The sequence below is a fragment of the Salmo salar genome, chromosome 02 (genome assembly GCF_965601325.2).
Source record: "Salmo salar chromosome 02, fSalSal1, whole genome shotgun sequence".
In the NCBI taxonomy this organism is placed as follows: domain Eukaryota; kingdom Metazoa; phylum Chordata; class Actinopteri; order Salmoniformes; family Salmonidae; genus Salmo; species Salmo salar.
Genome location: NC_138292.1, coordinates 73,658,315 through 73,730,403, shown reverse-complemented (window position 1 = coordinate 73,730,403; position 72,089 = coordinate 73,658,315). Strand labels below are relative to the sequence as shown.

Genomic DNA, 72,089 nt, shown 5'->3' with positions numbered 1-72,089 from the left:
TCAGATGACAGTGTGAGAAGTGTTCTTGTCAATTTCTGTGGGTGACTGACATCATTGAACTCTCTTTGCAGAAAAAGTTTGTGCATGTGACATCATCGCTGTGTCTGACCTTTATCTTTCTTTCTTTTCTTTCTGTTTCTGTTTTAGTCCAACCAGTCACATCTCCTTCTCTGCAGTGTGACGTCACAAACGGCACACGATGACTTCACAATTCCAGTCTGTCTCTCTCTGGCTGCTTCTTCTCTCTGGTCATCTATCCAGTGGGGGGAAGAAGTCACAGACCAGCCGGCTCAACACATCTCTGGTGCTGCTTCAAACTGAAACAGACGAGAGACAGGTGTAAACAACAGACAGAATAAATGAGAGAGAGAAAGAGAGAGATGAGGGAGAGAGAAAAAGATAGGAGGATGAGGAGGAGGAAGAGAAGGAGAGTAGGGCAAGAGTGGGGTGATGACATACCGGCAACATTCCACTGACTCATGAGGACAGAGCTGGCAGCAAAGAATCATTTTATGACACGAAGAATCATTTTATGACACGAAGAATCATTCTATTACACTAAGAACCATTATATTACACTAAGAATCATTATATTGCACTAAGAATCATTATATTACACTATTACACTAAGAATCATTCTATTACACTAAGAATCATTCTATTACACTAAGAATCATTATATTACACTATTACACTAAGAATCATTCTATTACACCAATAATTATTCTATTACACTAAGAATCAGTCTATTACACTAAGAATCATTATATTACACTATTACACTAAGAATCATTCTATTACACCAATAATTATTCTATTACACTAAGAATCATTCTATTACACTAAGAACCATTCTATTACACTAAGAACCATTCTATTACACTAAGAATCATTCTATTACACTAAGAATCATTCTATTACACTAAGAATCATTCTGTTACACTAAGAACCATTCTATAACACTAAGAATCATTCTATTACACTAATAACCATTCTATTACACTAATAACCATTCTATTACACTAAGAATCATTCTGTTACACTAAGAATCATTCTGTTACACTAAGAACCATTCTATTACACTAAGAACCATTCTATTACACTAAGAATCATTCTATTACACTAAGAATCATTCTATTACACTATTACACTAAGAATCATTCTATTACACCAATAATTATTCTATTACACTAAGAATCATTACATTACTCAAAGAATCATTACACTATTACACTAATAACCATTCTATTACACTAAGAATCATTCTATTACACTAAGAATCATTCTATTACACTAAGAATCATTCTGTTACACTAAGAATCATTCTGTTACACTAAGAACCATTCTATTACACTAAGAACCATTCTATTACACTAAGAATTATTCTATTACACTAAGAATCATTCTATTACACCAATAATTATTATATTACACTAAGAATCATTACATTACACTAAGAACCATTCTATTACACTAAGAATCATTGTATTACACTAAGAATCATTATATTACACTAAGAATCATTCTATTACACTAAGAATCATTCTATTACACTAAGAATCATTCTATTACACTAAGAACCATTCAATTACACTAAGAACCATTCAATTACACTAAGAATCATTCTATTACACTAAGAATCATTATATTACACTATTACACTAAGAATCATTCTATTACACCAATAATTATTCTATTACACTAAGAATCATTCTATTACACTAAGAATCATTCTGTTACACTAAGAACCATTCTATAACACTAAGAATCATTCTATAACACTAAGAATCATTCTATTACACTAAGATACATTCTATTACACTAAGAACCATTCAATTACACTAAGAATCATTCAATTACACCAAGAATCATTCTATTACACTAAGAATCATTCTATTACACTAAGATACATTCTATTATACTAAGAACCATTCAATTACACTAAGAACAATTCAATTACACTAAGAATCATTCTATTACACCAGTAATTATTCTATTACACTAAGAATCATTCTATTACACTAAGAATCATTATATTACACTAAGAATCATTCTGTTACACTAAGAACCATTCTATATACACTAAGAATCATTCTATAACACTAAGAATCATCCTATTACACTAATAACCATTCTATTACACTAATAACCATTCTATTACACTAAGAACCATCCTATAACACTAAGAACCATCCTATAACACTAAGAACCATCCTATAACACTAAGAATCATTATATAACACTAAGAATCATTATATAACACTAAGAATCATTCTATTACACGATGAATCACTCAATAACACTAAGAATCATTCTATAACACTAAGAACCATTCTATAACACTAATAATCATTCTATAACACTAAGAATCATTCTATTACACTAAGAATCATTCTATTACACTAAGAATCATCCTATTACACTAATAACCATTCTATTACACTAATAACCATTCTATTACACTAATAACCATTTAATTACACTAAGAACCATCCTATAACACTAAGAACCATCCTATAACACTAAGAACCATCCTATAACACTAAGAACCATCCTATAACACTAAGAATCATTCTATAACACTAAGAATCATTCTATAACACTAAGAACCATTCTATTACACTAAGAACCATCCTATAACACTAAGAATCATTCTATTACACTAAGAATCATTATATAACACTAAGAATCATTATATAACACTAAGAATCATTATATTATACGATGAATCATTCAATAACCCTAACAATCATTCTATTACACTAAGAATCATTCTATTACACTAAGAACCATTCTATTACACTAAGAACCATTATATTACACTAAGAATCATTCTATTACACTAAGAATCATTCTATTACAGTAAGAATCATTCTATTACACTAAGAATCATTCTATTACACTATTACACTAAGAATCATTCTATTACACCAATAATTATTCTATTACACTAAGAACCATTATATTACACTAAGAATCATTATATTGCACTAAGAATCATTATATTACACTATTACACTAAGAATCATTCTATTACACTAAGAATCATTATATTACACTATTACACTAAGAATCATTCTATTACACCAATAATTATTCTATTACACTAAGAATCATTATATTACACTATTACACTAAGAATCATTCTATTACACCAATAATTATTCTATTACACTAAGAATCATTATATTACACTAAGAATCATTCTATTAAACTAAGAATCATTCTGTTACACTAAGAACCATTCTATAACACTAAGAATCATTCTATAACACTAAGAATCATTATATTACACTAAGAATCATTATATTACACTATTACACTAAGAATCATTCTATTACACCAATAATTATTCTATTACACTAAGAATCATTCTATTACACTAAGAATCATTCTATTAAACTAAGAATCATTCTGTTACACTAAGAACCATTATATTACACTATTACACTAAGAATCATTCTATTACACCAATAATTATTCTATTACACTAAGAATCATTCTATTACACTAAGAATCATTCTATTACACTAAGAATCATTCTGTTACACTAAGAATCATTCTGTTACACTAAGAACCATTATATTACACTATTACACTAAGAATCATTCTATTACACCAATAATTATTCTATTACACTAAGAATCATTCTATTACACTAAGAATCATTCTATTACACTAAGAATCATTCTGTTACACTAAGAATCATTCTGTTACACTAAGAACCATTCTATTACACTAAGAACCATTCTATTACACTAAGAATTATTCTATTACACTAAGAATCATTCTATTACACCAATAATTATTATATTACACTAAGAATCATTACATTACACTAAGAACCATTATATTACACTAAGAATCATTGTATTACACTAAGAATCATTATATTACACTAAGAATCATTCTATTACACTAAGAATCATTCTATTACACTAAGAATCATTCTATTAGACTAAGAACCATTCAATTACACTAAGAACCATTCAATTACAGTAAGAATCATTCTATTACACTAAGAATCATTATATTACACTATTACACTAAGAATCATTCTATTACACCAATAATTATTCTATTACACTAAGAATCATTCTATTACACTAAGAATCATTCTGTTACACTAACAACCATTCTATAACACTAAGAATCATTCTATAACACTAAGAATCATTCTATTACACTAAGATACATTCTATTACACTAAGAACCATTCAATTACACTAAGAATCATTCAATTACACCAAGAATCATTCTATTACACTAAGAATCATTCTATTACACTAAGATACATTCTATTACACTAAGAACCATTCAATTACACTAAGAACAATTCAATTACACTAAGAATCATTCTATTACACTAAGAATCATTCTATAACACTAAGAATCATTCTATTACACTAAGAATCATTCTATTACACTAAGAATCATCCTATTACACTAATAACCATTTAATTACACTAAGAACCATCCTATAACACTAAGAACCATCCTATAACACTAAGAACCATCCTATAACACTAAGAACCATCCTATAACACTAAGAATCATTATATAACACTAAGAATCATTATATAACACTAAGAATCATTATATTATACGATGAATCATTCAATAACCCTAACAATCATTCTATTACACTAAGAATCATTCTATTACACTAAGAACCATTCTATTACACTAAGAATCATTATATTACACTATTACATGAAGAATCATTCTCTTTACACTAAGAACCATTCTATTACACTAAGAACCATTCTATTACACTAAGAACCATTATATTACACTAAGAATCATTCTATTACACTAAGAATCATTCTATTACAGTAAGAATCATTCTATTACACTAAGAATCATTCTATTACACTATTACACTAAGAATCATTCTATTACACCAATAATTATTCTATTACACTAAGAACCATTATATTACACTAAGAATCATTATATTGCACTAAGAATCATTATATTACACTATTACACTAAGAATCATTCTATTACACTAAGAATCATTATATTACACTATTACACTAAGAATCATTCTATTACACCAATAATTATTCTATTACACTAAGAATCATTATATTACACTATTACACTAAGAATCATTCTATTACACCAATAATTATTCTATTACACTAAGAATCATTATATTACACTAAGAATCATTCTATTAAACTAAGAATCATTCTGTTACACTAAGAACCATTCTATAACACTAAGAATCATTCTATAACACTAAGAATCATTATATTACACTAAGAATCATTATATTACACTATTACACTAAGAATCATTCTATTACACCAATAATTATTCTATTACACTAAGAATCATTCTATTAAACTAAGAATCATTCTGTTACACTAAGAACCATTATATTACACTATTACACTAAGAATCATTCTATTACACCAATAATTATTCTATTACACTAAGAATCATTCTATTACACTAAGAATCATTCTATTACACTAAGAATCATTCTGTTACACTAAGAATCATTCTGTTACACTAAGAACCATTCTATTACACTAAGAACCATTCTATTACACTAAGAATTATTCTATTACACTAAGAATCATTCTATTACACCAATAATTATTATATTACACTAAGAATCATTACATTACACTAAGAACCATTATATTACACTAAGAATCATTGTATTACACTAAGAATCATTATATTACACTAAGAATCATTCTATTACACTAAGAATCATTCTATTACACTAAGAATCATTCTATTACACTAAGAACCATTCAATTACACTAAGAACCATTCAATTACAGTAAGAATCATTCTATTACACTAAGAATCATTATATTACACTATTACACTAAGAATCATTCTATTACACCAATAATTATTCTATTACACTAAGAATCATTCTATTACACTAAGAATCATTCTGTTACACTAACAACCATTCTATAACACTAAGAATCATTCTATAACACTAAGAATCATTCTATTACACTAAGATACATTCTATTACACTAAGAACCATTCAATTACACTAAGAATCATTCAATTACACCAAGAATCATTCTATTACACTAAGAATCATTCTATTACACTAAGATACATTCTATTACACTAAGAACCATTCAATTACACTAAGAACAATTCAATTACACTAAGAATCATTCTATTACACTAAGAATCATTCTATAACACTAAGAATCATTCTATTACACTAAGAATCATTCTATTACACTAAGAATCATCCTATTACACTAATAACCATTCTATTACACTAATAACCATTCTATTACACTAATAACCATTTAATTACACTAAGAACCATCCTATAACACTAAGAACCATCCTATAACACTAAGAACCATCCTATAACACTAAGAACCATCCTATAACACTAAGAATCATTATATAACACTAAGAATCATTATATAACACTAAGAATCATTATATTATACGATGAATCATTCAATAACCCTAAGAATCATTCTATTACACTAAGAATCATTCTATTACACTAAGAACCATTCTATTACACTAAGAATCATTATATTACACTATTACATGAAGAATCATTCTCTTTACACTAAGAACCATTCTATTACACTAAGAACCATTCTATTACACTAAGAACCATTATATTACACTAAGAATCATTCTATTACACTAAGAATCATTCTATTACAGTAAGAATCATTCTATTACACTAAGAATCATTCTATTACACTATTACACTAAGAATCATTCTATTACACCAATAATTATTCTATTACACTAAGAATCATTATATTACACTATTACACTAAGAATCATTCTATTACACTAAGAATCATTATATTACACTATTACACTAAGAATCATTCTATTACACCAATAATTATTCTATTACACTAAGAATCATTATATTACACTATTACACTAAGAATCATTCTATTACACCAATAATTATTCTATTACACTAAGAATCATTCTATTACACTAAGAATCATTCTATTAAACTAAGAATCATTCTGTTACACTAAGAACCATTCTATAACACTAAGAATCATTCTATAACACTAAGAATCATTATATTACACTAAGAATCATTATATTACACTATTACACTAAGAATCATTCTATTACACCAATAATTATTCTATTACACTAAGAATCATTCTATTACACTAAGAATCATCCTATAACACTAAGAATCATCCTATTACACTAATAACCATTCTATTACACTAATAACCATTCTATTACACTAAGAACCATCCTATAACACTAAGAACCATCCTATAACACTAAGAATCATTATATAACACTAAGAATCATTATATAACACTAAGAATCATTCTATTACACGAAGAATCACTCAATAACACTAAGAATCATTCTATAACACTAAAAACCATTCTATTACACTAAGAATCATTCTATTACACTAAGAATCATTCTATTACACTAAGAATCATTCTATTACACTAAGAATCATCCTATTACACTAAGAACCATTCTATTACACTAATAACCATTCTATTACACTAAGAACCATTCTAATTACACTAAGAACCATCCTATAACACTAAGAATTATTCTATTACACTAAGAATCATTCTATTACACCAATAATTATTATATTACACTAAGAATCATTACATTACACTAAGAACCATTATATTACACTAAGAATCATTCTATTACACTAAGAATCATTATATTACACTAAGAATCATTCTATTACACTAAGAATCATTCTATTACACTAAGAACCATTCAATTACACTAAGAACCATTCAATTACAGTAAGAATCATTCTATTACACTAAGAATCATTATATTACACTATTACACTAAGAATCATTCTATTACACCAATAATTATTCTATTACACTAAGAATCATTCTATTACACTAAGAATCATTCTGTTACACTAAGAACCATTCTATAACACTAAGAATCATTCTATAACACTAAGAATCATTCTATTACACTAAGATACATTCTATTACACTAAGAACCATTCAATTACACTAAGAATCATTCAATTACAACAAGAATCATTCTATTACACTAAGAATCATTCTATTACACTAAGATACATTCTATTACACTAAGAACCATTCAATTACACTAAGAACAATTCAATTACACTAAGAATCATTCTATTACACTAAGAATCATTCTATAACACTAAGAATCATTCTATTACACTAAGAATCATTCTATTACACTAAGAATCATCCTATTACACTAATAACCATTCTATTACACTAATAACCATTCTATTACACTAATAACCATTTAATTACACTAAGAACCATCCTATAACACTAAGAACCATCCTATAACACTAAGAACCATCCTATAACACTAAGAACCATCCTATAACACTAAGAATCATTATATAACACTAAAAATCATTATATAACACTAAGAATCATTATATTATACGATGAATCATTCAATAACCCTAAGAATCATTCTATTACACTAAGAATCATTCTATTACACTAAGAACCATTCTATTACACTAAGAATCATTCTATTACAGTAAGAATCATTCTATTACACTAAGAATCATTCTATTACACTATTACACTAAGAATCATTCTATTACACCAATAATTATTCTATTACACTAAGAACCATTATATTACACTAAGAATCATTATATTGCACTAAGAATCATTATATTACACTATTACACTAAGAATCATTCTATTACACTAAGAATCATTATATTACACTATTACACTAAGAATCATTCTATTACACCAATAATTATTCTATTACACTAAGAATCATTATATTACACTATTACACTAAGAATCATTCTATTACACCAATAATTATTCTATTACACTAAGAATCATTCTATTACACTAAGAATCATTCTATTAAACTAAGAATCATTCTGTTACACTAAGAACCATTCTATAACACTAAGAATCATTCTATAACACTAAGAATCATTATATTACACTAAGAATCATTATATTACACTATTACACTAAGAATCATTCTATTACACCAATAATTATTCTATTACACTAAGAATCATTCTATTACACTAAGAATCATTCTATTAAACTAAGAATCATTCTGTTACACTAAGAACCATTATATTACACTATTACACTAAGAATCATTCTATTACACCAATAATTATTCTATTACACTAAGAATCATTCTATTACACTAAGAATCATTCTATTACACTAAGAATCATTCTGTTACACTAAGAATCATTCTGTTACACTAAGAACCATTCTATTACACTAAGAACCATTCTATTACACTAAGAATTATTCTATTACACTAAGAATCATTCTATTACACCAATAATTATTATATTACACTAAGAATCATTACATTACACTAAGAACCATTATATTACACTAAGAATCATTGTATTACACTAAGAATCATTATATTACACTAAGAATCATTCTATTACACTAAGAATCATTCTATTACACTAAGAACCATTCAATTACACTAAGAACCATTCAATTACAGTAAGAATCATTCTATTACACTAAGAATCATTATATTACACTATTACACTAAGAATCATTCTATTACACCAATAATTATTCTATTACACTAAGAATCATTCTATTACACTAAGAATCATTCTGTTACACTAAGAACCATTCTATAACACTAAGAATCATTCTATAACACTAAGAATCATTCTATTACACTAAGAATCATCCTATTACACTAATAACCATTCTATTACACTAATAACCATTCTATTACACTAATAACCATTTAATTACACTAAGAACCATCCTATAACACTAAGAACCATCCTATAACACTAAGAACCATCCTATAACACTAAGAATCATTATATAACACTAAGAATCATTATATAACACTAAGAATCATTATATTATACGATGAATCATTCAATAACCCTAAGAATCATTCTATTACACTAAGAATCATTCTATTACACTAAGAACCATTCTATTACACTAAGAATCATTATATTACACTATTACATGAAGAATCATTCTCTTTACACTAAGAACCATTCTATTACACTAAGAACCATTCTATTACACTAAGAATCATTCTATTACAGTAAGAATCATTCTATTACACTAAGAATCATTCTATTACACTATTACACTAAGAATCATTCTATTACACCAATAATTATTCTATTACACTAACAACCATTATATTACACTAAGAATCATTATATTGCACTAAGAATCATTATATTACACTATTACACTAAGAATCATTCTATTACACTAAGAATCATTATATTACACTATTACACTAAGAATCATTCTATTACACCAATAATTATTCTATTACACTAAGAATCATTATATTACACTATTACACTAAGAATCATTCTATTACACCAATAATTATTCTATTACACTAAGAATCGTTATATTACACTATTACACTAAGAATCATTCTATTACACCAATAATTATTCTATTACACTAAGAATCATTCTATTACACTAAGAATCATTCTATTACACTAAGAACCATTCTATTACACTATTACACTAAGAATCATTATATTACACCAATAATTATTCTATTACACTAAGAACCATTATATTACACTAAGAACCATTATATTGCACTAAGAATCATTATATACACTAAGAATCATTCTATTACACTAAGAATCATTCTATTACACTAAGAACCATTCTATTACACCAATAATTATTCTATTACACTAAGAATCATTACATTACACAAATAATTATTCTATTACATTATTACACTAAGAATCATTCTATTACACCAATAATTATTATATTACACTAAGAATCATTACATTACACTAAGAATCATTCTATTACACTAAGAATCATTCTATTACACTAAGAATCATTCTATTACACTAAGAATCATTCTATTACACTAAGAACCATTCAATTACACTAAGAACCATTCAATTACACTAACAACCATTCAATTACACTAAGAATCATTCTATTACACTAAGAATCATTATATTACACTATTACACTAAGAATCATTCTATTACACCAATAATTATTCTATTACACTAAGAACCATTATATTACACTAAGAACCATTATATTGCACTAAGAATCATTATATAACACTAAGAATCATTCTATTACACTAAGAATCATTCTATTACACTAAGAATCATTCTATTACACTAAGAATCATTATATTACACTAAGAACCATTCTATAACACTATTACACTAAGAATCATTATATTACACTAAGAACCATTCTATTACATTAAGAACTATGCAATTACACTAATAATCATTATATTACACTAAGAATCATTATATTACACTAAGAATTATTCTATTACACTAAGAATCATTCTATTACACTAAGAATCATTCTATTACACTAAGAATCATTCTATTACACTAAGAATCCTTCAATTACACCCCCAGAGAGAGATACATGTAAGTATGACTTGGAGAGACAAAAGAGAGAGAGACATGAGAGAGAGGAGAGAGAGAAGAGGGAGAGAAACTAACAATGTTCTGCTTTAAAAAAGAATTAATGATCTGATTAAAGTCAGAAATTGAGAAATAAGCAGCTCGTTAACCAAGCCTTCTAATTGGATCAATAACATTTACTTATTACATTTTTCACGATTCATAAGATTAATAACAATAACAACTACAATTTGCTCTCAACTTGGTTAGCATCCCCAATGGCACCCTATTCCCCCAATGGCACCCTATTTCCTATATAGTGCACTACTTTTCTTTACATTTCTGTAATTATATTTGATTAGTGTTACTGCATGTGTTGTCATGGACTGTTGTTACCAACCAAACTCTGATGGAAAGAGAAATAGTCCCACACGCATGCACACACGCACACACACAGTTAGTTTCTAGGACTCAATTCCAATAGTGCTGTGATTATTGAGGAGAGGAGGAGGAGTAGGGGTGAAGGAGAGGAGGAGTAGGAGGGGAGAAGGAGAGGAGAGCAGAGCAGAGAGAGAAGGAGAGGAGAGTTCCATTAGCACTGTGTTTATTGAGGAGGAGAGGATGTGGAGGAAAGGAGGAGAGGAGAGGAGGAGGAGAGTTCATAAACACTGTGTGTATTGAGGAAGATTGGAGGAGGAGAGGAGGGGGAGAGTTCCATTAGCGCTTTGTGTATTGAGGAGGCAGCAGTGTTTCAAATTTCAAGTTTTATTAGTCGTATGTACAGGATGCACATGGTATACACCGTCCAACTAAATGCTTACTGGCAGGTTACTTCTGGACAATGCAACAACAAGAAGACATAATACAAGATATCAATACCAACATAAAGACGGAGGAGGAGGAGGTCGAAGAGGAGGAGATGAAGAGAGGTAAACAGAACAGTGGCCTTAATCACATAATATTTATATTAATAAAACATACAGACCCAACGCCTATAATTCATTAGGCCCTGTGTCATTACAGAGAGAGAGATTGACTGAGGAATCGGGACAAAATGCACCCTAAATGGCACACTATTCCCTATATAGTGCACTTCTTTTGACCAGGGCTTATAGGGCTTTGGTCTAATGTAGTGCACTATATAGGGAATAGGGTGCCATGCCATTTAGGGCACAATACCAGTGTGGTTACAAAGAGAAAGGAGAGAGGAATTGGCTGAGGTTGATTAGATTAGGGGGTGGGGGTTAGATGTCAGGATTACAGGTAAAGATAGAGGTATAGACCGACCAACTGACTGACAGATAGACAGACTCACTCACTTGTTTTGGTGTCTGGAGCCCTGGAGATGTGCATAGTACTGTTGTATTGAATTCAGAGTGACATCACACACACTGCAGCTATAACTGCTCCTCAAACCTGGAGGTACACAGGAACACACAATGGAACTGAATCAAATGATTGGAACTTGATCACAATGAAACTGAATCAAATGATTGGAAATGGGTCACAATGGAACTGAATCAAATGATTGGAACTTGATCACAATGGAACTGAATCAAATGATTGGAACACCTGTCTCCTATGGACACTTCCTGGACTCCTGTGATATGATCTCTGTCTAATCATACAGGGCCAGAACTAATCAGTTGGATGGGCATTTGATTTCCATTGGGGGAAACTTGGTTCCACAGGACCTCCTATATGTGAACTCTTGAGTGTAATTTAACTGTAAAAATGTATTCCCTTTTAATGTGGCACGAACACAATCTGATTGTCAAACAAATCACTTAAAAAAGTAGGTTACATTCACACGTTCAAGTGCAATATAATCCCACCATCCGAACAGTGCACTGTGCACCTGCTACCTTTCCTTCAATTACAGTGGTGTAGTGCTATGTTTTTAGGTGAGGGAGCGCAAAATATACTTTTTAAAATTACATCCTAATTTCTCAATTAAAGTTTTTACCTACAGATGGCATTGCAACGTCTGCCGATGCCCACAACATATTGTCTCAAGGACATGTGATATTTTTATGTAACCCTCAAACACCAAGTTAGGCATACTTCATTTCAGAATAGACCATCATCACTGTCATGTGATAATTCACCCAGGAAACTACGCCTGATATCATATAAGAACGGCTAATAGTTAGTTAAAACCATCTGCTTTGAATCACTCAGGAAACAGCTTTGAATCACTCAGGAAACAGCGCCTGAAATCATATAAGAACGGCTAAAAGTAGGTTTACGCCGTCGGGAGCACCGGGAAATTTCCCGGTGGCCTGAGGGTCGTTTTGGCCTGCCGTGAATAGTCAACTTGACCAGCCATAATACAGCAAGCAGGAATGAGTTGACAGAGAATCCACTCATCGAGACTCTCTCTCTGCAGTGTCCCCGCGCGAGGATGCGCGCGCCAAAAATGACATCAGGTCTCTCCGCGACGCACATAGCAACGGTCTACCTGCTTCTCTACCAAAAACATTTTAGACAAGTCGCACGGCGAAATGGACGGTCAGAAAAGGAAAGGTGGAGCAGAGAGGGAGAGAATAAAAAAGAGAAAGGCCCATGCCACAGACGCTGCAAAATAAGCAACATGTTCGCCAGTAAGGGACCAGGTCAGTCAAAAACACTAGCTAAAACACACACACACACCCAGCATAGTTAGCTAAGTAGCCTAGCTAATAATAGTGACACAACGGCCGGTAGGCTAAACAGTTTGCACGTCTTCGTGGAGGAGTTATATCATAGCAATGAGTGCAACATAGCGATCATAATATGACATTGAAGGCAATATGTTTCAACTAGTAAAAAATGTTAAACCCGGACTATGGACTTGCCAGCATTGGATCATGACTCATGCCACAAAAGCTAGGGAAAGTGCACATACACTGTACAGCGAAACAAGCTACAGTAACGTAACCATGAACGTAACACAGTAGCCTGTGTGACACAGCACAGGCAATGACAAAGATCATTAGCGCCATTAGTACCATCATTACAAGTTACTACAATAATATACAGCTCTGTGAAAAATTAAGAGACCACTCTTAATTATTTCCAGAGCTGTATTAATGTAGCCTACTGATACACTAATGATAGTATGATAATAGAGTATTTTCTTTGTAAAGGTGGAGAAGAAAGCAGCAGCAGCACTAGAGCTTCAGGTGCTCCTGCAGAACTGGAGATGGTGGTCAGTACAGAGTCAGACTAAGAGCAGGGTCCTTCAGGTACAACTTAAGAGCACAAACCTAAACATGTATGCTATGATATGATATTTGTGTCATTTTGAGAATGACACAAATATAAATTTTTACAAAGTCTGCTGCCTCAGTTTGTATGATGGCAATTTGCATATACTCCAGAATGTTATGAAGAGTGTGATCAGATGAATTGCAATTAATTGCAAAGTCCCTCTTTGCCATGCAAATGAACTGAATCCCCAAAAAAACATTTCCACTGCATTTCAGCCCTGCCACAAAAGGACCAGCTGACATCATGTCAGTGATTCTATCGTTAACACAGGTGTGAGTGTTGATGAGGACAAGGCTGGAGACCACTCTGTCATGCTGATTGAGTTTGAATAACAGACTGGAAGCTTCAAAAGGAGGGTGGTGCTTGGAATCATTGTTCTTCTTTTATCAATCATGATTAACTGCAAGGAAACAAGTGCCGTCATCATTGCTTTGCACAAAAAGGGCTTCACAGGCAAGGATATTGCTGCCAGTAAGATTGCACCTAAATCAACCATTTATTGGATCATCAAGAACTTCAAGGAGAGCGGTTCAATTGTTGTGAAGAAGGCTTCAGGGCGCCCAAGAAAGTCCAGCAAGCGCCAGGACCGTCTCCTAAAGTTGATTCAGCTGCGGGATCGGGGCACCACCAGTACAGAGCTTGCTCAGGAAGGGCATTAGGCAGGTGTGAGTGCATCTACACGCACAGTGAGGCGAAGACTTTTGGAGGATGGCCTGGTGTCAAGAAGGGCAGCAAAGAAGCCACTTCTCTTCAGGAAAAACATCAGGGACAGACTGATATTCTGCAAAAGGTGCAGGGATTGAACTGCTGAGGACTGGAGTAAAGTCATTTTTTCAGATGAATCCCCTTTCCGATTGTTTGGGGCATCCGGAAAAAATCTTGTCCGGACAAGACAAGGTGAGCGCTACCATCAGTCCTGTGTCATGCCAACAGTAAAGCATCCTGAGACCATTCATGTGTGGGGTTGATTCTCAGCCAAGGGAGTGGGTTCACTCACAATTTTGCCTAAGAACACAGCCATGAATAAAGAATGGTACCAACACATCCTCTGAGAGCAACTTCTCCCAACCATCCAGGAACAGTTTGGTGACGAACAATGCCTTTTCCAACATGATGGAGCACCTTGCCATAAGGCAAAAGTGATAACTAAGTGGCTCGGGGGAACAAAACATTGATATTTTGGGTCCATGGCCAGGAAACTCCTCAGACCTTAATTCCATTGAGAACTTGTGGTCAATCCTCAAGAGGCGGGTGGACAAACAAAAACCCACAATTTTTTTTTGATTATCCAAGAATGGGCTGCCATAAGTCAGGATGTGGTAGGGTGGGTAGGCCACGCCCCTTAAACACACTCCTATATTGGACTCCCAATTAAAGGCAACTCAACACACCTGCCTTCAATTGGGAGTCCTAATCACCAACACAACCATTCACACACACAAAAACCCTGCCACATCCTGACCAAAACTAATCCAATTGCTCCCTCTGCTGGTCAGGATGTGACAAAATGCTTGTAATTATACTTCAGTATTCCATAGTAACATCTGACAAAAATATCTAAAGACACTGAAGCAGCAAACTTTGAAAATTAATATTTGTGTCATTCTTAAAACTTTTGTCCACGACTGTACAATCGATGACTGTACAAGTAATACAAGTTAAAGTTGAGGTTATTTACAATGTTAATCTCATTCTGCAGAGCAACCAGATGTGCAGAGAGAGAGAGAGAGGTTCAGAGCCCAGTACAGGGAAAATAGAAAGGGACAGCGAAAGCACTGAAAATCCATTTGATTATTTTGCCCGTCCTCAGTCCAAGGATTTTGACTTATTTTTTCAGTACCACCCAAAACAAACCCCTCAAAGAGTCATTCCCAATATATTCCACTATAAAGATGTCACAAACAGAAAATGTCTGACATACTATGAAGTAACTCACTCCTTGTTCTGCTCAGTTTGTCTTGCATTCGCAAAACCTTCAGCCAGTGATAGTGGATTTGTCAAAGGAGGCATGCAGGCTTGGAAACATGCCCATCAGAGAGTACAGGAACATGAGAGAAGCAAGACGCATAGAGAAAGTGCAGAAGCTTTTTTCCTCAGAACCAGCAAAGCAGACATCCGTACCCTTCTGAGTGATAATGTCAGTTCAACGAGACCAGGTCAGAAAGAGGAGGCAGGTCATGGAAGGTGTGATTGATGTAGTTAAAGTTATTGGTAAATGTGGGCTTAGCTACAGAGGACACAGACACGAAGCTGCATATAACTTGGAAAACATGGCCCTCAATCATGGCAAGTTTCTTGAGCTTATATTGTTGCTAAGCAAATAAGATGTCAACTCAGTGTTCAGATAGGCTACTTGTTGATCAGTCACCATCTGCTTTAATTCACTCAGGAAACAGCTTAATATCATATAAGAATGGCTAATAGTTAGTTAACACCATCTGCTTTAATTCACTCAGGAAACAGTTTAATATCATATAAGAACGGCTAATAGTTAGTTAACACCATCTGCTTTAATGATAATTCTTCACGTTTTACAGGTGAAATGTCCAAACTGCACGTCAATCATTTGATGTCAATCAGTTTCATGGGAATATGCGTTTATATCTTCTTGAATGACTGTTTCCTGAGTGAATTAAAGCCGATGGTGTTAACCTACTATTAGCCGTTCTTATATAATATCAGTCGCTGTTTCGCTCCGATGCTTTATCTGAGATTTATTTGTCTCTGTCGGCGTGCATCTAGGTCACATAAATCATCTATATTTAAATATTTTATTTGGACGGTCAAGGAGGTACGGCAGGGTATGGTAGGGTGGGCCACGACCCCTAAAGCCACCATAACACCGGTCCTGTAATCTTACTTTATATAATCTTAGACCCTGAGCCTAGCTACAGTTGCCATAACCTTTGACCCTAGTTTGACCTCTAATCTCCCAAACCTCTGACCCCTAACAGCTGACCTCTAACATGTGTTCTGCTTCATATCCAAATGATCAGTCAGTTGTTGCAGAAGTCGTGCCCTGGCTTCCCTGGCTCTAATCCTTGACCTCTAACCCCTGACCTCTAACCTGTGTTCTGGTTGCTGTCCAGGTTATCAGCTAGTTGTTCCAGTAGTTGTCTCCTGGCTCCGTTCCGGCGGTGCTTCTTCCCCTCGTAGTGCTGTTGGGCCATCGCTGGGTTGTTGAACCATACCCCACACAGGAAGCACGACCTACATGCTGTGTTGCCATGGTCACTAGCCAGGTAATGGGAGGGGCTGGGGGAGGCGGCATTGGCAGAGGAGGCGTGTCTGATGGACAGGGGGAGGAGTCTGACACAGGAAACAGGAAATAAGGAGTGCGTATTCATGAAACGTGTTTATTAAGGGAAGTGTGTGTGTGTGTATTGGAAAACGTGTGTGTGTGTGTGTATTGGAAAACGTGTGTGTGTGTGTGTGTGTGTGTGTGTGTGTGTGTGTGTGTGTGTGTGTGTGTGTTACCTGTGGTAGGGGTAGTAGAAATAGTAGGTGAGGAGCCCAACACTAGTTTGACGCTCTTAGCATGGGTCTTTCCCTGGTAGTGGGACTGGGCCACTATGGCTGAGGTAAAGAACATGTTACACAGACTACAACACTTGTTACCATCCACAGCTCTCTCCTCACTATCCTGGAGGAGAAAGAGAGATAGGAGAGAAAGAGAAATAGGAGAGAGAGGAGAGAGAGAGGAGCGAGAGAGGAGAGAGAGAATGAGAGAGAGATGTGTGTGTGAGAGAGAGATTCAACCTCCCCAATTCATTGCAGAGATCAAAGGAAGCTGAGTTTTATCTGCAGACCCACAGGACTGCTGGACCAGTGCCCCCCATGGGGACAGAGCGCTTTGAATGTACACACACACACACACATACACACGTACACACACATGTACACAGACACACACACACACACACACACTGCACGTACACGTATACGTACAAACAGTTGGCCTAGCAGAGGAAGAGGTAACATTCTGTCTGACTGACTGTTAGTTGGCCTAGCAGAGGAAGAGGTAACATTCTGTCTGACTGACTGTTAGTTGGCCTAGCAGAGGAAGAGGTAACATTCTGTCTGACTGACTGTTAGTTGGCCTAGCAGAGGAAGAGGTAACATTCTGTCTGACTGACTGTTAGTTGGCCTAGCAGAGGAAGAGGTAACATTCTGTCTGACTGACTGTTAGTTGGCCTAGCAGAGGAAGAGGTAACATTCTGTCTGACTGACTGTTAGTTGGCCTAGCAGAGGAAGAGGTAACATTCTGTCTGACTGAATGTTAGTTGGCCTAGCAGAGGAAGAGGTAACATTCTGTCTGACTGACTGTTAGTTGGCCTAGCAGAGGAAGAGGTAACATTCTGTCTGACTGACTGTTAGTTGGCCTAGCAGAGGAAGAGGTAACATTCTGTCTGACTGACTGTTAGTTGGCCTAGCAGAGGAAGAGGTAACATTCTGTCTGACTGACTGTTAGTTGGCCTAGCAGAGGAAGAGGTAACATTCTGTCTGACTGACTGTTAGTTGGCCTAGCAGAGGAAGAGGTAACATTCTGTCTGACTGACTGTTGGCCTAGCAGAGGAAGAGGTAACATTCTGTCTGACTGACTGTTAGTTGGCCTAGCAGAGGAAGAGGTAACATTCTGTCTGACTGACTGTTAGTTGGCCTAGTAGAGGAAGAGGTAACATTCTGTCTGACTGACTGTTGGCCTAGCAGAGGAAGAGGTAACATTCTGTCTGACTGACTGTTAGTTGGCCTAGCAGAGGAAGAGGTAACATTCTGTCTGACTGACTGTTAGTTGGCCTAGCAGAGGAAGATGTAACATTCTGTCTGACTGACTGTTAGTTGGCCTAGTAGAGGAAGAGGTAACATTCTGTCTGACTGACTGTTGGCCTAGCAGAGGAAGAGGTAACATTCTGTCTGACTGACTGTTGGCCTAGCAGAGGAAGAGGTAACATTCTGTCTGACTGACTGTTAGTTGGCCTAGTAGAGGAAGAGGTAACATTCTGTCTGACTGACTGTTGGCCTAGCAGAGGAAGAGGTAACATTCTGTCTGACTGACTGTTGGCCTAGCAGAGGAAGAGGTAGAGAGAGAAGGGATGCGAGAAAGACACAAACACTGACACACAGACAGACGTACAGCGTTGTCAGGTCTCAGTCTCTTGGAGGGAGGTCCTCTATCCTCAGGGTGAAGCATGTAGAAGAGATGGACCTTGTTGGCATGTTTCTTACTCTGAAGGACAAGAGACAAGACAAAGGAAACTGTTACAGGGTATTTACAGGTGTGTGTGTGTGTGTGTGTGTGTGTGTGTGTGTGTGTGTGTGTGTGTGTGTGTGTGTGTGTGTGTGTGTGTGTGTGTGTGTGTGTGTGTGTGTGTGTGTGTGTGTGTGTGTGTGTGTGTGTGTGTGTGAGTGACTAACCTCGTAGTGTGCCACGCATTGAGACTCTGAGATGAGTTGAGCGTTGCAGATGTTACAGTAGCTCTCTGTGAAGAGACCACCATCACACACCTGTTACCCACTTCATCTGTACACACACGCACCGAGAGAGAGCGAGAGAGAGAGAGAGAGAGGGACGGACGGACGAGAATTAGAGGATAGATAACAACTTTTTTATTCCCTTCAACCTGTCTCCTCTACTCCTTCCCTCTAGTCTGAGTTGTATCCCCTCTTCCTTCTAGTCTGAGTTGTATCCCCTCTTCCCTCTAGTCTGAGTTGTATCCCCTCTTACTTCTAGTCTGAGTTGTATCCCCTCTTCCCTCTAGTCTGAGTTGTATCCCCTCTTCCCTCTAGTCTGAGTTGTATCCCCTCTTCCCTCTAGTCTGAGTTGTATCCCCTCTTCCCTCTAGTCTGAGTTGTATCCCCTCTTCCCTCTAGTCTGAGTTGTATCCCCTCTTCTCTCTAGTCTGAGTTGTATCCCCTCTTCCCTCTAGTCTGAGTTGTATCCCCTCTTCCCTCTAGTCTGAGTTGTATCCCCTCTTCCCTCTAGTCTGAGTTTTATCCCCTCTTCCCTCTAGTCTGAGTTGTATCCCCTCTTCCCTCTAGTCTGAGTTGTATCCCCTCTTCCCTCTAGTCTGAGTTTTATCCCCTCTTCCCTCTAGTCTGAGATGTATCCCCTCTTCCCTCTAGTCTGAGTTGTATCCCCTCTTCCCTCTAGTCTGAGTTGTATCCCCTCTTCCCTCTAGTCTGAGTTGTATCCCCTCTTCCCTCTAGTCTGAGTTGTATCCCCTCTTCCCTCTAGTCTGAGTTGTATCCCCTCTTCCCTCTAGTCTGAGTTGTATCCCCTCTTCCCTCTAGTCTGAGTTGTATCCCCTCTTCCCTCTAGTCTGAGTTGTATCCCCTCTTCCCTCTAGTCTGAGTTGTATCCCCTCTTCCCTCTAGACTGAGTTGTATCCCCTCTTCCCTCTAGTCTGAGATGTATCCCGTCTTCCCTCTAGTCTGAGTTGTATCCCCTCTTCCCTCTAGTCTGAGATGTATCCCCTCTTCCCTCTAGTCTGAGTTGTATCCCCTCTTCCCTCTAGTCTGAGTTGTATCCCCTCTTCACTCTAGTCTGAGTTGTATCCCCTCTTCACTCTAGTCTGAGATGTATCCCCTCTTCTCTCTAGTCTGAGATGTATCCCCTCTTCCCTCTAGTCTGAGATGTATCCCCTCTTCCCTCTAGTCTGAGTTGTATCCCCTCTTCCCTCTAGTCTGAGTTGTATCCCCTCTTCCCTCTAGTCTGAGATGTATCCCCTCTTCCCTCTAGTCTGAGATGTATCCCCTCTTCCCTCTAGTCTGAGTTGTATCCCCTCTTCCCTCTAGTCTGAGTTGTATCCCCTCTTCACTCTAGTCTGAGATGTATCCCCTCTTCTCTCTAGTCTGAGATGTATCCCCTCTTCCCTCTAGTCTGAGTTTTATCCCCTCTTCCCTCTAGTCTGAGTTGTATCCCCTCTTCCCTCTAGTCTGAGTTGTATCCCCTCTTCCCTCTAGTCTGAGTTGTATCCCCTCTTCCCTTTAGTCTGAGATGTATCCCCTCTTCCCTCTAGTCTGAGATGTATCCCCTCTTCCCTCTAGTCTGAGTTGTATCCCCTCTTCCCTCTAGTCTGAGTTGTATCCCCTCTTCCCTCTAGTCTGACGGTAAATTGAGCCTTTACCACCCCAGTGATACCATAGTAACGGTCAACCAACTGTTTCTAGGATATTGATTTAAAGATATCTCCCTCCTCCGTCCCTCTTCATCTCCATCTACTCCACTCTTGATGGCAGAGGAGAGAGAGAGAGACCTAGAGAGAGAGACCTAGAGAGAGAGAGACCTAGAGAGAGAGAGACCTAGAGAGAGAGACCTAGAGAGAGAAGAGACCTAGAGAGAGAAGAGACCTAGAGAGAGAAGAGACCTAGAGAGAGAGAGACCTAGAGAGAGAGAGACCTAGAGAGAGAGACCTAGAGAGAGAAGAGACCTAGAGAGAGAAGAGACCTAGAGAGAGAAGAGACCTAGAGAGAGAAGAGACCTAGAGAGAAGAGACCTAGAGAGAGAAGAGACCTAGAGAGAGAGAGACCTAGAGAGAGAGACCTAGAGAGAGAAGAGACCTAGAGAGAGAAGAGACCTAGAGAGAGAAGAGACCTAGAGAGAAGAGACCTAGAGAGAGAGACCTAGAGAGAGAGACCTAGAGAGAGAGAGACCTAGAGAGAGAGACCTAGAGAGAGAGACCTAGAGAGAGAGACCTAGAGAGAGAAGAGACCTAGAGAGAGAGAGACCTAGAGAGAGAGACCTAGAGAGAGAAGAGACCTAGAGAGAGAAGAGACCTAGAGAGAAGAGACCTAGAGAGAGAGACCTAGAGAGAGAGACCTAGAGAGAGAGACCTAGAGAGAGAGAGACCTAGAGAGAGAGAGACCTAGAGAGAGAGAGACCTAGAGAGAGAGAGACCTGGAGAGAGGGAGACATGGAGAGAGGGAGACCTAGAGAGAAAGAGATCTAGAGAGAGAGACCTAGAGAAAGAGACCTAGAGAAAGAGACCTAGAGAGAGAGACCTAGAGAAAGAGACCTAGAGAGAGAGACCTAGAGAGAGAGATCTAGAGAGAGAGACCTAGAGAGAGAGACCTAGAGAAAGAGACCTAGAGAAAGAGACCTAGAGAGAGAGAGACCTAGAGAGAGAGAGACCTAGAGAGAGAGAGACCTAGAGAGAGAGAGACCTAGAGAGAGACCTAGAGAGAGAGAGACCTAGAGAGAGAGAGACCTAGAGAGAGGGAGACCTAGAGAGAGGGAGACCTAGAGAGAGAGAGACCTAGAGAGAGGGAGACCTAGAGAGAAAGAGATCTAGAGAGAGATCTAGAGAGAGAGAGATCTAGAGAGAGAGACCGAGAGACCTAGAGAGAGACAGACCTAGAGAGAGACAGACCTAGAGAGAGACAGACCTAGAGAGAGACAGACCTAGAGAGAGAGAGAAAAATATAGGAAGAGAAAAAGAGAGACCATGCAGAGAAAAGGAATTGCAGAAGAGAGAGAGCCAGAAACACTGGTTGCATTTCTACATTTAAGTACTGCATATACCACATGATACCACATTGATACACTCAAGTTAACCTTAAATGAGTCCCCCTCTCCCTCCATCTCTTATGATGTACTCACCTTCCGTTCTCTCCAGTCCAAACACCCAATATCGGGGGAAGTTTTAGATAAGATATAACTAAGAAATATAAAAGTTTAGAGCCCAAAGCTCTGACAATAGCTTCTGGTGTTGTTGTATGTAAAATCAATTGCATTTGGTTGTTGAATTAACAGCATCTGCTCGCTCGCCTCTCGGTGTGCGGTCATTCACCCTTGAGACGGAGTGTTTTTAGCCGACCGTTTTCTCCCCATGGCAGTTAGAAATGCAACGGACCCGGACTCGTCACCCGCGAGAGACGGTCCTCCGTGTCTGCACAGTAATGCTGTCTGTTATTACTAACACTGCAGCTACCACGCACCAGCTGACGTGCTCCCGGTATCACAAAAAATGCAGATGGTGAACTGTGCGCCATAGACAGAGAGACAGAGAGAGAAATAATCGGATTATTACCGCATGGAATATCTTCTCTCCTGATAAAATCACGATTTGTGAAGACGTTTTCATTCAAAATAAATATTTAAAAAAGGACAAAGTTATTTGTGTCCTCTTCACACAACCGACCCATTCAAAGCGGCATGTGTGACCCTACTGTGCCTTTGGCCAGCCCAGCAGCGCTGCGTGATTCTCAGAGGCGTGCGTGTCCTGTTTGTTCAAAACATTATGAACGCCTGCTCTTTCCATGACATAGACTGACCAGGTGAATGTATACTCCCTTATTGATGTCACTTGTTAAATCCACTTCAGTGCAGATGAAGGGGAGGAGACAGGTTAATGAAGGATGTTTAAGCCTTGAGACAATTGAGACATGGATTGTGTATGTGTGCCATTCAGAGGGTGAATGGGCAACACAAAAGATTTAAGTGCCTTTGAACGGGGTATGGTAGTAGGTGCCAGGTGCACCGGTTTGAGTGTGTCAAGAACTGTAACGCTGCTGGATTTGTCACGCTCAACAGTTTCCCGTGTGTATCGTGTATGGCCCGACACCCAAAGGACATCCAGCCAACTTGACATAACTGTAAAGTATTGCGGCAGGCTGCATTCAGCTATCTAGGTAGTTCATTTACTTTCTCTCTTTTCCCAATCGAACATGCTGCTACATGCTGCCATATGCTCCCAGCACGCCCACAAGCGAGTCACAATGGGCGGCATAAGAGACACGCGGCAATTTACCGCTATTTAGTGTTCATGCACCGTTAGCCCGTCGGATTTTATTGCAGAAGCGATTACTTTTCTCTCGCAGCTGGCAGGCGTTATTTGCTTAAAACAAATACTTTCCCAAACATTTATACAGCACAAAACATCGTCAACTCAATAACCTTGACTTGAGAAGCGAATACAGTTGATTGACTTCATAACAAGAAGGCTGTGAAAACTGTCTAAACAGGCGTGTGTGACGCGTCTCTTCCTACATTCAGATCCTATCGTGTTGACAATCGCTAGCTACGTATTGACGATCGCTAGCTACGTTTTTTAACACTTCAAATACTTTCTATAGAACAAACTTCACGTCAGGATAGGCAACCGAAATTAATAATTAATGTATGTGTGTTATATTAAACATAGAGGAGGGAGTAAAATGTTGGCAAGCAATAAACATTTCAGAACAACTATGGCTGAATTATTATCCTTACACTTTCAAAAATACTAGTTGAATAAGACATGGGAGAGATGACGAATTTTGTCAAAGAGATTTATTTATAGACTAATACAAAAATCAGTAGTGGATTTAGGTACAGGCGACATGGGCAGCCGCCCAGGGGCATCTAGCCGGGGGCGACAAGGGGCGCTGAAGGGGGGGTTCGCCCAGGGCGCCATACAAGCTAGAACCGCCACATACATTTGAAACAAATAGTCAAACCGAAAACTGCAGACAAAAATGCTTCCTGCTACTAAGATCAGTGAAATGTACGCTAAACTGACAAAGGAGTGGAGAGCAGAAACGACAACTAGCAATCAAGTCGCAACAATGAAGAACGTGAAGGGGGAGATTTTCGGCACAACACCTGTTGCAAATGCTACGTATGTTTGACAGGTATAACATATACTTTATGTATTTCACCGAAAATCCCTCATATTTATTCAAATTAATTGTTTTAAGGTTATTTTGAGATGTGTTACACTACTTTTAAGAGTGAACTATTGTATTGTATTTATTTTCTAAATTGTGTTAATGCTGTGAGGTCATCAACGGGAGCCATGCTTTTACTCCTCGGTTTGCTCAGCGCGTGATGAGGAGAGGTATGTGTTATGTACGCTCCGGTCTTTTGAATGCACATGTTCGCAAATGTCCACAAATGTACAAAAAAAGACAATCGAAAATTATATCGTCATTGATTTAGTGTTGCACTACTGTTTTTAGGAATATTTATATTAGTGTTAATGGGGATAGTGTTTTAGTGCAACTTTGATTGCAACTTTGCAAGGCTTGCCCAGCAACCGTTACCTTTGCAGGAGAGGGTCTCAGGTGCAGACAGCGTGAGTTTTCTGACAGGAATTCTGCACTCTTTTGTCTTTTATCAGGCAAATATACTTGTGTATGGTAGTCCAGACGGCAGCATCAACCTTTGCCTTGTATTTGTGTCCATTCCATGCATGTATGTTGTGAAATGTGACGATTTGATATGTAATGTTTGTGCTAATTAGTTAGCTGTTCATTTTGTTACTTGTCTGGTCATGTCAAAAATGGCGTTGTTGCCTCATTAGTATACCTCCGGTATAATACCACAATAGTACACTAAGAAATATTTAGCATTTATTAGCAAATTATCTCTGTACAACATCTATAAAATGAAATGTGAGTCTTTTGAAATAATGAGCATGTACATTTTGTACAATGCAGTTTTTGTTGTTGACGTGAGTTGGCTCAGAGCATGATAAAGAGAGGCTAATATACGTGCTTCTACACCTGCATTGCTTGCTGTTTGGGGTTTTAGGCTGGGTTTCTGTACAGCACTTTGATATATCAGCAGATGTAAGAAGGGCTATATAAATACATTTGATTTGATATACTTGTGTGTGGGAGTCCAGACAGCAGCATCAACCTTTTGTTTTTTTATTTGTATCCATTCCATGTAGTCACTAAAAGAGAGACAACCGGCAGAATTGTGTCCAGAGACTTGTCTTCCACCTACACCTCACCAGAACACAACGCAGAAAGGTACAGTACCGGTACAGTGCCTTTAACAAGTGCATGATAGGGATGTTCTGCTTTAAAAAAGAATTAATGATCTGATTAAAGTCAGAAATTGAGAAATAAGCAGCTCGTTAACCAAGCCTTCTAATTGGATCAATAACATTTACTTATTACATTTTTCACGATTCATAAGATTAATAACAATAACAACTACAATTTGCTCTCAACTTGGTTAGCATCCCCAATGGCACCCTATTTCCTATATAGTGCACTACTTTTCTTTACATTTCTGTAATTATATTTGATTAGTGTTACTGCATGTGTTGTCATGGACTGTTGTTACCAACCAAACTCTGATGGAAAGAGAAATAGTCCCACACGCATGCACACACGCACACACACAGTTAGTTTCTAGGACTCAATTCCAATAGTGCTGTGATTATTGAGGAGAGGAGGAGGAGTAGGGGTGAAGGAGAGGAGGAGTAGGAGGGGAGAAGGAGAGGAGAGCAGAGCAGAGAGAGAAGGAGAGGAGAGTTCCATTAGCACTGTGTTTATTGAGGAGGAGAGGATGTGGAGGAAAGGAGGAGAGGAGAGGAGGAGGAGAGTTCATAAACACTGTGTGTATTGAGGAAGATTGGAGGAGGAGAGGAGGGGGAGAGTTCCATTAGCGCTTTGTGTATTGAGGAGGCAGCAGTGTTTCAAATTTCAAGTTTTATTAGTCGTATGTACAGGATGCACATGGTATACACCGTCCAACTAAATGCTTACTGGCAGGTTACTTCTGGACAATGCAACAACAAGAAGACATAATACAAGATATCAATACCAACATAAAGACGGAGGAGGAGGAGGTCGAAGAGGAGGAGATGAAGAGAGGTAAACAGAACAGTGGCCTTAATCACATAATATTTATATTAATAAAACATACAGACCCAACGCCTATAATTCATTAGGCCCTGTGTCATTACAGAGAGAGAGATTGACTGAGGAATCGGGACAAAATGCACCCTAAATGGCACACTATTCCCTATATAGTGCACTTCTTTTGACCAGGGCTTATAGGGCTTTGGTCTAATGTAGTGCACTATATAGGGAATAGGGTGCCATGCCATTTAGGGCACAATACCAGTGTGGTTACAAAGAGAAAGGAGAGAGGAATTGGCTGAGGTTGATTAGATTAGGGGGTGGGGGTTAGATGTCAGGATTACAGGTAAAGATAGAGGTATAGACCGACCAACTGACTGACAGATAGACAGACTCACTCACTTGTTTTGGTGTCTGGAGCCCTGGAGATGTGCATAGTACTGTTGTATTGAATTCAGAGTGACATCACACACACTGCAGCTATAACTGCTCCTCAAACCTGGAGGTACACAGGAACACACAATGGAACTGAATCAAATGATTGGAACTTGATCACAATGAAACTGAATCAAATGATTGGAAATGGGTCACAATGGAACTGAATCAAATGATTGGAACTTGATCACAATGGAACTGAATCAAATGATTGGAACACCTGTCTCCTATGGACACTTCCTGGACTCCTGTGATATGATCTCTGTCTAATCATACAGGGCCAGAACTAATCAGTTGGATGGGCATTTGATTTCCATTGGGGGAAACTTGGTTCCACAGGACCTCCTATATGTGAACTCTTGAGTGTAATTTAACTGTAAAAATGTATTCCCTTTTAATGTGGCACGAACACAATCTGATTGTCAAACAAATCACTTAAAAAAGTAGGTTACATTCACACGTTCAAGTGCAATATAATCCCACCATCCGAACAGTGCACTGTGCACCCGCTACCTTTCCTTCAATTACAGTGGTGTAGTGCTATGTTTTTAGGTGAGGGAGCGCAAAATATACTTTTTAAAATTACATCCTAATTTCTCAATGAAAGTTTTTACCTACAGATGGCATTGCAACGTCTGCCGATGCCCACAACATATTGTCTCAAGGACATGTGATATTTTTATGTAACCCTCAAACACCAAGTTAGGCATACTTCATTTCAGAATAGACCATCATCACTGTCATGTGATAATTCACCCAGGAAACTATGCCTGATATCATATAAGAACGGCTAATAGTTAGTTAAAACCATCTGCTTTGAATAACTCAGGAAACAGCTTTGAATCACTCAGGAAACAGCGCCTGAAATCATATAAGAACGGCTAAAAGTAGGTTTACGCCGTCGGGAGCACCGGGAAATTTCCCGGTGGCCTGAGGGTCGTTTTGGCCTGCCGTGAATAGTCAACTTGACCAGCCATAATACAGCAAGCAGGAATGAGTTGACAGAGAATCCACTCATCGAGACTCTCTCTCTGCAGTGTCCCCGCGCGAGGATGCGCGCGCCAAAAATGACATCAGGTCTCTCCGCGACGCACATAGCAACGGTCTACCTGCTTCTCTACCAAAAACATTTTAGACAAGTCGCACGGCGAAATGGACGGTCAGAAAAGGAAAGGTGGAGCAGAGAGGGAGAGAATAAAAAAGAGAAAGGCCCATGCCACAGACGCTGCAAAATAAGCAACATGTTCGCCAGTAAGGGACCAGGTCAGTCAAAAACACTAGCTAAAACACACACACACACCCAGCATAGTTAGCTAAGTAGCCTAGCTAATAATAGTGACACAACGGCCGGTAGGCTAAACAGTTTGCACGTCTTCGTGGAGGAGTTATATCATAGCAATGAGTGCAACATAGCGATCATAATATGACATTGAAGGCAATATGTTTCAACTAGTAAAAAAATGTTAAACCCGGACTATGGACTTGCCAGCATTGGATCATGACTCATGCCACAAAAGCTAGGGAAAGTGCACATACACTGTACAGCGAAACAAGCTACAGTAACGTAACCATGAACGTAACACAGTAGCCTGTGTGACACAGCACAGGCAATGACAAAGATCATTAGCGCCATTAGTACCATCATTACAAGTTACTACAATAATATACAGCTCTGTGAAAAATTAAGAGACCACTCTTAATTATTTCCAGAGCTGTATTAATGTAGCCTACTGATACACTAATGATAGTATGATAATAGAGTATTTTCTTTGTAAAGGTGGAGAAGAAAGCAGCAGCAGCACTAGAGCTTCAGGTGCTCCTGCAGAACTGGAGATGGTGGTCAGTACAGAGTCAGACTAAGAGCAGGGTCCTTCAGGTACAACTTAAGAGCACAAACCTAAACATGTATGCTATGATATGATATTTGTGTCATTTTGAGAATGACACAAATATACATTTTTACAAAGTCTGCTGCCTCAGTTTGTATGATGGCAATTTGCATATACTCCAGAATGTTATGAAGAGTGTGATCAGATGAATTGCAATTAATTGCAAAGTCCCTCTTTGCCATGCAAATGAACTGAATCCCCAAAAAAACATTTCCACTGCATTTCAGCCCTGCCACAAAAGGACCAGCTGACATCATGTCAGTGATTCTATCGTTAACACAGGTGTGAGTGTTGATGAGGACAAGGCTGGAGACCACTCTGTCATGCTGATTGAGTTTGAATAACAGACTGGAAGCTTCAAAAGGAGGGTGGTGCTTGGAATCATTGTTCTTCTTTTATCAATCATGATTAACTGCAAGGAAACAAGTGCCGTCATCATTGCTTTGCACAAAAAGGGCTTCACAGGCAAGGATATTGCTGCCAGTAAGATTGCACCTAAATCAACCATTTATTGGATCATCAAGAACTTCAAGGAGAGCGGTTCAATTGTTGTGAAGAAGGCTTCAGGGCGCCCAAGAAAGTCCAGCAAGCGCCAGGACCATCTCCTAAAGTTGATTCAGCTGCGGGATCGGGGCACCACCAGTACAGAGCTTGCTCAGGAAGGGCATTAGGCAGGTGTGAGTGCATCTACACGCACAGTGAGGCGAAGACTTTTGGAGGATGGCCTGGTGTCAAGAAGGGCAGCAAAGAAGCCACTTCTCTTCAGGAAAAACATCAGGGACAGACTGATATTCTGCAAAAGGTGCAGGGATTGAACTGCTGAGGACTGGAGTAAAGTCATTTTTTCAGATGAATCCCCTTTCCGATTGTTTGGGGCATCCGGAAAAAATCTTGTCCGGACAAGACAAGGTGAGCGCTACCATCAGTCCTGTGTCATGCCAACAGTAAAGCATCCTGAGACCATTCATGTGTGGGGTTGATTCTCAGCCAAGGGAGTGGGTTCACTCACAATTTTGCCTAAGAACACAGCCATGAATAAAGAATGGTACCAACACATCCTCTGAGAGCAACTTCTCCCAACCATCCAGGAACAGTTTGGTGACGAACAATGCCTTTTCCAGCATGATGGAGCACCTTGCCATAAGGCAAAAGTGATAACTAAGTGGCTCGGGGGAACAAAACATTGATATTTTGGGTCCATGGCCAGGAAACTCCTCAGACCTTAATTCCATTGAGAACTTGTGGTCAATCCTCAAGAGGCGGGTGGACAAACAAAAACCCACAATTTTTTTTTGATTATCCAAGAATGGGCTGCCATAAGTCAGGATGTGGTAGGGTGGGTAGGCCACGCCCCTTAAACACACTCCTATATTGGACTCCCAATTAAAGGCAACTCAACACACCTGCCTTCAATTGGGAGTCCTAATCACCAACACAACCATTCACACACACAAAAACCCTGCCACATCCTGACCAAAACTAATCCAATTGCTCCCTCTGCTGGTCAGGATGTGACAAAACGCTTGTAATTATACTTCAGTATTCCATAGTAACATCTGACAAAAATATCTAAAGACACTGAAGCAGCAAACTTTGAAAATTAATATTTGTGTCATTCTTAAAACTTTTGTCCACGACTGTACAATCGATGACTGTACAAGTAATACAAGTTAAAGTTGAGGTTATTTACAATGTTAATCTCATTCTGCAGAGCAACCAGATGTGCAGAGAGAGAGAGAGAGGTTCAGAGCCCAGTACAGGGAAAATAGAAAGGGACAGCGAAAGCACTGAAAATCCATTTGATTATTTTGCCCGTCCTCAGTCCAAGGATTTTGACTTATTTTTTCAGTACCACCCAAAACAAACCCCTCAAAGAGTCATTCCCAATATATTCCACTATAAAGATGTCACAAACAGAAAATGTCTGACATACTATGAAGTAACTCACTCCTTGTTCTGCTCAGTTTGTCTTGCATTCGCAAAACCTTCAGCCAGTGATAGTGGATTTGTCAAAGGAGGCATGCAGGCTTGGAAACATGCCCATCAGAGAGTACAGGAACATGAGAGAAGCAAGACGCATAGAGAAAGTGCAGAAGCTTTTTTCCTCAGAACCAGCAAAGCAGACATCCGTACCCTTCTGAGTGATAATGTCAGTTCAACGAGACCAGGTCAGAAAGAGGAGGCAGGTCATGGAAGGTGTGATTGATGTAGTTAAAGTTATTGGTAAATGTGGGCTTAGCTACAGAGGACACAGACACGAAGCTGCATATAACTTGGAAAACATGGCCCTCAATCATGGCAAGTTTCTTGAGCTTATATTGTTGCTAAGCAAATAAGATGTCAACTCAGTGTTCAGATAGGCTACTTGTTGATCAGTCACCATCTGCTTTAATTCACTCAGGAAACAGCTTAATATCATATAAGAATGGCTAATAGTTAGTTAACACCATCTGCTTTAATTCACTCAGGAAACAGTTTAATATCATATAAGAACGGCTAATAGTTAGTTAACACCATCTGCTTTAATGATAATTCTTCACGTTTTACAGGTGAAATGTCCAAACTGCACGTCAATCATTTGATGTCAATCAGTTTCATGGGAATATGCGTTTATATCTTCTTGAATGACTGTTTCCTGAGTGAATTAAAGCCGATGGTGTTAACCTACTATTAGCCGTTCTTATATAATATCAGTCGCTGTTTCGCTCCGATGCTTTATCTGAGATTTATTTGTCTCTGTCGGCGTGCATCTAGGTCACATAAATCATCTATATTTAAATATTTTATTTGGACGGTCAAGGAGGTACGGCAGGGTATGGTAGGGTGGGCCACGACCCCTAAAGCCACCATAACACCGGTCCTGTAATCTTACTTTATATAATCTTAGACCCTGAGCCTAGCTACAGCTGCCATAACCTTTGACCCTAGTTTGACCTCTAATCTCCCAAACCTCTGACCCCTAACAGCTGACCTCTAACATGTGTTCTGCTTCATATCCAAATGATCAGTCAGTTGTTGCAGAAGTCGTGCCCTGGCTTCCCTGGCTCTAATCCTTGACCTCTAACCCCTGACCTCTAACCTGTGTTCTGGTTGCTGTCCAGGTTATCAGCTAGTTGTTCCAGTAGTTGTCTCCTGGCTCCGTTCCGGCGGTGCTTCTTCCCCTCGTAGTGCTGTTGGGCCATCGCTGGGTTGTTGAACCATACCCCACACAGGAAGCACGACCTACATGCTGTGTTGCCATGGTCACTAGCCAGGTAATGGGAGGGGCTGGGGGAGGCGGCATTGGCAGAGGAGGCGTGTCTGATGGACAGGGGGAGGAGTCTGACACAGGAAACAGGAAATAAGGAGTGCGTATTCATGAAACGTGTTTATTAAGGGAAGTGTGTGTGTGTGTATTGGAAAACGTGTGTGTGTGTGTGTGTGTGTGTGTGTGTGTGTGTGTGTGTGTGTGTGTGTGTGTGTGTGTGTGTGTGTGTGTTACCTGTGGTAGGGGTAGTAGAAATAGTAGGTGAGGAGCCCAACACTAGTTTGACGCTCTTAGCATGGGTCTTTCCCTGGTAGTGGGACTGGGCCACTATGGCTGAGGTAAAGAACATGTTACACAGACTACAACACTTGTTACCATCCACAGCTCTCTCCTCACTATCCTGGAGGAGAAAGAGAGATAGGAGAGAAAGAGAAATAGGAGAGAGAGGAGAGAGAGAGGAGCGAGAGAGGAGAGAGAGAATGAGAGAGAGATGTGTGTGTGTGAGAGAGAGATTCAACCTCCCCAATTCATTGCAGAGATCAAAGGAAGCTGAGTTTTATCTGCAGACCCACAGGACTGCTGGACCAGTGCCCCCCATGGGGACAGAGCGCTTTGAATGTACACACACACACACACATACACACGTACACACACATGTACACAGACACACACACACACACACACACTGCACGTACACGTACAAACAGTTGGCCTAGCAGAGGAAGAGGTAACATTCTGTCTGACTGACTGTTAGTTGGCCTAGCAGAGGAAGAGGTAACATTCTGTCTGACTGACTGTTAGTTGGCCTAGCAGAGGAAGAGGTAACATTCTGTCTGACTGACTGTTAGTTGGCCTAGCAGAGGAAGAGGTAACATTCTGTCTGACTGACTGTTAGTTGGCCTAGCAGAGGAAGAGGTAACATTCTGTCTGACTGACTGTTAGTTGGCCTAGCAGAGGAAGAGGTAACATTCTGTCTGACTGACTGTTAGTTGGCCTAGCAGAGGAAGAGGTAACATTCTGTCTGACTGACTGTTAGTTGGCCTAGCAGAGGAAGAGGTAACATTCTGTCTGACTGACTGTTAGTTGGCCTAGCAGAGGAAGAGGTAACATTCTGTCTGACTGACTGTTAGTTGGCCTAGCAGAGGAAGAGGTAACATTCTGTCTGACTGACTGTTAGTTGGCCTAGCAGAGGAAGAGGTAACATTCTGTCTGACTGACTGTTGGCCTAGCAGAGGAAGAGGTAACATTCTGTCTGACTGACTGTTAGTTGGCCTAGTAGAGGAAGAGGTAACATTCTGTCTGACTGACTGTTGGCCTAGCAGAGGAAGAGGTAACATTCTGTCTGACTGACTGTTGGCCTAGCAGAGGAAGAGGTAACATTCTGTCTGACTGACTGTTAGTTGGCCTAGCAGAGGAAGAGGTAACATTCTGTCTGACTGACTGTTAGTTGGCCTAGTAGAGGAAGAGGTAACATTCTGTCTGACTGACTGTTGGCCTAGCAGAGGAAGAGGTAACATTCTGTCTGACTGACTGTTGGCCTAGCAGAGGAAGAGGTAGAGAGAGAAGGGATGCGAGAAAGACACAAACACTGACACTCAGACAGACGTACAGCGTTGTCAGGTCTCAGTCTCTTGGAGGGAGGTCCTCTATCCTCAGGGTGAAGCATGTAGAAGAGATGGACCTTGTTGGCATGTTTCTTACTCTGAAGGACAAGAGACAAGACAAAGGAAACTGTTACAGGGTATTTACAGGTGTGTGTGTGTGTGTGTGTGTGTGTGTGTGTGTGTGTGTGTGTGTGTGTGTGTGTGTGTGTGTGTGTGTGTGTGTGTGTGTGTGTGTGTGTGTGTGTGTGTGTGTGTGTGTGTGTGTGTGTGTGTGTGTGTGTGTGTGTGTGTGTGTGTGTGTGTGTGTGTGTGTGTGTGTGTGTGTGAGTGACTAACCTCGTAGTGTGCCACGCATTGAGACTCTGAGATGAGTTGAGCGTTGCAGATGTTACAGTAGCTCTCTGTGAAGAGACCACCATCACACACCTGTTACCCACTTCATCTGTACACACACGCACCGAGAGAGAGAGAGAGAGAGAGAGGGGACGGACGAGAATTAGAGGATAGATAACAACTTTTTTATTCCCTTCAACCTGTCTCCTCTAGTCTGAGTTGTATCCCCTCTTCCTTCTAGTCTGAGTTGTATCCCCTCTTCCCTCTAGTCTGAGTTGTATCCCCTCTTCCCTCTAGTCTGAGTTGTATCCCCTCTTCCTTCTAGTCTGAGTTGTATCCCCTCTTCCCTCTAGTCTGAGATGTATCCCCTCTTCCCTCTAGTCTGAGTTGTATCCCTCTTCCCTCTAGTCTGAGTTGTATCCCCTCTTCCCTCTAGTCTGAGTTGTATCCCCTCTTCCCTCTAGTCTGAGTTGTATCCCCTCTTCCCTCTAGTCTGAGTTGTATCCCCTCTTCCCTCTAGTCTGAGATGTATCCCCTCTTCCCTCTAGTCTGAGTTGTATCCCCTCTTCCCTCTAGTCTGAGTTGTATCCCCTCTTCCCTCTAGTCTGAGATGTATCCCCTCTTCCCTCTAGTCTGAGTTGTATCCCCTCTTCCCTCTAGTCTGAGTTGTATCCCCTCTTCCCTCTAGTCTGAGTTGTATCCCCTCTTCCCTCTAGTCTTGAGTTGTATCCCCTCTTCCCTCTAGACTGAGTTGTATCCCCTCTTCCCTCTAGTCTGAGATGTATCCCGTCTTCCCTCTAGTCTGAGTTGTATCCCCTCTTCCCTCTAGTCTGAGATGTATCCCCTCTTCCCTCTAGTCTGAGTTGTATCCCCTCTTCACTCTAGTCTGAGTTGTATCCCCTCTTCACTCTAGTCTGAGATGTATCCCCTCTTCTCTCTAGTCTGAGATGTATCCCCTCTTCCCTCTAGTCTGAGATGTATCCCCTCTTCCCTCTAGTCTGAGTTGTATCCCCTCTTCCCTCTAGTCTGAGTTGTATCCCCTCTTCCCTCTAGTCTGAGTTGTATCCCCTCTTCCCTCTAGTCTGAGTTGTATCCCCTCTTCCCTCTAGTCTGAGTTGTATCCCCTCTTCCCTCTAGTCTGAGTTGTATCCCCTCTTCCCTCTAGTCTGAGATGTATCCCCTCTTCCCTCTAGTCTGAGATGTATCCCCTCTTCCCTCTAGTCTGAGTTGTATCCCCTCTTCCCTCTAGTCTGAGTTGTATCCCCTCTTCACTCTAGTCTGAGATGTATCCCCTCTTCTCTCTAGTCTGAGATGTATCCCCTCTTCCCTCTAGTCTGAGTTGCATCCCCTCTTCCCTCTAGTCTGAGTTGTATCCCCTCTTCCCTCTAGTCTGCGTTGTATCCCCTCTTCCCTCTAGTCTGAGTTGTATCCCCTCTTCCCTCTAGTCTGAGTTTTATCCCCTCTTCCCTCTAGTCTGAGTTGTATCCCCTCTTCCCTCTAGTCTGAGTTGTATCCCCTCTTCCCTCTAGTCTGAGTTTTATCCCCTCTTCCCTCTAGTCTGAGTTGTATCCCCTCTTCCCTCTAGTCTGAGTTGTATCCCCTCTTCCCTCTAGTCTGAGTTGTATCCCCTCTTCCCTTTAGTCTGAGATGTATCCCCTCTTCCCTCTAGTCTGAGATGTATCCCCTCTTCCCTCTAGTCTGAGTTGTATCCCCTCTTCCCTCTAGTCTGAGTTGTATCCCCTCTTCCCTCTAGTCTGACGGTAAATTGAGCCTTTACCACCCCAGTGATACCATAGTAACGGTCAACCAACTGTTTCTAGGATATTGATTTAAAGATATCTCCCTCCTCCGTCCCCCTTCATCTCCATCTACTCCACTCTTGATGGCAGAGGAGAGAGAGAGAGACCTAGAGAGAGAGACCTAGAGAGAGAGAGACCTAGAGAGAGAGACCTAGAGAGAGAAGAGACCTAGAGAGAGAAGAGACCTAGAGAGAGAAGAGACCTAGAGAGAGAAGAGACCTAGAGAGAGAAGAGACCTAGAGAGAGAGACCTAGAGAGAGAGAGACCTAGAGAGAGAGAGACCTAGAGAGAGAGAGACCTAGAGAGAGAGAGACCTGGAGAGAGGGAGACATGGAGAGAGGGAGACATGGAGAGAGGGAGACCTAGAGAGAGAGACCTAGAGAGAGAGACCTAGAGAAAGAGACCTAGAGAAAGAGACCTAGAGAAAGAGACCTAGAGAGAGAGACCTAGAGAGAGAGACCTAGAGAGAGAGACCTAGAGAGAGAGACCTAGAGAGAGAGACCTAGAGAAAGAGACCTAGAGAAAGAGACCTAGAGAGAGAGACCTAGAGAGAGAAGAGACCTAGAGAGAGAGATCTAGAGAAAGAGACCTAGAGAGAGAGAGACCTAGAGAGAGAAGAGACCTAGAGAGAGAGATCTAGAGAGAGAGACCTAGAGAGAGAGACCTAGAGAAAGAGACCTAGAGAAAGAGACCTAGAGAGAGAGAGACCTAGAGAGAGAGAGACCTAGAGAGAGGGAGACCTAGAGAGAGGGAGACCTAGAGAGAGGGAGACCTAGAGAGAGGGAGACCTAGAGAGAGGGAGACCTAGAGAGAAAGAGATCTAGAGAGAGATCTAGAGAGAGAGAGATCTAGAGAGAGAGACCGAGAGACCTAGAGAGAGACAGACCTAGAGAGAGACAGACCTAGAGAGAGACAGACCTAGAGAGAGAGAGAAAAATATAGGAAGAGAAAAAGAGAGACCATGCAGAGAAAAGGAATTGCAGAAGAGAGAGAGCCAGAAACACTGGTTGCATTTCTACATTTAAGTACTGCATATACCACATGATACCACATTGATACACTCAAGTTAACCTTAAATGAGTCCCCCTCTCCCTCCATCTCTTATGATGTACTCACCTTCCGTTCTCTCCAGTCCAAACACCCAATATCGGGGGAAGTTTTAGATAAGATATAACTAAGAAATATAAAAGTTTAGAGCCCAAAGCTCTGACAATAGCTTCTGGTGTTGTTGTATGTAAAATCAATTGCATTTGGTTGTTGAATTAACAGCATCTGCTCGCTCGCCTCTCGGTGTGCGGTCATTCACCCTTGAGACGGAGTGTTTTTAGCCGACCGTTTTCTCCCCATGGCAGTTAGAAATGCAACGGACCCGGACTCGTCACCCGCGAGAGACGGTCCTCCGTGTCTGCACAGTAATGCTGTCTGTTATTACTAACACTGCAGCTACCACGCACCAGCTGACGTGCTCCCGGTATCACAAAAAATGCAGATGGTGAACTGTGCGCCATAGACAGAGAGACAGAGAGAGAAATAATCGGATTATTACCGCATGGAATATCTTCTCTCCTGATAAAATCACGATTTGTGAAGACGTTTTCATTCAAAATAAATATTTAAAAAAGGACAAAGTTATTTGTGTCCTCTTCACACAACCGACCCATTCAAAGCGGCATGTGTGACCCTACTGTGCCTTTGGCCAGCCCAGCAGCGCTGCGTGATTCTCAGAGGCGTGCGTGTCCTGTTTGTTCAAAACATTATGAACGCCTGCTCTTTCCATGACATAGACTGACCAGGTGAATGTATACTCCCTTATTGATGTCACTTGTTAAATCCACTTCAGTGCAGATGAAGGGGAGGAGACAGGTTAATGAAGGATGTTTAAGCCTTGAGACAATTGAGACATGGATTGTGTATGTGTGCCATTCAGAGGGTGAATGGGCAACACAAAAGATTTAAGTGCCTTTGAACGGGGTATGGTAGTAGGTGCCAGGTGCACCGGTTTGAGTGTGTCAAGAACTGTAACGCTGCTGGATTTGTCACGCTCAACAGTTTCCCGTGTGTATCGTGTATGGCCCGACACCCAAAGGACATCCAGCCAACTTGACATAACTGTAAAGTATTGCGGCAGGCTGCATTCAGCTATCTAGGTAGTTCATTTACTTTCTCTCTTTTCCCAATCGAACATGCTGCTACATGCTGCCATATGCTCCCAGCACGCCCACAAGCGAGTCACAATGGGCGGCATAAGAGACACGCGGCAATTTACCGCTATTTAGTGTTCATGCACCGTTAGCCCGTCGGATTTTATTGCAGAAGCGATTACTTTTCTCTCGCAGCTGGCAGGCGTTATTTGCTTAAAACAAATACTTTCCCAAACATTTATACAGCACAAAACATCGTCAACTCAATAACCTTGACTTGAGAAGCGAATACAGTTGATTGACTTCATAACAAGAAGGCTGTGAAAACTGTCTAAACAGGCGTGTGTGACGCGTCTCTTCCTACATTCAGATCCTATCGTGTTGACAATCGCTAGCTACGTATTGACGATCGCTAGCTACGTTTTTTAACACTTCAAATACTTTCTATAGAACAAACTTCACGTCAGGATAGGCAACCGAAATTAATAATTAATGTATGTGTGTTATATTAAACATAGAGGAGGGAGTAAAATGTTGGCAAGCAATAAACATTTCAGAACAACTATGGCTGAATTATTATCCTTACACTTTCAAAAATACTAGTTGAATAAGACATGGGAGAGATGACGAATTTTGTCAAAGAGATTTATTTATAGACTAATACAAAAATCAGTAGTGGATTTAGGTACAGGCGACATGGGCAGCCGCCCAGGGGCATCTAGCCGGGGGCGACAAGGGGCGCTGAAGGGGGGGTTCGCCCAGGGCGCCATACAAGCTAGAACCGCCACATACATTTGAAACAAATAGTCAAACCGAAAACTGCAGACAAAAATGCTTCCTGCTACTAAGATCAGTGAAATGTACGCTAAACTGACAAAGGAGTGGAGAGCAGAAACGACAACTAGCAATCAAGTCGCAACAATGAAGAACGTGAAGGGGGAGATTTTCGGCACAACACCTGTTGCAAATGCTACGTATGTTTGACAGGTATAACATATACTTTATGTATTTCACCGAAAATCCCTCATATTTATTCAAATTAATTGTTTTAAGGTTATTTTGAGATGTGTTACACTACTTTTAAGAGTGAACTATTGTATTGTATTTATTTTCTAAATTGTGTTAATGCTGTGAGGTCATCAACGGGAGCCATGCTTTTACTCCTCGGTTTGCTCAGCGCGTGATGAGGAGAGGTATGTGTTATGTACGCTCCGGTCTTTTGAATGCACATGTTCGCAAATGTCCACAAATGTACAAAAAAAGACAATCGAAAATTATATCGTCATTGATTTAGTGTTGCACTACTGTTTTTAGGAATATTTATATTAGTGTTAATGGGGATAGTGTTTTAGTGCAACTTTGATTGCAACTTTGCAAGGCTTGCCCAGCAACCGTTACCTTTGCAGGAGAGGGTCTCAGGTGCAGACAGCGTGAGTTTTCTGACAGGAATTCTGCACTCTTTTGTCTTTTATCAGGCAAATATACTTGTGTATGGTAGTCCAGACGGCAGCATCAACCTTTGCCTTGTATTTGTGTCCATTCCATGCATGTATGTTGTGAAATGTGACGATTTGATATGTAATGTTTGTGCTAATTAGTTAGCTGTTCATTTTGTTACTTGTCTGGTCATGTCAAAAATGGCGTTGTTGCCTCATTAGTATACCTCCGGTATAATACCACAATAGTACACTAAGAAATATTTAGCATTTATTAGCAAATTATCTCTGTACAACATCTATAAAATGAAATGTGAGTCTTTTGAAATAATGAGCATGTACATTTTGTACAATGCAGTTTTTGTTGTTGACGTGAGTTGGCTCAGAGCATGATAAAGAGAGGCTAATATACGTGCTTCTACACCTGCATTGCTTGTTGTTTGGGGTTTTAGGCTGGGTTTCTGTACAGCACTTTGATATATCAGCAGATGTAAGAAGGGCTATATAAATACATTTGATTTGATATACTTGTGTGTGGGAGTCCAGACAGCAGCATCAACCTTTTGTTTTTTATTTGTATCCATTCCATGTAGTCACTAAAAGAGAGACAACCGGCAGAATTGTGTCCAGAGACTTGTCTTCCACCTACACCTCACCAGAACACAACGCAGAAAGGTACAGTACCGGTACAGTGCCTTTAACAAGTGCATGATAGGGAGATGACGCAAGAGATTGCATTGCATTTTAATATCTCTTTAACCCCCCCTTTCCCCCTCTCTTTTCTCTCTTCCATCTCTCTAACCTCTTTCTCTCTCTCCCTCCCCTTTTCTCTCTCATTCTTTTTCTCTTTTCTCGCTCTTCTCTCTTTTCTCTCTTAATCCTTCTCTTTTCTTTCTGTTTTCTCTCCATTCCACTCCATTCTTTCTCTCTTCTCTCTATTTCTCTCTTTTCTCTTTACTCTCACTTCTCACTTTTCTCTCTCATTTTTCTCATTTCTCATTTTTCTCTCGCTCTCTCTCCTTTTTCTCTCGCTCCTCTTTCTTTCTCTCTTTCTTTCTCTCTCCTCTTTCTTTCCTCTTTCTTTCCCTCTTTCTTTCTTTCCTCTTTCTTTCCCTCTTTCTTTCTTTCCTCTTTCTTTCCCTCTTTCTTTCTTTCCTCATTCTTTCTCTCTTTCTCTCTCCTTCTTTCTCTTTCTCTCTCTCTCCTTCTTTCTCTCTCCTTTCTCTCTCCTTTTTCTCTTTTCTCTCCTCTTTTCTCTCTTTCATTCATTTTTTTCTTCTAAATCAAACTGCTTTATTGGCATGAAAAACATTGTTGCTTTGGCAATATTGAGAATGTATACAATATACATTGTAATAAAATTATAAAGAACAACAAATAGTAATATAAAATGGTAGTAAATTATAATACAAAAATAACAACAATAAAATGGAAAGTCAATAGTATAAATGTAATAAATATAAAAAGCTAAACATGGAAGATGAAACTATAACTAACTTATAACTAAATAACTGTCATCTTCCCCATTACATCAGTACTACAACTACCATCATCATTACTACAACCATCATCATTAAACTGTTATCATTACCATCACCCTACTACCCATAGAATATGGAATGATAATCACAACAACAATAATAATAATAATAGTAACAACAATAATAGTTTACTATAATAGTTTACAGTATACTACTGTTTACTATGCAGATGTTATTATCCAGTATCCCTCAGGCTATGGCAGGCAAATACATATTTGGCTTCAAGAGGAGCCATTGCTCCTTCGCCTATGAGTATTTTTAGTTTTTCCTCTGGGTTAAATTAGTTAAAATTTGGAATAAATGTAGTAATTTCTGTGAATAATGAATCTCTTGGTGAGGAACATTTATCACAGTAAAGGAGAACGTGCATCTCCGTTTCTACCTCCCCTGTTGTGCAGTGACCACATACACACTCCTCTTTGGGTAGCCATGTCTTTTCATGTCTGCCGGTTTCTAAGTCCATGTCTGTTTTTTCTGTATTTTCATTACCAGTGGAAAGCGCCCAAATTCTGCCCTACATGCATTAGTTGGTGTATTTCTCTGGACTTGTAGAATTTTCTGACGGAATTCTGCATGTAGGGCTTCAATTGGATGTTCGTCCCACATTTTAAAATCCAGTTTGAGTGGCCCCCAAACCTCAGTTCCGTAAAGAGCTATTGGTAGGATTACACTGTCAAATATTTTGGTCCAAATTTTAATTGGGATTTTGATTTTGAATAATTTCATTTTTATTGCATACAATGCTCTGCAGGCTTTTTCTTTGAGTGCCATATTAACCTGTTATGGATAGGGGGCAGTATTTTCACGGCCGGATAAAAAACGTACCCGATTTAATCTGATTATTACTCCTGCCCAGAAACTAGAATATGCATATAATTATTAGCTTTGGATAGAAAACACTCAAGTTTCTAAAACTGTTTGAATGGTGTCTGTGAGTATAACAGAACTCATTTGGCAGGCCAAAACCTGAGAAGATTCTGTACAGGAAGTACCCTGTCTGACCATTTCTTGGCCTTCTTGATTATCTCTATCCAAAACAGGGGATCTCTGCTGTTACGTGACACTTCCTACGGCTCCCATGGGCTCTCAGAAGGCGGCAAAAAGCTGAATCGTGGCTTTGCAGGCCCTGGCTGAAAAACATTAGCGCGTTTGGATAGTGGCCGGTCAGAGTACTATGAGACTGAGGCTCGTGCACGAGTCGACTCCATGTTTACTTTCTCTCTCTTTGAACAAAAACAACCACTCCCGGTCGGAATATTATCACTTTTTTACGAGAAAAATTGCATAAAAATTGATTTTAAACAGCGGTTGACATGCTTCGAAGTACGGTAATGGAATATTTAGAATTTTTTGTCACGAAACGCGTCGAGCGCGTAACCCTTCGTCACCCTTGGATAGTGTCTTGAACGCACGAACAAAACGCCGCTATTTGGATATAAGTATGGATTATTTTGAACCAAACCAACATTTGTTATTGAAGTAGCAGTCCTGGGAGTGCATTCTGACGAAGAACACCAAAGGTAATCAAACTTTTCTAATAGTAAATCGGAGTTTGGTGAGGGTCAAACTTGGTGGGTGTCAAAATAGCTAGCCGTGATGGCTGGGCTATCTACTCAGAATATTGCAAAATGTGCTTTCACCGAAAAGCTATTTTAAAATCGGACACCTCGATTGCACAAAGGAGTTCTGTATCTATAATTCTTAAAATAATTGTTATGTTTTTTGTGAACGTTTATATTGAGTAATTTAGTAAATTCACCGGAAGTGTTCGGTGGGAATGCTAGTTCTGAACGTCACATGCTAATGTAAAAAGCTGTTTTTTGATATAAATATGAACTTGATTGAACAAAACATGCATGTATTGTATAACATAATGTCCTAGGCGTGTCATCTGATGATCATCAAAGGTTAGTGCTGCATTTAGCTGTGGTTTTGTTTTTTGTGACATTATATGCTAGCTTGAAAAATGGGTGTCTGATTTATTTCTGGCTGGGTACTCTGCTTACATAATCTAATGTTTTGCTTTCGCTGTAAAGCCTTTTTGAAATCGGACAGTGTGGTTAGATAAAGGAGAGTCTTGTCTTTAAAATGGTGTAAAATAGTCATATGTTTGAAAAATTGAAGTTTTGGGTTTTTTGAGGAATTTGTCATTCGCGCCACGCCTATCATTGGATATTGGAGCAGGTGTTCCGCTAGCGGAACGTCTAGATGTAAGAGGTTAAAACTTCTTCGGGATAGGGGGCAGTATTCGGAAGTTTGGATGATTGATGTGCCCAAAGTAAACTGCCTGTTACTCAGGCCCAGAAGCTAGGATATGCATATAATAGTAGTATTGGATAGCAAATACTCTAAAGTTTCCAAAACTGTTAAAATAATGTTTGTGAGTATAATACAACTGATATGGCAGGCGAAAACCCGAGGAGAATCAATCTGGAATTTTGTGTTGTTGTTGAGCTCAGCACTCATTGAAATGGCTGTCTATGGGAATATCAATGGAATACCTCCCAGATTGTTGACATCTACTGTAAGCCCTATGAACTGCAGTCTTCAGAAAGAGTTTCAGACTTGTTGTTTGAAAAATGAGCAGAATTTGTCGTTTTTCTAGGTGGCTCCCATTTTGGCTGTAGTATTGTGGCGCGCGTGGATGAGGGCCCGCACTTCGTTATTTATCTCCGGTAATGAACATACTATTCTCAGTCTTAAATTTGTTCGTTTATTTACATATTAGGGTACCTGAGGATTGATTAGAAACGTTGTTTGACTTGTTTGGACAAAGTTTATTGGTAACCTTTGGGATTCATTTGTATGCATTTTGAACGAGGGAAACCGGTGGATTACTGAATCAAGCTCGCCAACTAAACTGACTTTTTTGGGATATAAAGAAGGACTTTATTGAACAAAATGACCATTTGTTATGTAGCCGGGACCCTTGGGATTGCAAACAGAGGAAGATCTTCAAAGGTAAGTGATTTATTTTATCGCTATTTCTGACTTTTGTGATGCCTCTGCTTGTTTGGAAAATGTTTGTAATGCTTTTGTATGCGTGGCGCTGTCCTCAGATAATCGCATGGTATGCTTTCGCCGTAAAGCCTTTTTGAAATCTGACAAAGCGGCTGGATTAACTTCTCTAGGAAAGGGTGGCAGTATTGAGTAGCTTGGATGAATGAGGTGCCCAGAGTAAACAGCCTGCTACTCAGACCCAAAAGAGAACAAATCCAACCAGGAAGTGGGAAATCTGAGGTTTGTAGCTTTTCAAGTGATTGCCTATCCAATATACAGTGTCTGTGGGGTCATATTGCACTTCCTAAGGCTTCCACTAGATGTCAACAGTCTTTAGAATGTTGTTTCAGGCTTCTACTGTGAATAGGAAGAGAATAAGAGCTGTTGGAATCAGGTGTCTGGCTTAGGCCATCTTCTCAGTCACGCGCGGGCATGAGCACGAGCTCCCTTCTCTTTCCTTTATGAAGACAAAGGAATTGTCCGGTTGGAAAATGATTGAAGACTTATAATAAAAACATCCTAAAGATTGATTCTATACAACTTTTGACATGTTTCTACGAACTGTAATGTAACTATTTTGACTTTTCGTCTGGACATACGCGCGCTCTTGTGAATTTGGAATGCTGGACTAAACGTGCGAACAAAAAGTAGGTATTTGGACAAAAAGATGAACTTTATCGAAACAAAACAAACATTTATTGTGGAAAGGGGATTCCTGGGAGTGCATTCCGATGAAGATCATCAAAGGTAAGTGAATATTTATAATGCTATTTCTGACTTTTGTTGACTCCACAACATGGCGGGTATCTGTATGGCTTGTTTTGGTGACTGAGCGCTGTACTCAGATTATTGCAGTGTGCTTTCGCTGTAAAGCTTTTTTGAAATCTGACACTGGTTGCATTAAGGAGCAGTTTATCTTTAATTCTATGCATAACAGTTGTATATTTTATCAACGTTTATGATGAGTATTTCTGTAAATTGATGTGCTCATTCACCGGTAGTTTTGGGAGGCAAAACATTTCTGAACATTACATGCCAATGTAAAATGTTTTTTTTGGATATAAATATGAACTTTATTGAGCAAAACATACATGTATTGTGTAACATGAAGTCCTATGAGTGCCATCTGATGAAGATCATCAAAGGTTAGTGATTCATTTGAACTGTATTTCTGGTTTTGGTGACGCCTCTCCTTGCTTGGAAAATGGCTGTGTGGTTTTTCTTGTCTAGGTGCTGTCCTAACATAATCTAATGGTATGCTTTCGCCTTAAAGCCTTTTTGAAATCGGACACTGTGGTTGGATTAACGAGAAGTTTATCTTTAAAATGGTGTATAATACTTGTATGTGTGAGAAATTTGAATTATGAGATTTTTGTTGTTTTGAATTTGGCGCTCTGCTATTTCACTGGCTGTTGGCGATTTCCCAGAGAGGTTAACAAGAAGTTAAGCTTTTAAACTTTGTAAGACACTTGTATTTTCATGAATGTTTTATATTACGAATTTTGAATTTCGCGCTCTGCAATTTCCCCGGATGTTGGCGTACCACTGATCCGCAAGAAGCAAAAGTTTCCCGATGCAGATATGGTCAGACCAAGTTATGAGTAATTTTTAGTGTGTTCAATTATGGTGTTGTTCAGGGTGAATTTCTATTTGTTTCTTTTTTTAAATTTACTGCCAGGGCCCAGTTATGGCAATTTTGCTCAAGAATGTTAAGGTTCTGTTGAAGACCTTCTTTGGTCGGTGATAGAATAACCAAATCCTCAGCATATAGCAGGCATTTTACCTCTGTGTCAAATAGTGTGAGTCCTGGGGCTGGAGAAGGGTCTAACATGTCTGCTAATTCATTGATATAAATGTTGAAAAGATTTGGACTCAAACTGCAGCCTTGTCTCTCACCTTGACGTTGTGAAAATAATTATGTTCTTTGGTTTTTGATTAAAATGCAAATCAATTTATAACATTTTTGACATGTGTTTTTCTGGATTTTTTTGTTGTTATTCTGTCTCTCACTGTTCAAATAAACCTACCATTAAAATTATAGACTGATCATTTCTTTGTCAGTGGGCAAACGTACAAAATCAGCAGGGGATCAAATACTTTTTTCCCTCACTGTACATCTAACCCTGCAGGAGGAATTAATCGATGAACTCTGACCTCTTTTGCCAGTCCATTCCTGCTTCACCGATATCAGGTGCCACAGCCTCCTCTCATTCATCTCTCTCCATATCCATGCCTAATAAATACGACGGCTCCCTGGGGAAATGTCAAGGATTTCTCATGCAATGTAACCTGTACATAGACCATCACCCTGCTGTCTTCAAAGACAAAGTTCTGGATTGGGGCACAGCCCTGTGGGCCGCTCAAAGTTCTGAACTGTCCTCTGAATCACCTTTCCACGCCCTCTTCAAGGAGGTGTTAGACCATTCGGCTTCAGGTCGTCACACCGGGGACCTGTTATGTGAGCTGCGACAGGGGCCATCGCTTCACCACTGAGTATGCCCTTGAGTTCCGCACCATGGCTGCCGGCAGTGAATGGAGTGAACGAGCACTCTTTACAGTCTACTGGAGGGGCCTTAATCGGGAGTTACAGACCGAACTGGCCTGCAGAGGAGATTTAACGGACCTAAACCAATACATCCGGATGTCCATATCCATTGGCAACCTACTGGTGGACCGCAGACCTATATAGTCACCCATGGCCTGCGAGTCTTCCACGCCCTTTTCTTGTCCATCACGGTCTAATAGCTCCGAGCCCATGCAACTTGGCGGCGCCCCTCACGCCAGCCGAGAGACACCGGAGGTTACGTGAACCTGTTCCTCTATTGTGCCGAGAGTAACTGCCTACCCAATAGCTGTCTGACTCCTGTATCTGCCCAGTTCCCGACTGTCTTCAGCAAGAAAAAGGCATCCATTCTGCCTCATCGCCCGAAGGACTGCGCGATTGATCTCCTTCCTGGGGTATCGCCCCTAAGTGTCGGATCTACTCCTTGTCCATCCCAGAGAATGGGGCTATGAACACCTATATAGAAGAGGCCCTCGACATGGGATTCGTCCATCCACCCATGTCTCCGGCTGCATCTAGTTTCTTCTTTGTGGAAAAAAAGGATGGTAGTCTCCATCCCTGCATAGATTACCGATTCCTCAATGATCCCTCTTACAATCAAGAATTGCTTCCCTCTTCGTCTTATTCCGGCCGCACTAGAACAAGTTGGACAGGCTACTATCTACTCTAAACTGGACCTATGTAGTGCATACAACCTGGTCCGTATCCGAAGCGGGGATGAGTGGAAGATGGCGTTCATCACCGCTAAGGGCCACTACGAATACCTGGTTATGCCCTACGGTCTCACCAATGCTCCCGCAGTCTTCCAGTCCTTCATGAAGGAAGTTTTCCAGGACATAATCAACCAGTTCTTCGTGTACATTGACGATATCTTGATCTACTCTCATTCCATTGCAGAGCACATACAGCATGTGCAACAGGTCCTCCAACGGCTACAGGACCACCATCTTTATGTCAAGGCTGAGAAGAGCGCTTTTCATGTAGCTACGGTAACATTCCTAGGTATCGTGGTGACACCCGGAGGGGTCAACATGGACGAAGGCAAAGTCACTGCTGTGCTTAACTGGCCCAAACCTACCACCGTAAAGGAACTACAACGTTTCCTAGGATTCTCCAACTACTACTGCCGGTTGCAAAACTGCAGCACCACAACCGCTTCTTTCTCAGCTCTCACCAGTCAAAAAACCCATACCCTCGAATGGACCGACACCGCCCTTACAGCTTTTGAAACCTTGAAACGCCTCTTCACCTCTGCACGCATCCTTAGGCAGCCAGATCCTACCCTTCCTTTTGTTCTGGAGGTTGATGCATCCGAGGTCGGCGTTGGAGCGGTTCTCTCTCAGTGGGTAGGGACACCTCCCAAATTACACCCGTGCGCCGCCTTTTCCAAAGAAACTGCCACCCGCTGAGAGGAACTATGATGCCGGGGAACCGAGAGATCCTTGCCATTAAACTGGATATCGATGAGTGGCGCCACTGGTTTGAGGGAGCTCATCACCTATTCCTGGTCCTTAGGACCACTGTAATTTGGAGTACTTAAGACATGCTAAGAGGCTCAATCCCAGACAGGCTCGCTGGGCACTCTTCTTCACCCGACTCAAATTCCAATTCACCGTCACCTATCTGCCCGGTAAGAAAAATGTGAAGGCTGATTCCTTATCCCGTTTATATGACTCTCCTTCCTCTAACCCAGCTCCCATACAGTGGGAAATCCAATCAGCCATCAAAGAGGCCCTACGCTCCGACCCAGCAACTAATGCAGTGGTGCCATACCTCGCTGAGTTCTGGCCATCCCGGGATCACCCGGACCACGGAGATACTGACACGCAAGTTCTGGTGGTCATCCCTAACAGCAGACGTACGAGATGACGTTCTTTCCTGTCCTGTCTGTGAAACGGCAAAGAGCCCTCGCCAACTACCTACCGGTAAACTCAAGCCTTTACCTACACCACACAGACCATGGTCCCACATCGCCATGGATTTCCTCACGGATCTGCCAGACTCTTCGGGCTTCACTACTATTTTAGTTGTAGTGGACCGGTTCTCAAAGATGTGCCGACTCATTCCCCTTCCGCATCTACCTAACGCCATGGAATTGGCCGAGTGCATGTTCCAACAGGGGTTTCGTCTGTATGGGATCCCAGAGGACATCGTTTCTGGTCGGGGGCCCCAGTTTGTCTCCAGGGTGTGGCGAGACTTCTGCGACTGACTGAGCGTCTCCATCAGCCTATCCTCCAGGTACCATCCCCAAACCAACGGGCAGACAGAACACCTGAATCAGGAAATAGGGAAGTACCTCTGCCAACACTGCACCCACCAACCACACGAGTGGAGTCGTTATCTAGCCTGGGCCGAAAACGCGAAGAACTCTCTGGTGCATTCCTCACTCCATCTCACTCCTTTTCAGTGTGTCCTTGGATACCAACCCCCCCATGATCCCATGGGAGACAGAGCCCGGAACTGTGCCTGCCGTCTGTGTGGTTTTGACGTAGTAAGCAGGTTTGGGAGACCGCACATCGGCACCTACATCAAGCTTCCCTCTCCCAGAAACGGTTTGCTGACCGGCGTCGCCGACCTACTCCACTCTTCCACCCTGGGCAACATGTGTGGCTCTCTACCCGGGACATCCTGCTTCGTGACCCCTGCAAAAAGTTCAGTCCCCGGTTCATTGGTCCCTTCAAAATAACACCGCATCAATCCTGTCACCTATCGTCTCCAGTTGCCCCGCCGTTACCGGATCTCCTCATCCTTCCACGTGTCCCTTCTCAAGCCTGTGAGTTACAGCCCTGTCCATCCTCCAGTTGCGCACCTTGGCGCACCCCCTCCGTTTGACATCGATGGTGCACCGGCTTATTCCATCCAAGCCCTCCTTGACTCCAAGTGCCTGGGTGGTCGCATTCTCTACCTGGTGGGGGGATATACTGTAAGGTCTGCTTCCAACTCACACTCTCAAACACACAGATCCCCTGAACACAGCTCACTCCAGATCCCAATCACCTGAATTCTGATCACCTGTTCACACACCTGTATGTCATTTACACACAGTATTTAGTTCAGCTCATTGCGAGGTATTGCTTGTTTTTGTCCACATTCTATTCAGAGCTCTGTGTATTTCCATATTAGTCCTCCTGTGTATTGTAGTTTTTGGCCATCCTCACTAACAAAGTTTTTTTGCCTATTCCCTGCCTGTACTTTTGCCCATCAGATTTCCTGTCATCCAGCTCTTGCCTGATCTCCCGGACTACGTTATTAGCCTTTTTCCCTTCCTGTACTGTTACCTTTTTGGAATCCCTGTGTATGACCTTCTACCTCTCCCTGGACCATGCTACCTGCCTCCTCCTGTGGTCCTTTACACCTGCTGCGCCCTGCGCTTGAAACCAGCACTTTCTCCCATCATACTCATTACAGGTGTACACGTTTAGTAATTAGTGTGTGTAAGATGTGGGGAGAAATCCAATTTGACATTTACTAAATTACATTTTGTTCTTGAAGAAAGGTTTGAATTCAAAATGCTATAGAAAACCTTTCCCAAGTTGTTATTTATGCAAATTCCTCTGTAATTATTGGGGTCTGATTTGTCTCCACTCTTGTGGACAGGGGAAAAGTTAATACCATATTGAACAATTTAAGCACAGCATTTAGCAACTCAGGTGTGCTGTTTTTCAGTATTTCATTTCTGATATTTTCTAGACCACAAGCCTTTTGATTTTATAGATTTGAGCTTTTCATTTAGTTCTTGTTGGGTTATTGGGCAATTGTTAATGGATTTTGGTTGTTTTTAATGACTGATTCAAGGATGTTAAATTCTTCTTGAATTTCTAATTGGTTCTGTTGTCTGTTTGTGGGGTGTTTTTGTAAAGAGGATCACAATACGTTTCCCAAATTCCTTCATCTTGTATGGCTAATTCATGTGGCTTTGTCATGCTTAAATTGTTCCACATGTTTCAGAACTAATTTTGTTCAATTGCGTTTTCAATTTTGTCAATTTTGTCAATTTCTTGCGTTTCAGTGTATGTTTCTACGGCTTCAGAGTTTCAAAGTTTTCATAGCGTGGCTCTGGGTTGTTTGCTGCTTATGGTTTTCATTTGACATTTGTCTTGGGTGTTTTCTAATTGTTTTACATTCATTGTCAAACTATTTTTCAGAAATGTTTTGTTTCTTTGGTTTTCTCAAATTTGCTTTTGATGCTGCTTTTTGGAATATGCAATTGTTGTTTTGAGTAGCTGAATTGACACCTTTTTTTATTGTTTTGGTATTGTGAGTTATTGAAGAACTGTATAGAGTTCAATGTTTCAATGAATCTCTCTGCACTGTTTTGAGCCCATCTGTACAATTGGTTTATGTTGAGAGTTTATTGGGCTGTTTTTTTTTTAATGAATATTGCCGGTTAATTTCTTCAGAAACATGTTGATCTGACAATGGTGTCTGTGGTCTGACAGTGAATGCACTAATGGAGGAGGGGTCAATGTCAGTGATCTCTCTCTCTCTCTCTCTCTCTCTCTCTTCTTTCTTTCTTCTCTGTCCATCAATTTTTCTTTCTATCCCTTTCCCTCCCCCACTGTCTCCCTCTCTCTCCCACTGTCTCTCTCCCTTTTTCCTCTCTCCCTTTTCTCTCTCCCTTTTTTCTCTGTCCATTAATTTCTCTCTCCTCTTTCTCTATCCCTCTCTCTCTCCCTTTCTCTCTCCCTTTCCCTCTCCCTCTCTCTCTCCCTTTCCCTCTCTCTCCCTTTCCCTCTCTCTCTCCCTTTTCTCTCCCTTTCCCCCTCTGTCCCTCTCTCTCCCTTTTTTCTCTCCTCTTTCCCCCTCTCGCTCTCTCCTTTTCACGCTCTCTCTCTCCCTCTCCTCTCCTTTTTTCTTTATCCATCAATTTTTCTCTTTCTTTCTCTCTTTCTCTCGCTCCCTCTCCCCACTTCCCTGTCTCTCTCTCTCTCCCTTTCCCTCTTTCCCTCTCTCCCTTTCCCTCTCTCCCTTTCCCCCTCTCACTCCCTCTTTTCCCTCTCTCTCTCTCCTTTCTCTCTTTCCCTTTCTCTCTCTCCCTTTTTTCTCTCTCTCTCTCCCTTTCCCCCTCTCGCTCTCCCTTTTTTCTCTCTCTCTCCCTTTTTTCTCTCTCCCTTTCTTTCTCTCTCCCTCTCGCTCTCTCTCTCTGCCTTTCCTTCTCCATTTCTCTCTCGCTCTCTCTCTCCCTTTTTTTGTCTCTCACTCCCTCTCTCCCTTTTTTTGTCTCTCCTCTCCCTTTTTCTCTCCTTTTCACCCCTCTCTCCCTTTCCCTCTATCCCTCCCTCTCTTCCCTCTCCCTTTTTTCTCTCCCTTTTTCTCGCTCGCTCTCTCCCTTTTTCTCGCGCGATCTCTCCCTTTTTCTCGCTCTCCCCCTCTCCCTTTCCAATGGATGCAATAGCGCTATGTGGCCACCAGATGGAGGTATTGGAACAAAAACATCCATCTGGTGGCCACACAGCGCTATTGGATCCATTGGCTTTATCACTGACACCGTCAGCCAATCCAATGACATCCCTCTTCTCTCTCATTTTTCTCTGCAACAACTGTTTGTTACTCTCCCGCTCTCCCTTTCCCCCTCTCTCTCCCTTTTTCCTCTCCTCCCGCTCCCTCTCTCCCTTTTCTTCTCCCGCTCTCCCTCTCTCTCGCTCCCTTTCCCCCTCTCTCTGCCTCACTCTCCTTTTTTTCTTTATCTCTCCCTCTTTGCCTCTCTCCCTTTTTCTCTCTCTCCCTCTCTCTCTCTTTCCCTCTCTCTCTTTCCCTCTCTCCCTCCCTTTCTCTCTCTTACGCTCTCTCCTTTTCCCTCTCTCCCTCTCCTCTCCCTTTTTTCTCTCTCCCTTTTTTCTCTGTCCATCCATTTTTCTCTCTCTTTCTCTCTCTCCCTTTCTCTCTCTCTCTCCCTTTCCCTCCCCTCTCTCCCTTTTCTCTCCCTTTCCCTCTCTCTCCCTTTTTTCTCTCCTCTTTCCCCCTCTCGCTCTCCCTCTCCTCTCCCTTTTTTCTTTGTCCATCAATTTCTCTTTCTCTCTCTCTCTCTCTCTCTCCCTTTCTCTCGCTCCCTCTCCCCCTTTCTCTCGCTCCCTCTCCCCCTTTCCCTGTCTCTCTCCTTCTCTCCCTTTCCCTATTTCCCTCTCTCCCTTTCCCTATTTCCCTCTCTCCCTTTCCCTATTTCCTTCTCTCCTTTCCCTATTTCCCTCTCTCCCTTTCCATATTTCCCCTCTCTCCCTTTCCCTATTTCCCCTCTCTCCCTTTCCCTATTTCCGTCTCTCCCTTTCCCTATTTCCCTCTCTCCCTTTCCCTATTTCCCTCTCTCCCTTTCCCTATTTTCCTCTCTCCCTTTCCCTATTTTCCTCTCTCCCTTTCCCTATTTCCCTCTCTCCCTTTCCCTATTTCCCTCTCTCCCTTTCCCTATTTCCCTCTCTCCCTTTCCCTATTTCCCTCTCTCCCTTTCCCTATTTCCCCTCTCTCCCTTTCCCTATTCCCCTCTCTCCCTTTCCCTATTTCCCTCTCTCCCTTTCCCTATTCCCCTCTCTCCCTTTCCCTATTTCCCTCTCTCCCTTTCCCTATTTTCCTCTCTCCCTTTCCCTATTTTCCTCTCTCCCTTTCCCTATTTCCCTCTCTCCCTTTCCCTATTTCCCTCTCTCCCTTTCCATATTTCCCCTCTCTCCCTTTCCATATTTCCCCTCTCTCCCTTTCCCTATTTCCCCTCTCTCCCTTTCCCTATTTCCCTCTCTCCCTTTCCCTATTTCCCTCTCTCCCTTTCCCTATTTTCCTCTCTCCCTTTCCCTATTTCCCTCTATCCCTTTCCCTATTTCCCTCTCTCCCTTTCCCTATTTCCCTCTCTCCCTTTCCCTATTTCCCTCTCTCCCTTTCCCTATTTCCCTCTCTCCCTTTCCCTATTTTCCTCTCTCCCTTTCCCTATTTCCCTCTCTCCCTTTCCCTCTCTCCCTTTTTCTCCCTTTTCCTCCCTCCCTCTCTCCCTTTTCCTCCCTCTCTCCCTTTCCCTCTCTCCCTTTCCCTTTCCCTCTCTCTCCCTTTCTCTCTCTCTCCCTTTCTCTCTCCCTTTCCCTCACTCTCTCCCTTGCTCTCTCCCTTTCCCCCTCTCACTCCCTCTTTTCCCTCTCTCTCCTTTCTCTCTCTCCCTTTCCCCCTCTCGCTCTCCCTTTTCTCTCTCCCTTTCTCTCTTCCTTTCCCTCTCTCTCTCCCCTTTTCTCTCTCTCCCTTTCCCTCTTCTCTCTCTCCCTTTCTTTCTCTCCCTTTCTTTCTCTCCCTTTCTTTCTCTTGCTCTCTTCCTCTCCCTCTCTCACTTTTTTGTCTCTCCTCCCTTTTTTCTCTCTCCTTTTCACCCCTCTCTCCCTTTCCCTCTATCCTTCCCTCTCTCCCTTTTTTCTCTCCCTTTTTCTCGCTCGCTCTCCCTTTTTCTCGCTCGCTCTCCCTTTTTCTCGCTCGCTCTCTCCCTTTTTCTCGCTCCCTTTTTCTCGCGCGATCTCTCCCTTTTTCTCGCTCTCCCCCTCTCCCTTTCCAATGGATGCAATAGCGCTATGTGGCCACCAGATGGAGGTATTGGAACAAAATTAACATCCATCTGGTGGCCACACAGCGCTATTGCATCCATTGGCTTTATCACTGACACCGTCAGCCAATCCAATGACATCCCTCTTCTCTCTCATTTTTCTCTGCAACAACTGTTTGTTACTCTCCCTCTCTCCCTTTCCCCCTCTCTCTCCCTCTTTTCTCTCTCCCCCTCTCTCTCCCTCTTTTCTCTCTCTCCCTCTCTTTTCTCTCTCCCCCTCTCTCTCCCTCTTTTCTCTCTCCCCCTCTCTCTCCCTCTCTTTTCTCTCTCCCTCTCTTTTCTCTCTCTCCCTCTCTTTTCTCTCTCTCCCTCTCTTTTCTCTCTCCCTCTCTTTTCTCTCTCTCCCTCTCTTTTCTCTCTCCCCCTCTCTCCCCTCTCACTCCCTTTTTCCTCTCCTCCCGCTCCCTTCTCTCTCCCCTCTCTCTCCCTTTTTCCTCTCCTCCCGCTCCCTCTCTCCCTTTTCTTCTCCCGTTCTCTTTCCCGCTCTCTCTCCCCCTCACTCTCCTTTTTTTCTTTCTCTCCCTCTTTGCCTCTCTCCCTTTTTCTCTCGCTCTCCCTCTCCCACTTTTCCTCTCCTACTTTCCCTCTCCTCCCTTTCCCTCTCCCCTCCCTTCCCCTTTCCCTCTCCCCTCCCTTTCCCTCTCTCCTTTCTCCCTTTTTTCTCACTCCCTTTCTCTCTCTCGCTTTCCCTCCCCCCTTTCTCTTGCCCTCTCTCCCTTTCCCTCTCCTATCTCCTTTTCCCTTGCTCTCTCTCCCTCCCTCTCCCTTTTCTCTCTCTCCCTCCCCCCTCTCACTCTCCCTTTCTCTTGCTCTCTATTTTTCTTTCTCTCCTTTTCCCTCGCTCCCTCCCTTTCTCTCGCTCTCTCCCTCCCTTTTCTCTCTCTCTCCTTTTCCCTCTGTCCCTTTCCCCCTCCCTTTCTCTCGCTCCCTCTATTTCTCTCTCTCCCTTTCCCTCTGCCTCTCTTCCTTTCCCTCTCACTCTCTTTCCTTCTCCCCCTCTCTCCTCTCTCTTCCTTTCCCTCGCACTCTCTTTCCTTCTCCCCCTCCTCTCTCTCCCTTTCCCTTTCCCCCTCTCCCTTTTTCCCTTTCTCTTGCTCTCTATTTTTCTTTCTCTCCCTTCCCCCTTCCCCTCTCTCCACTCTCCCCCTCTCTCTCATTTTCTCTCTCCTCTCATTTTCTCTCCCCCTCTCCCTTTTTCCCTCTCTTCCTTTCCCCCTCTCGCTCTCTCTCCCTTTCTCTTGCTCTCTATTTTTCTCTCTCCCTTTCCCTCTCCCCCTCTCTCATTTTCTCTCTCCCTCTCCCTTTTTTCTCCCCCTCTCCCTTTTTCTCTCCCTTTCTTGCACTCTATTTTTCTTTCTCCCCCTCTCCTTTTCCCTTGCTCTCTCTCTCCCTTTGCCCCCCCTCTCTCATTTTCTCTCTCCCTTTCCCTGTCTCGCTCTCCCTCGCCCCGTCGTTCTCCCTTTTCTCTCTCGGTCTCCCCTCTCTCCCTTTTTTTCTCTCGCTCTCTCTTCTCTCTCCCCCTTTTTTCTCTCTCTATTTCTCTCCCCCTTTTTTCTCTCTCCCTTTCCCCCTCTCTCATCTCCCCCTTCTCTTTCTCTCCCTCTTTTCTCTCTATTTTTCTTTCTCTCCCTTTCCCTCTCTCCTTTTCCCACTCTCCCTCTCTTTCTCGCCCCTCCTGTTTTTCTCTCCTTTTCCCTCTCTCCCCTCTCACTCTCTTCTCTTTCTCTCCCTTTCCTCTCTCCCCCTCTCTCGCCCTTTCCCTCACTCGTTCTCTCTTCTCTCTCCCCCTTTCTCCTCTCCCTTTTTTCTCTCTCCTCTCTCCCGCTCTCTTCTCTCTCCTCCTTTCCCTCGATCTCTCCTTTTCCTCTCTCCCTTTTTTCTCACTCCCTCTCTTTCCCTTTCTCTCGCTCTCCCCCTCTCTCCCTTTCCCCCTCTCCTCTCCCTTTTTTCTCTCATCTCTTCTCTCCCTTTCTCTCGTTCTCTCCCTTTCCCCCTCTCTCCCTTTTTTCTCCCCCTCTTCTTTCCCCCTTTTTCTCTCCCTCTCTCGCCCTTTCCCCCTCTCACTCTCTTCTCTTTCTTTCCCTTTTCTCTTTCCCTCGCGCTCTCGTTCTCCCTCTCTCTCCCCCGCTCTTTTCTCCCTCTCTCTCCCCCTTTCCCTCTCTCTCTCCTTTTCCTCTCTCTCCCTTTCCCTCTTTCCCTTTCTCTCGCTCTCTCCCTTTCCCTCCTTTTCCCTCTCTCTCCTTTCTTTCTCCTTTTCCTCTCTCCCTTTCCCCTTCTCTCTCCCTTTCTCTCGCCCTTTCCCTCTCGTTCTCTCTCGCCCATCTCCCTTTTTTCTCTCGCTCTCTGCCCTCTTCACTCTCTCCCTTACTCTCTCCACTCTCTCCCCTTACTCTCTTCACTCTCTCCCCTCACTCTCTTCCTTTCTCTCACTCTCCCTTTCCCTCGATCTCTCCCTTCACCTCTCTTCTCTCTCCCTATCGCTATCTCCCTCTCTCCTTTCTCCCTTCTTTCTCTCGCTCTCTCTACTCTCTTCTCTCTCCCTCTCTCCCTTTCTCTCGCTCTCTCCTTTTCCTCTCGCTCCCTTCTTTCTCCCTTTCTATCGCCCTTTTTCCTCTCGTTCTCTCTCTCCCCCTTTCCCTCGATCTCTTTTTCCTCTCCCTTTTTTCTCACTCCCCCTCTCTCGTTCTCTCCCTTCCCCTCTCTCTCTCCTCTCTCCCTTTCTCTCGCTCGCTCTCTCCCTTCCCCTCTCCCCCTTCCCTCTCTCTTTCCCTCTCAACTTTCTCTCTCCTTTTCCTCTCTCTCCCTTTCCCCCTCTCTCCCTTTTTTCTCTCTCTCTACCCTCTCTCTTCCCTTTCTCTCTCTTCCCTTTCTCTCCCTTTCCTCTCTCTCCCTTTCCCCCTCTCTCCCTTTCCCCCTCTTGCTCTCTCTCCCTTTCTCTCGATCTCCCTCTCCCCTCTCGCTCTCTTCTCTTTCTCTCCCTTTACTCTCTCCCTTTCTCTCCCTTTCCTCTCCCCTCTCACACTCCCTCTCCCTTTCCTCTCCCCTCTCACACTCCCTCTCCCTTTCCTCTCCCCTCTCCCTGTCCTCTCCCCTCTCACACTCCCTTTCCACTCCCCTCTCACACTCCCTCTCTCACACTCCCTTTCCACTTCCCTCTCACACTCCCCCTCTCTCTCTCCCTTTCCACTCCCCTCTCACACTCCCTCTCCCTTTCCTCTCCCCTCTCCCTGTCCTCTCCCCTCTCACACTCCCTTTCCACTCCCCTCTCACACTCCCTCTCTCACTCTCCCTTTCCACTTCCCTCTCACACTCCCCCTCTCTCTCTCCCTTTCCACTCCCCTCTCACACTCTCTCTCTCTCCCTCTCTCACTCCCTCTCGCCCTTTCCCTCTCTCCCGCTCTCTTCTCTCTCTCGTTCTCTCCCTTTCCCTCTCTCTTCCGCATTTGTCTCTCCCTTTTTCTCTCTTACTAGGTGAACATTTTTTAAATGGTTTTTAATGCCTAGAGGGGGGTGCTGGGGTCCATGGCTGGGTAGTGAGCACCTGCCATTTTGGATGTTTAAAAAAAAAAAATCCAAAAAACGACAGTCCAACTTCTCTCTCATTGCACTATTTTCAGCTTTTGCTCCAGACTGTCCAGCCATGCACCGTGCAATTTAAAAAAATGTTTTTATGCCTTTAGGGGGATGCTGGAGGTCTTTGGCCTATTTCCCTTCTCCCTATTTTCCTCTACCCCTATATTTACCCCTCCCATATTTCACTTCCCACCCCTATTTCCTGCCACTTTTCCCCTCCCATATTTCCCTTGCTCTCCTCTATATTTTTCCACCCCCCTATTTTCCCTTCCCCTCCCCCCCTTTATTTCCCCCTTATTTTGCCCACTATTTTCCCCTTCCTTTTCCCTCACCCCATTAGAATTCTATCCCGCCCTTTTCACTCTCTCCCCCTCTTTTCCCCCTTTTGTCTTTTTCTCTTTCCCCCCATGTCATTGGATTGGCTGACAGTGTCAGTGATAAAGCCAATGGATGCAATAGCGCTATGTGGCCGCCAGATGGAGTAATTGGAACAAAATTAACACGAAGTCACTGCCATTATGGTACAATTTCCAATGGTCTTTAAAAAAATATATATTTTCCTTTTGTTTTTATAGGTAATACTAGGAAGGTGGATGCCCCATCCGCAAAACATTATATATAGGGGTAAAAGGGGTCAAAATAAGGAACGCTTCACGAATTTGCGTGTCATCCTTGCGCAGGGGCCATGCTAATCTTCTCTGTATCGTTCCAATTTTAGTATATGTGCTGCCGAAGCGAGCACAATACAGACATAGGAGAGGCCCTCATATATAGAGCACAACCCCCCTGACGTTTCGGATCCTGGTTGGGGTCAAACAGACCTTCAGAGGCTCAAAAACCACCCATAGAAGATTCCCACAGGATATTGTATAGACATGAACCTGGTAGGGATAATAATGTATCGTTTAATGGCTACCTTGTGTGTTGTAATGTTCTAGCCTCTGCCTCAGAAAGTTGCAATGTATGCTGGGTGATATGCAAGTACACTGTCCCGTCTAGGACCTTGATAGGGTAGAACATAACGACGTAACAAAAGCCTTCGCACAAAACCCCACCCAATCACTGAAACCCGACACGCTCTGGGGCTGCATTCACAAAAGGTCCTCACACACAGACGTAGCAGGAAGCCTACGACAACAATACCCTAACATGGGGATTTTAAAATCTTGTACCTTATGTGGTAAGAAAGAAAGTGATCAACTGTAAAAACTGCTGTTTTGTGACATTTTGACTTTAGTGATAGATGTAGAGACATTTAATTGATTATTTTAAGGAATGATTCTAGACTAAAATGTAGTGTAATAAGCTTTTGGACTCCTCCCCCTGCTGGTTTGAGTTGCTCTTCCCCTGGTCTTTGTTCCCCACCCTTCCCCCGCTCTCTGCAACATGGCCCGGCCAAAGACACTTATAACTAGCTCCCCATTTAGTAGCGAGAGAAGCAGAATAGAGCGACACAGAAGAGTAGTAGAGACAGAGAGAGAACTAGAACGAGAGAAACAGCAGAGCGACAGAGAACTAGAGATTCATATGTGGCCGGAAGGTGACTGTTTCAACTTTCATTTTGACACATTGCCAGTGTGGTTCAATAAGAGTTTTTAAAACTGGTGGTGGGGGGGGGGAGAGAGAGAGAGAGAGAGAGAAAAGGGAGAAGAGAGGGAGAGAGAAAAGGGAGAACAGAGGGAGAGAAAATTTGGGGGAGAGAGGGGGAGCAGGTAAGGGGGAAATAAAATTGGTTAAGAGAAAAGGGAGGGAGAGGAAAAAGGGGAGAGAGAAAGTGGAATTAAGGTAAAAAGAAAGGAGAGAAAAAGATAAAAAGGGGGGAGCGAGGGAGAGAAAAAGCCACAAACACTTGTCGCAGTGAAAAATGAGAGAAGGGTGAAAGGGGAGTGAGAGACAAAAAGGGAGAGGGGAAAGAGAGAGAAAGTGACAGAGAAAAAAAGGAAAGAGAACGGGAGAGAGAAAAAGCTACAAACAGTTGTTGCAGAGAAAAATGAGAGAGAGCGAGAGAAGGGGGATGTCATTGGATTGGCTGACAGTGTCAGTGCTATGTGGCCACCAGATGGATGTTAATTTTGTTCCAATACCTCCATCTGGTGGCCACAGCGCTATTGCATTCATTAGAGAGAGAGAAAGAAAAAAGAGAGAGGGGGAAAAAAAAGAGAGAGGGAAAAGAGAGAGAAAAAGGAGAGAGGAGAAAAGATGGAGAGAGGGAGAGAAAAGAGAGAGAAAAAGGAGAGAGAGGGGGAAAAAGAGAGAGAGAAAAGAGAGGGAAAAAAGAAAAGAGAGAGGGAAAAGAGAGGAGAAAAGATGGAGAGAGGGAGAGAAAAGAGAGAAAAAGGAGAGAGAGGGGGAAAGAGAGAGAGAGAGAAAAGAGAGAGGGGGAAAAAAGAGAGGGAAAAAGAGAGAGAGAGAAAAAAGAGGAAAAAAGAGAGAGGGAGAGAAAAAAGAGAGGGAAGGGAAGAGAGAGGGAAAAGAGAGGAAAAAAGAGAAAAGATGGAGAGAGGGAGAGAAAAGAGAGAAAAAGGAGAGAGAGGGGGAAAAAGAGAGAGAGAGAGAAAAGAGAGAGGGGGAAAAAAGAGAGAGGGAAAAAGAGAGAGAGGGAGAGAGAAAAAAAAGAGAGAGAGAGAAAAAAGAGGAAAAAAGAGAGAGGGAGAGAAAAAAGAGAGAGAGGGAAGAGAGAGAAAAAAGAGGGAAAAGAGAAAGAGAGAGAAAAAAGAGAAAGAGAGAAAAAAGAGAGAGAGAGAGAAAAGAGAGCAAAAGAGAGAGAGGGAGAGAGAGAGAGAAAAAAAACGAGGGAAAAAGAGAGAGGGAGAGAAAAGAGAGAGAGAAAAAAAAGAGAGAGAGAGAGAAAAGAGAGCGAGAGAAAAAAGAGAGCGAGAGTAAAAAGAGAGAGGGAAAAGAGAGAAAAAAAGAGAGAGAGGGAAGAGAGAGAAAAAAGAGGGAAAAGAGAGAGAGAGCGAAAGAGAGAAAAGAGAGAGAAAAAAGAGGGAAGAGAGAGAGAGAGAAAGAGAAAAAGAGAGAGAGAGAAAAGAGAGAGAGAAAGAGAAAAAGAGAGAGAGAGAAAAAAGAGAGAGAAAAGAGAGCGAGAGTAAAAAGAGAAAAAAGAGAGAGAAAGAGAGAAAAGAGAGCGAGAGTAAAAAGAGAGAGAAAGAAAAAAGAGAGCGGGAGAGAGAGAGAAAGAGAAAAAGAGAGAGAGAGAAAAAAGAGCGAAAAAGGAGAGAGACAAAGAGAAAAAGAGAGAGAGAGAAAAAAGAGAGAAAAGAGTGCGAGAGTAAAAAGAGAGAAAAAAGAGAGAGAAAGAGAGAAAAGAGAGCGAGAGAAAAAAGAGAGAGAGAGAGAGGAAAAAAGAGGGAAAGAGAAAAAAGAGAGAGATAAAAGAGTGAAAAAAGAGAGAGGGAGAGAAAAGAGAGAGAGAGAGGGAAAAAAGAGACAGGGAAAAGAGAAGAGAGAGAAAAAAGAGAGAGGAGAGAAAAGAGAGAGAAAAAAGAGAGAGAGAGAGAGAGGGGAAAAAAGAGAGAGAAGAGAGAGAGAGAGAAAAAAGGAGAGACAAAAGAGAGAGAAAAAAGAGGGAAAGAGAGAGAGAAAAGAGCAAAAGAGAGAAAACAGAGAGAGAAAAAAGAGAGAGAAAAGAGCAAAAGAGAAAACAGAGAGAGAAAAAAGAGAGCGAAAAGAGAGGGAAGAGAGAGAAAAAAGAGAGAGAAAAGAGAAAGAGAGAAAAAAGAGAGAGAGAGAGAAAAGAGCAAAAGAGAGAGAGGGAGAGAGAGAGAGAAAAAAAAAGAGGGAAAAAGAGAGAGGGAGAGAAAAGAGAGAGAGAAAAAAAAGAGAGAGAGAAAAGAGAGCGAGAGAAAAAAGAGAGCGAGAGTAAAAAGAGAGAGGGAAAAGAGAGAAAAAAAGAGAGAGAGAGAAAAGAGAGAGAGGGAAGAGAGAGAAAAAAGAGGGAAAAGAGAGAGAGAGCGAAAGAGAGAAAAGAAAAAAGAGAGAAAAAAGAGGGAAGAGAGAGAGAGAGAAAGAGAAAAAGAGAGAGAGAGAAAAAGAGAGAAAAAGGAGAGAGAGAAAGAGAAAAAGAGAGAGAGAGAAAAAAGAGAGAGAAAAGAGAGCGAGAGTAAAAAGAGAGAAAAAAGAGAGAGAAAGAGAGAAAAGAGAGCGAGAGTAAAAAGAGAGAGAAAGAAAAAAGAGAGCGGGAGAGAGAGAGAAAGAGAAAAAGAGAGAGAGAGAAAAAAGAGAGAAAAAGGAGAGAGACAAAGAGAAAAAGAGAGAGAGAGAAAAAAGAGAGAGAAAAGAGTGCGAGAGTAAAAAGAGAGAAAAAAGAGAGAGAAAAGAGAGCGAGAGAAAAAGAGAGAGAGAGAGAGAGGAAAAAAGAGGGAAAGAGAAAAAAGAGAGAGATAAAAGAGTGAAAAAAGAGAGAGGGAGAGAAAAGAGAGAGAGAGAGGGAAAAAAGAGACAGGGAAAAGAGAAGAGAGAGAAAAAAGAGCGAGATCGAAAAAAGAGGGAAAAAAGAGAGAGAGAAAGGGAAAAGAGAGAGAGAGAGGGAAAGGAGAGAGAGAGAAAAGAGAGGGAAAAAAGAAAGGGGAAAAAAGAGGGAAGAGAGAGAAAGAAAAAAGAGCGGGAGAGAGAGAGAAAAAAGTGAGAGGGAAAAAAGAGAGAGAGGAAAAAAGAGAGAGAGAAAAGAAAGAGAGAGAGAAAAAAGAGAGAGAGAGGGAAAAGAGAGAGAGAAAAAAAGAGAGAGGGAAAAAAGAGAGAGAGAGAAAAGAGAGAGGGAAAAAGGAGAAAAAAGAGAGCGGGAGAGAGAGAGAAAAAAGAGAGAGAGAGGGAAAAAAGAGAAAGAGAGAGAGGGAAAAAAGAGAGAAAAAAGAGAGGGCGGGAGAGAGAGAGAAAAAAGAGAGAGGAGAGAAAAGAGAGAGAAAAAAGAGAGAGAGAGAGAGAGAGGGGAAAAAAGAGAGAGAAGAGAGAGAGAGAGAAAAAAGGAGAGACAAAAGAGAGAGAAAAAAGAGGGAAAGAGAGAGAGAAAAGAGCAAAAGAGAGAAAACAGAGAGAGAAAAAAGAGAGAGAAAAGAGCAAAAGAGAAAACAGAGAGAGAAAAAAGAGAGCGAAAAGAGAGGGAAGAGAGAGAAAAAAGAGAGAGAAAAGAGAAAAGAGAGATAGAGAGAGAGAGAAAAGAGAGGGAAGAGAGAGAAAAAAGAGAGAGAGAAGAGAGGGAAGAGAGAGAAAAAAGAGCGAGAGAAAAAAGAGGGGAGAGAGAGAGAGAAAAGAGAGCGAAAGAGAGAAAACAGAGAGGGAAAAAGAGAGATAGAGAGAAAAGAGAGATAGAGAAAAGAGAGAGGGAAGAGAGAAAAGAGAGAGAGGGAAGAGAGAAAAAAGAGGGAAGAGAGAGTGAAAGAGAGAAAACAGAGAGAGAAAAAAGAGAGCGAAAGTAAAAAGAGAGAAAAGAGAGAGAGAGAAAAAAGAGGGAAGAGAGAGAGAGAGAAAAAAGAGTGAGTAAAAAGAGAGCGAGAGTAAAAAGAGAGAGAGAAAGAGAAAAAGAGAGAGAGAGTGAAAAAAGAGAGCGAGAGAGAGAGAGAGAGGAAAAAAGAGGGAAAGAGAAAAAAGAGAGAGATAAAAGAGAGAGGGAGAGAGAGACAGGGAAAAAAGAGACAGGGAAAAGAGAAGAGAGCGAAAAAAGAGAGGGAAAAAAGAGAGAGAGAAAGGGAAAAGAGAGAGAGGGAAAGGAGAGAGAGAGAAAAGAGAGAGAGAGGGAAAAAGAGAGAGAGAGAAAAGAGAGGGAAGAGAGAGAAAGAAAAAAGAGAGAGCGGGAGAGAGAGAGAAAAAAGAGAGAGAGGAAAAAAGAGAGAGAGGGAAAAAAGAGAGAGAGGGAAAAGAGAGAGAGAAAAAAAGAGAGAGGGAAAAAAGAAAGAGAGAGAGAGAGGGGAAAAAAGAGAGAAAAGAGAGAGAGAGAAAAAAGGAGAGACAAAAGAGAGAGGGAAGAGAGAGAAAAAAGAGGGAAAGAGAGAGAGAAAAGAGCAAAAGAGAGAAAACAGAGAGAGAAAAAAGAGAGCGAAAAGAGAGAGAAAAAAGAGGGAAAAGAGAGAGAGAGAAAAGAGAGTAAAGAGAGAAAAGAGAGAAAAAAGAGAGAGAGAGAAAAAAGAGAGATAGAGAAGAGAGAGAAAAAAGAGGGAAAAGAGAGAGAGCGAAAGAGAGAAAAGAGAGAGAAAAAAGAGGGAAGAGAGAGAGAGAGAAAAGAGAGCGAAAGAGAGAAAACAGAGAGAGTAAAAAGAGAGAAAAAAGAGAAAAGAGAGAAAAAAGAGAGAGAAAAGAGAGTAAAAGAGAAAAGAGAGAAAAAAGAGAGATAGAGAAGAGAGAGAGAAAAGAGAGAAAAAAGAGGGAAAAGAGAGAGAGAGCGAAAGAGAGAAAAGAGAGAGAAAAAAGAGAGAGAAGAGAGAGAAAAAAGAGGGAAGAGAGAGAGAAAAGAGAGCGAAAGAGAGAAAACAGAGAGAAAAAAGAGAGCGAAAGTAAAGAGAGGGAAAAGAGAGAGAGAAAAGAGAGATAGAGAAGAGAGAGGGAAGAGAGAGAAAAAAGAGGGAAGAGAGAGAGAGAGAAAAGAGAGCGAAACAGAGAAAAAAGAGTGAGTAAAAAGAGAGAGAGAAAAGAGAGCAAGAGTAAAAAGAGAGAAAAAAGAGAGAGAGAAAGAGAAAAAGAAAGAGAGAGTGAAAAGAAAAGAGAGATAAAAGAGGGAAGAGAGAGAGGGAAAAAAGAGAGAGAGAGGAAAAAAGAGACAGGGAAAAGAGAAGAGAGAGAAAAAAGAGCGAGATCGAAAAAAGAGGGAAAAAAGAGAGAGAGAAAGGGAAAAGAGAGAGAGAGAGGGAAAGGAGAGAGAGAGAAAAGAGAGGGAAAAAAGAAAGGGGAAAAAAGAGGGAAGAGAGAGAAAGAAAAAAGAGCGGGAGAGAGAGAGAAAAAAGTGAGAGGGAAAAAAGAGAGAGAGGAAAAAAGAGAGAGAGAAAAGAAAGAGAGAGAGAAAAAAGAGAGAGAGAGGGAAAAGAGAGAGAGAAAAAAGAGAGAGGGAAAAAGAGAGAGAGAGAAAAGAGAGAGGGAAAAAGGAGAAAAGAGAGAGAGGGAGAGAGAGAGAAGAAAGAGAGAGAGAGGGAAAAAGAGAAAGAGAGAGAGGGAGAAAAGAGAGAAAAAAGAGAGGGCGGGAGAGAGAGAGAAAAAAGAGAGAGGAGAGAAAAGAGAGAGAAAAAAGAGAGAGAGAGAGAGAGGGGAAAAAAGAGAGAGAAGAGAGAGAGAGAGAAAAAAGGAGAGACAAAAGAGAGAGAAAAAAGAGGGAAAGAGAGAGAGAAAAGAGCAAAAGAGAGAAAACAGAGAGAGAAAAAAGAGAGAGAAAAGAGCAAAAGAGAAAACAGAGAGAGAAAAAAGAGAGCGAAAAGAGAGGGAAGAGAGAGAAAAAAGAGAGAAAAGAGAAGAGAGAAAAAGAGAGAGAGAGAGAAAAGAGCAGAAGAGAGAGAGGGAGAGAGAGAGAGAAAAAAAAGAGGGAAAAAGAGAGAGGGAGAGAAGGGAGAGAGAGAGAAAAAAGAGCGAGAGAGAAAAAGAGGGGAGAGAGAGAGAGAAAAGAGAGCGAGAGAAAAAAGAGAAAAAAGAGAGCGAGAGTAAAAAGAGAGATGGAAAAGAGAGAAAAGAGAGAGAGAGAAAAGAGAGAGAGGGAAGAGAGAGAAAAAAGAGGGAAAGAGAGAGAGAGCGAAGAGAGAAAAGAGAGAGAAAAAGAGGGAAGAGAGAGAGAGAGAAGAGAAAAAGAGAGAGAGAGAAAAGAGAGAGAGAAAGAGAAAAAGAGAGAGAGAGAAAAAAGAGAGAGAAAAGAGAGCGAGAGTAAAAGAGAAAAAGAGAGAGAAAGAGAGAAAAGAGAGCGAGAGTAAAAAGAGAGAGAAAGAAAAAGAGAGCGGGAGAGAGAGAGAAAGAGAAAAGAGAGAGAGAGAAAAAGAGAGAAAAAGGAGAGAGACAAAGAGAAAAAGAGAGAGAGAGAAAAAAGAGAGAAAAAGAGAGAAAGAGAGCGAGAGAAAAAGAGAGAGAGAGAGAGGAAAAAAGAGGGAAAGAGAAAAAAGAGAGAGATAAAAGAGTGAAAAAAGAGAGAGGGAGAGAAAAGAGAGAGAGAGAGGGAAAAAGAGACAGGGAAAAGAGAAGAGAGAGAAAAAAGAGCGAGATCGAAAAAAGAGGGAAAAAGAGAGAGAGAAAGGGAAAAGAGAGAGAGGGAAAGGAGAGAGAGAGAAAAGAGAGGGAAAAAAGAAAGGGGAAAAAAGAGGGAAGAGAGAGAAAGAAAAAAGAGCGGGAGAGAGAGAGAAAAAAGTGAGAGGGAAAAAAGAGAGAGAGGAAAAAAGAGAGAGAGAAAAGAAAGAGAGAGAGAAAAAAGAGAGAGAGAGGGAAAAGAGAGAGAGAGAAAAAGAGAGAGGGAAAAAGAGAGAGAGAGAAAAGAGAGAGGGAAAAAGGAGAAAAAAGAGAGCGGGAGAGAGAGAGAAAAAAGAGAGAGAGAGGGAGAAAAGAGAAAGAGAGAGAGGGAGAAAAGAGAGAGAGGGAAAAAAGAGAGAGAGGGAAAAGAGAGAGAGAAAAAGAGAGAGAGGGAAAAAAGAAAGAGAGAGAGAGAGGGGAAAAAAGAGAGAAAAGAGAGAGAGAGAAAAAAGGAGAGACAAAAGAGAGAGGGAAGAGAGAGAAAAAAGAGGGAAAGAGAGAGAGAAAGAGAGCAAAAGAGAGAAAACAGAGAGAAAAAAGAGAGCGAAAAGAGAGGAAAAGAGAGAGAGAGAAAGAGAGTAAAGAGAGAAAAGAGAGAAAAAAGAGAGAGAGAGAAAAAAGAGAGATAGAGAAGAGAGAGAGAAAAGAGAGAGAAAAAAGAGGGAAAAGAGAGAGAGCGAAAGAGAGAAAAGAGAGAGAAAAAAGAGAGAGGGAAGAGAGAGAAAAAAGAGCGAGAGAAAAAAGAGGGAAGAGAGAGAGAGAGAAAAGAGAGCGAAAGAGAGAAAACAGAGAGAGTAAAAAGAGAGAAAAGAGAGAAAAAAGAGAGAGAAAAGAGAGTAAAAGAGAAAAGAGAGAAAAAAGAGAGATAGAGAAGAGAGAGAGAAAAGAGAGAGAAAAAGAGGGAAAAGAGAGAGAGAGCGAAAGAGAGAAAAGAGAGAAAAAAGAGAGAGAAGAGAGAGAAAAAAGAGGGAAGAGAGAGAGAAAAGAGAGCGAAAGAGAGAAAACAGAGAGAAAAAAGAGAGCGAAAGTAAAGAGAGGGAAAAGAGAGAGAGAAAAGAGAGATAGAGGAAGAGAGAGGGAGAGAGAGAAAGAAAGAGCGAGAGAAAAAAGAGAGAGAGAGAGACGGAGAGAAGAGAGAGAGGGAAACAGAGAGAGAGAGAGGGAGAAAAAGAGAGAGAAAAGAAGAGAGCAGAGAGGGAAAAAAGAGGGAAAAAGGAGAGAGAAAGAGAGAGAAAGAAAGAGAGAGGGAAGAGAAAGAGAGAAAAAGAGGGAAGAGAGAGAGGGAAAAAAGAGAGAGAGAGGAAAAAAGAGAGAGAGAGAAAAGAAAGAGAGAGAGAAAAAAGAGAGAGAGAGAGACGGAGAAAAGAGAGAGAGGGAAAAGAGAGAGAGAGAGGGAAAAAAGAGAGAAAAAAGAAAGAGAGAGAGAGAGGGAAAAAAGAGGGAAAAGGAGAAAAAGAGAGAGAAAAAAGAGAGCGGGAGAGAAAGAGAGAGAGGGAAAAGAGAGAGAGAGAAAAGAGAGAGAGAGAGAAAAAAAGAAAAAAAAGAGTGAGAGAAAAAAGAGCTAGAGAGAAAAAAGAGCGGAGAAAGAGGGAAAAAAGAGAAAGAGAGAAAAGAGAGGGAAAAAAGAGATGGAGAGAGAGAAGAAAAAAGAGGGAAAGAGAAAAAAGAGAGAGAAAAAAGAGGGAAAAGAGAGAGAGGGAAAAAAGAGAAAAGAGAGAGAGGGAGACAAAAGAGAGAGAAAAAGGAGAGAGAGGGGGAAAAAGAGAGAGAGAGAAAAGAGAGGTAAAAAGAGAGAGGGAAAAAAGAGAAAGAGAGAGAAAAAGAGAGAGAGAGAGAGGAAGAGAGAGAGAGAGAGGGAAAAAAGAGGGAAAAAGAGAGAGGAGAAAAAAGAGAGAGAGAGAGAGGGGAAAGAAGAGAGAGAGAGAAAAAAGAGAGGGAAGAGAGAGAGAAAAGAGAGTGAAAGAGAGAAAACAGAGAGAGAAAAAAGAGAAAAGAGAGAGAAAAGAGAGAGAGAGGGAAGAGAGAGAATAAAGAGGGAAAAGAGAGAGAGAAAAAAGAGGGAAAAGAGAGAGAGAGAAAAGAGGGAAAAGAGAGCGAAAGAGAAAAAAGAGAGATAGAGAAGAGAGAGAGGGAAGAGAGAGAGAGAGAAAAGAGAGCAAGAGTAAAAATAGAGAAAAAAGAGAGAGAGAAAGAGAAAAAGAGAGAGAGAGTGAAAAGAAAAGAGAGAGAGATAAAAGAGTGAAAAAAGAGAGGGAGAGAAAAGAGAGAGAGAGGGAGAGAGGGAAAGAGAGAGACAGGGAAAAGAGACAGAGAGAGAGAGAAGAGAGAGAGAGATAGAGAAGAGAGAGAGGGAAGAGAGAGAGAGAGCGAAAGAGAGAAAAGAGAGAGAGAGAAGAGAGAGAAAAAAGAGGGAAGAGAGAGAGAGAAAAGAGCGAAAGAGAGAAAACAGAGAGCGAGAGTAAAAAGAGAGAAAAAAGAGAGAGCGAAAAGAGAGAGAGAGTGAAAAAAGAGAGTGAGAGAGAGAGAGGGAAAAAGAGGGAAAGAGAAAAAAGAGAGAGATAAAAGAGGGAAAAAAGAGAGAGGGAGAGAAAAGAGAGAGAGAGGGAAAAGTGAGAGAGAGGGAAAAAAGAGACAGGGAAAAGAGAAGAGAGAGAGAGAAAAAAGAGAGAGAGAGAAAAGAAAGAGAGAGAGAGAGGGAAAAAAGAGAGAGAGAGGGAAAAGAGAGAGAGAAAGAGAGAGAGAGAGAGGGAAAAAAGAGAGAAAAAAGTAAGAGAGAGAGAGAAAAAAGAGAGAGCGGGAGAGAGAGAGAGAGAGAAAAAAGAGAGAAAAAAAGAGAGAGAGAAAAGAGAGAGAGGGAAAAAAGAGAGAGAAAAAAGAAAGAGAGAGAGGGAAAAAAGAGAGAGAAAAGAGAGGGAAAAAAGAGAGAAAAGAGAGAGAGGGAAAAAATAGAAAAAAGAGAGAGAGGAGAGAGAAAAGAAAGAGAGAGAAAAAAGAGGGAAAAAATAGAAAAAAGAGAGAGAGAGGGAAAAGAGAGAGAGAGGGAGAGAGAGAAAAGAGGGAGAGAGAAAAGAGAGAGAAAAAGGAGAGAGGGAGAGAAAAGAGAGAGAGAGAGGGAACAAAGAGAGGGAGAGAGAGAGAGAAAAAAAGAGAAAAAAGAGAGAGAGGGAAAAGAGAGAGAGCGAGAGAAAAAAGAGCGGAGAAAGAGGGAAAAAAGAGAGAAAAGAGAGGGGAAAAAAAGACGGAGAGAGAGAGAGAAGAAAAAAGAGGGAAAGAGAAAAAAGAGGGAAAAGAGAGAGAGGGAAAAAAGAGAGAGGGAAAAAAGAGAAAACAGAGAGAAAAAAGAGAGAGAGAGAGAGAGAGAGAGAGAAAAGAAAGAGAGAAAAGAGAGAGAGGGAGACAAAAGAGAGAGAAAAAGGAGAGAGAAAAGAGAGAGAGAGAGAGAGAGTGGGGGAAAAAAGAGAGAGAGAGAAAAGAGAGGTAAAAAGAGAGGGAAAAAAGAGAAAGAGAGAGAGAAAAAGAGAGAGAGAGGGAGAGAGAGAAAAAGAAAAAAGAGGGAAAAAAGAGAGGGAGAGAAAATAAACTAAAAAAGAGAGAGGGAGAGAAAAGAGAGCGAGAGAAAGAGAGAGAAAAAAGAGAGAAGAGAGAGAGAGAGAGAAAAGAAGAAGAGAGAGCGAAAAGAGAGAGGGAAGAGAGAGAAAAAGAAAAAAGAGGGAAAAAAGAGAGAGGGAGAGAAAATAAACTAAAAAAGAGAGAGGGAGGGAGAGAAAAGAGAGAGAGAGAAAGAGAGAAGAGAGAGAGAGAGAAAAAAGAAGAAGAGAGAGCGAAAAGAGAGAGGGAAGAGAGCGAGAGAAGAGAGAGGGAAGAGAGAGAAAAAAGAGGGAAAGAGAAAAAAGGAGAGAGAGAAAAAAGAGAGAGAGAGAGAGAGAGAGAGGGGGGAAAAAGAGAGAGAGAGAAAAGAGAGGTAAAAAGAGAGAGGGAAAAGAGAGAGGGAAAAAAGAGGGAAATAAGTAAAAAATTAGAGAGAGAAAAAGAGAGAGAGAGAGGGAGAGAGAGAAAAATAAAAAAGAGGGAAAAAAGAGAGGGAGAGAAAATAAATTAAAAAAGAGAGAGGGAGAGAAAAGAGAGAGAGAGAAAGAGAGAGAAAAAAGAGAGAAGAGAGAGAGAGAAAAAGAAGAAGAGAGAGAGAAAAGAGAGATAACTTTCTGGATACCACATTCACTCACAGTAAAGAAGGCATCAATCTAGCAGTACGAAACATCAACTATATATTCAGGCAAACGGCAAAAGAAGCACAATTGAAATTGATAAAAAACTAAACTAAAAAAATCGCAGATGACAACTGGTTTGATGCAGATTGTAAAATTATAAGGAAAAACCTTAGAACACTATCCAACCAAAAGCACAGAGACCCAAATAATGGTGAACTACGCCTTCATTACTGTGAGACTTTAAAACTCTATAAACGTACACTCAGAACCAAAAAAGCACAGTACAACAGCAAGCAGCTGACACTAATTGAGGAGTCCATAAACACAAACAACTTTTGGCAAAATTGGAAAAAACTAAAAAAATCTAAACAAGAGGAATTAGCGATACAAAATGGTGACGTATGGACGACCCATTTCAAAACACTCTACAACACCGTTCAAATTGACACAAACGCAGAACAACGCCAAATCCATGAGAAGTTGAATGGATTAGAAAAAGCTATAAAGGACAATCAAAACCCATTGGACTCCCCAATTACTGACCAGGAGCTCTATAAGAAACTTCAGGCCCTCAAATTTAAAAAAGCATGCGGACCTGATGGCATCCAAAATGAGATGCTCAAACTCACTAGTGCAAAATTTCAATTGGCTATATTAAAACTGTTTAATTTGATCCTGAGTGTAGGTTATTTCCCTGACATCTGGAATCAAGGACTCATAACCCCAATCTTTAAGAACGGAGACAAATTTGACCCTAACAATTACAGAGGCATTTGTGTGAACAGTAACCTGGGGAAGGTTTTCTGTAGTATCATCAATGTAAGAGTTCTAAACTTCCTTAATAAGCACAATGTCTTGAGTAAAAGCCAAATTGGATTTATACCAAAACATCGCACAACTGATCATATTTACACCTTACACACCCTGATAGATAAACATGTCCACCAAAATAATACCAAAATATACGCTTGCTTTATCGACTTCCAAAAAGCATTTGATTCTATTTGGCATACAGGACTGTTCTACAAAGTTATTGAAAGTGGTGTAGGGGGAAAAACATATGACATAATTAAATCAATGTATACTGGCAATACGTGCAGCATTAAAATTGGTAAGAAAAGAACAGAATTCTTTAACCAGGGGCGGGGCCTTCGTCAGGGTTGCAATCTGAGCCCTGCACTATTCAATATTTACATTAACGAATTGGCCACTATTCTAGAAAAATCCTCAGCCCCTGGTGTTAGTCTCCACAATTCAGAAGTTAAATGCCTACTCTTCGCAGATGACCTATGCCTGATGTCACCCACAGCACCTGGCCTACAGCAGAGCCTGGACCTGCTA

At 41.1% G+C, this 72,089-nt stretch overlaps 2 long non-coding RNA genes and 1 other non-coding gene across 3 annotated transcripts; 2 read left to right on the top strand and 1 right to left on the bottom strand.

Annotated features, from left to right (window-relative positions):
- Window positions 1–13,919: 13,919 nt before the first annotated feature.
- Window positions 13,920–27,232, top strand: LOC106591747 (uncharacterized). The gene is made up of 5 exons (XR_014381975.1): window positions 13,920–14,015; window positions 14,529–14,627; window positions 16,352–17,894; window positions 26,307–26,388; window positions 27,139–27,232. It is a non-coding gene; the product is annotated as an uncharacterized LOC106591747 (long non-coding RNA).
- A 1,598-nt stretch (window positions 27,233–28,830) lies between these two features.
- LOC145862483 (uncharacterized) lies at window positions 28,831–41,047 on the top strand. The gene is made up of 4 exons (XR_014381977.1): window positions 28,831–28,926; window positions 29,441–29,539; window positions 31,264–32,806; window positions 40,706–41,047. It is a non-coding gene; the product is annotated as an uncharacterized LOC145862483 (long non-coding RNA).
- A 17,941-nt stretch (window positions 41,048–58,988) lies between these two features.
- Window positions 58,989–59,095, bottom strand: LOC123740086 (U6 spliceosomal RNA). Its single transcript, XR_006768133.1, has one exon. It is a non-coding gene; the product is annotated as a U6 spliceosomal RNA (small nuclear RNA).
- Window positions 59,096–72,089: the final 12,994 nt, after the last annotated feature.